Below are 72089 nucleotides of genomic sequence, written 5' to 3' on the forward strand. Positions count from 1 at the left end.
GACATGACAAGCTTGCTGACTGGCTTCAATTATTCTTGCTCATAATAATCATGCCTTTCAGGGTTGAGATTATAATTTTAACATATCTACAGTACGAGCAAAATTAATCGCTGCATAGTTTATATATGCTTAATAATGTTGGCAGACCTTGTATATTTATCGATTGTTGGTGCTTAAATGGTAGCAGGTCATTCATCATGCTCTGGACTTTTATTGTTTTTATTTTATTACTTCATGGACACAGAAAATTTTGTGTGGTATGAAGTGGAGTTTTGTGTTGAACAATGGAAGAGCAGGGAGTGTTCTGCTTCTTAATGTGTGATTTCTTTGTAAATTTCTTCTAGGATTATTTTTTTACAATAAACTAGCATGTCATAATATCCAGGTTTTTTTATGCTTACGTATTTTGAAAGAAAATGTGTAGAAAACAGGATAGTGATAATACCTGTGAATATCAATGTTGCAGTTTTATGAAGTTCTCTTTTTAACACATAAATAAAAAGCACAAATGAAATGGTCTTCAAAATTTTGACTTCATCCTTTATTAGGTTGTATTTCAAGTTCAATTTTTTCCGAGTTGCTGTCCGACACTGATATTGAGCCTGTGCAGGCACATTCTATAGCTTACCCAGAGAATTATATCTTGTATAGGAGTAAAAGTTTAAGCAAGAAAAATTTCTAGTTGGTCAGCCAGATGGAAAAACCAAACAATGGATGAAAAGTATAATAGAAAGCAACACAGTTTTACACGTTATCCAAACTGAAATTCTTTGCAATAGTCTGTGTTACACTAAATGTACAGCAAACATTGCAGTGGTTCAGAAAACCAGATGTAAAAAGGTTTCCATTTATCATAGTGTAAGATGGAGACCTGACACATTAAGCTAAATAGTATTGGAAAAAGTTACTATTTAGTCCAGTTTAAGAATACTAAGTGAAGCCATATGTATAGCAGTATGTCAGACTCCATGCTGAAAAGCAGTTTCAGTTCATGAGGAAAGGCTGGGGTTCCTGTTTGTGGATAACTCATTTTGATCGAATTTTTGTAAAACATTCACTTAACTTTCGAATGAAAGCCAAAAGTTTCATACTTGCATGTGCTGTCTATCCAGAAATGTTACAAAATGTCCTTAACAAAAGCAGCAACAGGATATAAGGTCTAAGGATTCACCAACCCTGCAGGGGGCTAGCGCCATCAGTGCACCTTATGCTCTGTGTACTATGGGCTTTATTTAATGTTCTTTGTAGCGACCTTTCAACCCCTAGCTTTCATCTTACTTTGCACTCTCTCCTAACAATTGTTTCTTAGTCAACTGGGTGGTTTTCCTCCAGTTACACCTTTGTAACTTTTGGTGGTCAATTTATGTTTAAGCACTGAATGACCTCATAGGTCATAACGCTTGGGCTTCAGCCTAAATTGTATTTTCTCGAAGGATTCGCCACGGAATGTGTATGGACAGCTGCAGGTCTCCATTTCATCAGTGAAGTAAACCAGTTCCTTACATCATCTATTTCCACAGCAGAACTAAATTAGTGTTACAACTGTCGGAAAGATGCCACCCCCAAAATGCAAGTTGAGGTGATTTTAGTTCTAGTGCCCTTCAAAGTTGCCCGAAAGTTCCCATTATTCAATGGATTATTTTCATTCACAAATAGAAATGCATAACTGTTGACTATTGTAAAGTTCAAGCTCGTGGGTGTTAAAGGAAACTATGCTAACATTTGTAAGGCGAATGGAATCAAAGGCTCATTATACTGGCAACTGCATGAAATAATGCAAGATGGCCTCATTTTGTAACACCTCCAGCTGAAGGTAAAATGGCAACCTCTACCCATATCTAATGTGCCATTCAGAAATTTTGTAATACCTAGCTAGTTTAGCATGGGTAGTTTATGTAGTATATCCTGCAGAATGTACCTAATCCCAGAAAGAAGAGAATGCAAAACACATGATTATCCAGTTTTAAAAGAAAGTCAAGGTTTTAGAAACAAATCCTTAAACTGTCAAACTTCTGTATTTCATCCAATCGTGCAAGGAGTTGCAGTATTTAAAGATTTTATATAAAAGTAAGATAAAACTAAAGACAAGTAATGAGTGTAGAATGTTGACTCGGTGATATGGTGAAGATATTTATCAAATTAAACACTCAGAGAACCTTCAATATTCTGAATAGTAAAAGGTACTTTGCAATAAACCCTGGGTCCCTGGGATCTGAATGAAAATCGTGTGCTATGCTTAACTTGACTTCAGTTTTCTTCAAGGTTGGGTTCAGAAAATACTAACTGTAATTACCTGGAATATTCAGCAAATTTATTCTTTTAATGTGAAAAAAACCGTAATTCCATAGGGCTCTCACAAAGGACTTGTTGAATAGCCAATAATGAGAATTTCACTGGTAAAAGTTAGTCGGATACTGAAGAGGATGGGACTAGAGAAAGCCTAAAAAGTCTTTAGTACTGATTAAACTATCTAGAAATTATGATAAGGAATGCTAAATCATTATTGCCATCTACTAGGCTCTGAACTTAACCAAGGTAACCACAGAGTAAAGAGTAGGTTATGTGCAATATTTTCCATGGATGAAAGATAAAAAATCATTCAAACTAACCAACAATTACTACTAAGATCCACAGAAATTTGTAATTTTCAGCGACAAAGATGTGTTCTGTTATCTCTTCAAAACTTTTAAAAATCCTTTATTCATTAAATGAAGTGTTCATTCAACAAATGGTATGAGGTGTTGTAAATGCTGAAATATGTTGGTTCTCTGCACATGTAACCAATGAAGATGCTGATAAATCGGCTAGATTTGCAGTCAATATGACCTTATTAGATATACAATACCTGATCCTATTAGTAATACAGGCGGTCCCCGGATTACGACGGGTCCGGCTTACGACGTTCCGAGGTTACAACGCTTTTTCTTAAATATTCATTGAAAAATCTGTCCTGGGTTACGACGCTTGTTCCGAGGTTATGACGCTCCGAGTTAACGACGCTTTTAAAAAACGCATACTATGATAAGAATCCTTTATAGTTTAGCACAGTATATTAATAAAAATAAGTTTTTGGTTAGATTACAACAAAAATTTTGAGGTTATGATTTTCGACACTTTTTATGTCATATTTTTTTAATTTTTTTAGTGACGCCTCATATGCGGAACTAGTTTCCGAGCGAATGAATACACTAGCTTGGGATGCGCAGTTTATAACAGTCCGAAAGTGCAAATAATGAAAAAATCATTCCTTGTTTCCAGTATACATAATTAACAAAACTAAGTTTCTGGTTAGATTACAATGCAAATTCCAAGGTTACGACGGTTTTTTATGCCTTTTAACGATACCTCATACGCAGAACTAGTTTCTGAGCGGAGGGCGCATAAATTAATTTATGCTATTAAACTGTATGGTAACCATAGTCAAGGATAAGGAACGCATTCTCAAACAGTATACATATCCTTTAATACAAAACAGCAAAATATCATTGAAACATTATTTCACTTAAAGAATCCATTTATACTCTACTTAGACTTGGATATAAAAACCATAGTTTCTCTCTCTCTCTCTCTCTTTGTATTTTCCGACGAAACTAAGCACTAATTAGTGTATTTTGATGTTTATTTTCATGGACTAAATACATTTTTATAATACAAAAATGATTTTACTTCAAATTTTCAAATATTAATTTTGATTAGTACTGTATTAGTAAGTTTAATAAGTTGAAATGATATCACATAATAATAATAATTCTCTCTCTCTCTCTCTACTACAAAGATGTATGTTATTTTGTATGATAAATAAATGATTTACTATTTTCAATATTAATATTAATTTATACAGCAATAGTATCAATTCATTAAAGAAAATACCATAGTGAATTAGTAAGATTTTAGCTTATATTTAAATAATTATGGAAGAATGAAGGAAATCCCAGTCTTCTTCCAGTAACCTTTCCTCGAGATCCAGGTACTAAAACTGTCAGATATATCAAGTTCTGTGACAGCCAGGAGGGGGAAAGCTGCAGTGTTGCAATCACGTGTTCCTGGGATTTCCCCCCCCCCCCCCCCTCAAAAAGTCTCCTATCTCTCTCTCTTCCCTCTCTCTCTCTCTCTCTCTCTCTCTCTCTCTCTCATTTACTGAGACTCGAGATTTTTTTATGTACTTGTACTATTTGTTTTTTAATACTTTCAAATAATAATAATAATAATAATAACTGTAATTACAAAATTCATATGTGATAGTATTTTAAAGAAATACAATACGTACTATATCTATCCATGTCACTTTTAATTAAGGTTTAACTCTCTCTCTCTCGGCTCTCTCTCTCTCTCTCTCTCTCTCTTTTACCGAGATGAAAGAATTTTTATGGTACTAGTATGTAAAATGTTTATTGATAATTTCAGTTATTTATAATAATAAAACTTTAATTACAAAATTCATAATGGTCGTATTTTAAAGAGATGAAAATTACCTTTCCATTTCACTTGTAAGGATAATTCCTCTTCTTTACTGAGATAGAGAATTTTTATAGTAGATGCACGTATTTATTATATTTTTCAAATAATAATAATAATAATAATAATAATAGAAGTAGTAATAATACGATAAACTAATTTCAAAAGAAAATTCTTCCCTTCGTCTTTTTCTGTATCAATTTCCCTACCTCATAACGCCAGTGACACTGGGAGCTTAACAATGCCATACAATGGTCAACGAATTTAATGGTTTTATGTAATCTCTCTCTCTCTCTCTCTCTCTCTCTCTCTCTCTCTCTCTCTCTCTCTTGTATTTTAATGAAAATATACAGTAAATTTGTGAATACACAGTGTTGCACATGAAAAAAAGTAAATAGTGATGATTTTAGAGATACGGCCCTAAGAAAAATTGCAAATTAGTGAAATTTTCCCTGTGGACATGTTTTCAAGAACGTCGTTCCGGCTTACGACGATTTTCGGGTTATGACGCGTTTTAAGATCAGAACCCCCGTCGTAACCCAGGGACTGCCTGTATGCTGTTGCTGTACTTCTCAAGCCCATCATCTTCAGTAAGTGGAAGGGGGTATGGAATGATAAAATTGAAATCCGCTGTCGTTTTATGGTTGTCTTTTCTCTAAAAAGGATGCTGAATTGAACTAATATCCCATATTTGAATTGGTCACAGTCAACTGACCCATGGATATTTGATGAACTATGTATATGAACCAATTCCTGAAGGCGGAACAGTGTTTGCAATTAAACATTTCATTAGTGACTCCAACTTTCAACCAACAGCATATACTCCATACAAAGTTAGTGCCGTCAGTACTACTCTCGTGGTACACTGTAGGCATTACTAAAATGTGCTAACGGCATCCCTTTGACCTCTAGCTGTCCCCACCTTTAACTTTTCACTCTACCTCTGTTCCTGTTTACTTATAAATTTTTTTCTCCATCTTACTATTCAACCTCTCAACACTTACAGTATTTCTCTATGTGACTGTTAGATTTTCTAAAAGGTTCAGCTTTAGATACTTCTACTGTAATGCTTCATCACATTTATTTGCTGGATCTCTAGCTCGCTGTCTAGCCGTTCTAACCACTGCCTTCAAGTGCTCTAGAGTTAGTGTCCAGATGATTGTCTTTATAGCCTAAATGTCATAAATCATTCATCCAACAACATATGTCAAGTGTCAAAAACAAATTCTTGAAAGAAATTTTGTTGAATCTTAATTTCCACTAAGTTTTTAAGAAATTACAATATATTAGATAAAATCGTTGAGGACAAGCTCTTCAAGTTAGCACTAAGAGGATTGAGAATGTTAATGGTCTGGTTATGTTTATAGTTTATTATTTAGCAGGATTGGTTTTGGAGTTATGCACAATAACTATACATTTAAGAAAAATGCAGACTTAAGGACTTTTTGAGTCCAAAATGTTAAATAATTTTGGCTAGTGCAAGTATTGCAATAGTAAAATCAACAACCTAGGACCAGTAACTGCAGTAGGTACAGTGTTGGGGCCTTATCCACGTTACCAGAAAGTGCTAAGACTTCTCCTAATACTTTGATGGTCCTGGTGTGCAGAGATAACGAAAAAATTTTAGCTCTGAAATGGACAAACAGCTTTTCTGGAAGTGGAAATTAAAGGTAAGCATATCTAATGGGCATGTGGAAACCATCAAAAGCTAGATGTCTTACTGAAGTGAGTAGTATTTTTGTAATTAAGTGCAGTGAGTTGGTGTTAAATTTATAGAAGTATTTCAGGGTTATTGACTAAATGCAGTAATGCATCGCAGCACACCAAAATGTGCCATCTGATCGAAACAACCACGTTAGCCGCTAGGTCAAATTATTGTTCATTTCATAGTTATAACATTTTTTTTTCTTTTAAAGAACATTTCAGGGCTTCATAAGATTTGGAATCAAGTAGACTGAAAATGCATACTAACACATACAAGAATTATTATAATACAATGGGATCTTATAAACGTTTTGTAGATTTAAGAGTAAAGCTATTAGAGGAAGGAAATAACAAAATTTATATATTACGAATCTTGATAAGGTAATGATGAAAAAATGATGTCAATTGGACATGTTCTGCTAAGGTCAAATTGTTTTTTCATATGTATTTATTTATTTATTTCATTTTTGTGTCGTAATCCTGTTTATCATAACATAAATTAATGATTCATAATTCAGCCCATCCCCCCCTTTTTTTATCAACATTTCAGAAAGATGAATTTTCTAAGTATTTCCTAAAACTTGTTCAAAGAAGGATCAACTACCAATTTTTTTTTTTTCTTTTTATAGCAAAAATTGTACATTTATTACTCACTATATTAGTGCCAAAATGCAAGGATAAAAATAATAATAATTCACCAGCTTGAAATTATTATCCCTTTCTTCATTTTTGACTTAAGGACATTTCTATAAGAATCATTCATTTTGATTATTTCCTATTTAACTTCGAATCTCATTTGATTAAGTGAGTCAGACGTTTGGTTTCTGGAAGATTAGGTGTCATTCCTCACACTCGCTTGTGAGAGAAGTGGATTAACCCTTAAACGCCGACTGGACGTATTTTACGTCGACATTTTTTGTCTCTCGGGTGCCGACTGGACGTATTTTACGTCGACATACAAAAGTTTTTTTAAAAATTCGCGGAAAAATACTTTTAGGCCTACCAGCCGAAAACTCTTGAATCACGCGCCTTGGGGGATGCTGGGAGTTCACGGATCAAGTGTGTTGTTTACAATCGTTACGCAGGCGCGCAAGCGCGAATTTCTTTCTTGCCGCACTAAAAAGTATCTGTGACACATATCGGAAATTATTTCGTCACTTTGACATAATTTTTGTACCATTTTTTAAATTAGCCGTTTACATGAAGTATTATATATGAAAATGTGCGCATTTTTATGAAAAATACAACAAAAAATACTCATGATTGTAGCTTTTATCAGTTTTGAGATATTTTCATATAAATAACGATAAGTGCCAAAATTTCAACCTTCGCTCAACTTTGACTCTATCGAAATGGTCGAAAAACGCAATTGTAAGCTAAAACTCTAATATTGTAGTAATATTCAATCATTTAACTTAATTTTGCAACTAATTGGAAGTCTCTAGCACAATATTTCGATTTATGGTGAATTTATGAAAAAACTTTTTCCTTACGTCCGCTTGGTAACTCTTCCGAAAAAAATCATACATGCGATTGTGGTAATGTTTGCACCATTTTAAATAGCCGTTACATAAAGTTTTATATATGAAAATGTGCGCAATTTCATGCACAATACAACTAAAAACAACCCATGGTTGTAGCTTTTATCAATTTTGAAATATTTTCATATTAAAAATGATAAGTGACAAATTTTCAACCTTCGGTCAACTTTGACTCTACCGAAATGGTCGAAAAACGCAATTGTAGCTAAACCGCTTATATTCTAGTAATATTCAAGCATTTAACTTCAGTTTGCAACAAATTGGAAGTCTCTAGCACACTATTTCGATTTATGGTGAATTTATGAAAAAATAACATTTTCTTTACGTCCCGCGCGGTAACTCTTCCGAAAAAATCATACGTGCGATTGTGGTAATGTTTGCACCATTTTAAATTAGCCGTTACATAAAGTTTTGTATATGAAAATGTGCGCAATTTAATGTAGAATTCAATAAAAATAATTGAAAGTTGTAGCTTTTCTCATTTTGAAATATTTGCATATAAATCACGATAAATAGAAAAAAAAACCACGTTCAGTCAACTTTGACTCTACCGAAATGTCGAAAAACGCAATTGTAAGCTAAACTCTTACAGTCTAGTAATATTCAGTCATTTATCTTCATCTTGAAACAAATTCGAAGTCTCTAGCACAATATTTAGATTTATGGTGAATTTTAAAAAAAAATCTTTCCTTCTCTCAGCAGGCGGATTCTCAGCCACAAATCTCCGAAATGCGTACGTTCCATTCTCGGAATATTTGCTCCGTTTCATATTAGGCATTTCATAGAGTTTTATATATGAAAATGTGCGCAATTTCATTTAGAATAAAACGAAAAATATTTGAAGGTTGTAGCTTTTCTTATTTCCGAAATAATTGCATATAAAAAAATATATATATAAAAAATTCGACATTCGGTCAACTTTACCTAGTCAGATATGGTCGAAAACTGCATTTGTAAGCTAATATTCTTACAGTATAGTAATATTCAATCATTTGTCTTCATTTTGAAAGAAATTGGAACTCTCTAGGACAATATTTAGATTTATGGTGAATTTTTGAAAAAATATCTGTTTACGTCCGTGCGTTACGAATTCATGCATTATTTTGTGATAATATTTTCTCTGTGTTGCTTTTATCGTTTTACAATGTGTTATATACCAAAATGATCGCAATTTAGTGTACATTACAACGAAAAAAGAAGTAACTCGTTACCTTTAACCGTTTTGCGCACAGCGCGATTTGAATACAATTATATATGAAATTTCGTTTTTGCGCTATCATATATCGCATTATTTATATATGATAATGATAATTTTTTCATTTCTGATGGTTGCATACTAAACTTCAGCCAATGACAAAAAAGGAGCCAAAAATGAACTCTTAATCTTGAAAACTAAGCGCGCTGTGAATTTTTGAAAAAAATATTTTTTCCGCTTCGGCGCTCACTCTGAAACACCTCCGGCACACGGGAGACATTTTTATTTTTACCGCTTCGGCGTTTAAGGGTTAATACATTTTTTATGTCTGTAACGTTGTCCATAAACTTGTAAAGTATTACAGGTTACTTGAAATATACTTACACAATTACCACAGTGCGAAAGGAGGGCAAATGATCCAGAATTCAGAACTGTTTGTAGGCTGTTAGGCTAGTAGTAAGAAGTAGGCCTAATGTTATGAGTCCTTTCAAGAACTCTTATTCATGCAACGTTTACGGTAAGGAATATATTAACAGTTGATTCATTTTTAGCAACTTCTATTTGAAAATCATACGAAAATGAGGAAATTTTAACTTAGTACCCACCTAGGCTAGCTATACCTAGCCTATCACAATCACTTATATAAGTGCAATAGGCCTAGGTACCACTAGTTATTTACCTACTTATACCTCTGTTTTTTTTCCATCTGTCCATCCGCCTGTGGTGTTTCCGTATGGTAACACTGCGTCCCAGGCTTTAGATAGTTACATTCAGCTTACATTCAACAATAATAATAATATCCTATTTCGAATCTATTAACGGTGTACTTCGCATACAGTAAATTATTAAAACACTTTTCAGTTGCAAATGTACACCCAGATATCCTTTTACCTTGCTATTTACCTAAAACTTACACATACCGTAACTATTTAAAGCCTGGGACGCAGTGTTACCATACGGAAACACCACAGGCGGGATGGACAGATGGAAAAAAACAGAGTATAGTTAAGTACTACCTAGTTAGGTAGTATCTGTTCCATTAGAATGAACGCTAAACCATAAGCAAAAGACGGTAAATAGGCATATCTTGATAACGGTAAGTTTGCATTGTAGCTATTTCAGTAAGATTGTCTCGTTTAGTAGGGGGAAAAACCGCAGTGGAGCCATCGTCATAGCGTGGTTCAGCCTTATTCACTCGATATTTAATTGGTGAAATAAGAATACAATTACACCTTTAAGCATACCATTCAAAAAGATTATAGTTTCGTCAACATAATGTGATATATGAAGGCGCCATATGAACTAAATTGAGCACGTGAGGTCTTCATAAAATATGTTTTCAAGACAGTTTTTAATTCCAATAGGTCGGCAACCACGTGACATGCCGTTCGTAACCACAGCCAAGCCACCAGCCTTCCCAGCACTCATTTGATCAATGTTAGCATATATATGTAACGTTTATTGATCTTACTCAAGATTGCAGTTGTAATCAGCACAATAAAGCAAAATTTTGTTGCCTATATTTGTGAAAGTATGAAACCTCTTATTCCCGGGGTCATGGTTTGAACTGAAATTCATTTTTACCTTGTAATCTGTAGTTTGATCCTTACTACCATCACAACTGAAACTCCACAGTGCTTATTTGATTGTAATTATACACATTTTGGTCTTAATTCACTCCAAATTGCACTTGGACTACGTTGCTGTTCCTGGTTCCTAAGCGCTCACTCCACAAACACAGTTACAGGCAGCACACGAGTGCACGGTTTATGAGGTGCAAAGCTTTATTCCCTTAATTGTTTACTTTACTCATTATTTAGTTTAACTTTACTTTGTTACTTCAAAATGTTTATTTAATTCATGTCTATTATCCTTTTTTTGCAACCAAATTAACCCCCCAAAATTACATATATTTCTGAAGTACATACGAGCAGACGACGGCAAAATGACTCATCGTTGCCAATCTAGTTGAGCTTCACACATACGCCGATGCATTTACAAACTGTTTCCATGAATTTTAGTTGTCATAGTAATGCAATAATGATAAAATTGCTCCAATATGTATCTATACTATAATTAGATACGCTAATTTCACTTATATCCCCGGTTTTGTGTAAGTCTTATACGTACCCAGTTTGGAGGGTAAACACATACCAATTGGCAACACTGAAAAACAATTGAAGAGCATGAAGAATGCTGTAGGTATTGTTCACAAGCAAAACTTTTGATATTTGAGTCAGGAATCTAGTTACTTTTTCAACAACGAACATTTTCAAATTAATAATCATGAATATGTATAAAGATTTATGCAATTCATGACCTTATAGTGCTGTTTAACTATTTATTTAAATAATTATCTAGTGCACGCTTCTTCTTCTACCAAAAATTGTAGTTCCCTTGGATAAGTCGTGGTTGGAAGTCATTGTTTACGATTTCTGTGAAGAAAGTGCGCCAGCGTCTATGGGTACAAGTGGTGTGCGGATTTAGCACATGGAATGGAAAGTTTATTGACATAAATATTCCAAGTTGTAAGTAGAAATTTCGAACGTCATGGTCATGGAGGTAGTGTGCATTGCGTAGAGCCAGACTTTTCATTACCCTCTGTTTAACCCTTAACGCCGATTGGACATATTTTACGTCGACATTTTTTTGTCTCTCGGGTGCCGACTGGATGTATTTTACGTCGACATACAAAAGTTTTTTTTTTTTAAATTCGCGGAAAAATACTTTTAGGCCTACCAGCCGAAAACTCTTGAATCACGCGCCTTGTGGGATGCTGGGAGTTCACAGATCAAGGTGTTGTTTTGTTTACAATCGTTATGCAGGCGCGCAAGCGCGAATTTCTTTCTTGCCGCACTAAAAAGTATCTGTGACACATCTCGGAAATTATTTCGTCACTTTGACATAATTTTTGTACCATTTAAAATTAGCCGTTAGATGGAGTATTATATATGAAAATGTGAGCATTTTTATGTAGAATACAACAAAAAATACTCATGATTGTAGCTTTTATCAGTTTTGAGATATTTTCATATAAATAATGATAAGTGCCAAAATTTCAACCTTCGGTCAACTTTACTCTACCGAAATGGTCGAAAAACGCAATTGTAAGCCTAAAACTCTTATATTTTAGTAATATTCAATCATTTACCTTAATATTGCAACTAATTGGAAGTCTCTAGCACAATAATTTCGATTTCCGTTATATGGTGAATTTATGAAAAACTTTTTCCTTACGGTCCGCCGCCGGTTAAACTCTTCCGAAAAAAAATCAATACAATGCGACGATTGTGGTAATGTTTGCACCATTTTAAATTTAGCCATTACATAAAGTTTTATATATGAAAATGTGTGCAATTTCATGCACAATACAACTAAAAACAACCCATGGTTGTAGCTTTTATCAATTTTGAAATATTTTCATATAATAAATGATAAGTGACAAATTTTCAACTTTCGGTCAAATTTGACTCTACAGAAATGGTCGAAAAACGCAATTGTAAGCTAAAACGCTTATATTCTAGTAATAGTCAAGCATTTACCTTCATTTTGCAACAAATTGGAAGTCTGGCACAATATTTCGATTTATGGTGAATTTATGAAAAAAATAAAATTTTCTTTACGTCCGCGCGGTAACTCTTCCGAAAAAATCATACGTGCGATTGTGGTAATGTTTGCACCATTTTAAATTAGCCGTTACATAAAGTTTTATATATGAAAATGTGCGCAATTTCATGTAGAATACAACTAAAAATAAAAATAATTGAAGGTTGTAGCTTTTCTCATTTTTGAAATATTTGCATATAAATCACGATAAATAGAAAAAAACACGTTCGGTCAACTTTGACTCTACCGAAAAGGTCGAAAAACGCAATTGTAAGCTAAAAATCTTACAGTCTAGTAATATTCAGTCATTTATCTTCATCTTGAAACAAATTCGAAGTCTCTAGCACAATATTTAGATTTATGGTGAATTAAAAAAAAAAACTTTCTTTCCCACCGCGCGCGGATTCTCCGCCACAAATTTCCGAAATGCGTACGTCCCATTCTCGGAATATTTGCTCCGTTTCATATTAGGCATTTCATAGAGTTTTATATATGAAAATGTGCGCAATTTTATGTAGAATAAAACGAAAAATATTTGAAGGTTGTAGATTTTCTTATTTCCGAAATAATTGCATATAAAAATATATATATAAAAAAATTCGACATTCGGTCAACTTTAACTCGTCAGATATGGTCGAAAACTGCATTTGTAAGCTAATACTCTTACAGTATAGTAATATTCAATTATTTGTCTTAATTTTGAAAGAAATTGAAAGTCTCTAGGACAATATTTAGATTTATGGTGAATTTTTGAAAAAAATATTTGTTTACGTCCGCGCGTTACGAATTCATGCATTATTTTGTGATAATATTTTCTCTGTGTTGCTTTTATCGTTTTACAATGTGTTATATACCAAAATGATCGCAATTTAGTGTACATTACAACGAAAAAAAGTAAGTTGTTACCTTTAACCGTTTTGCGCACAGCGCGATTTGAATACAATTATATATGAAATTTCGTTTTTGTGCTATCATATATCGCATTATTTATATATGATAATGATAATTTTTTTCATTTCTGATGGTTGCATACTAAACTTCAGCCAATGACAAAAAAAAAAGGAATAAAAAAATAACTCTTAATCTTGAAAACTAAGCGCGCTGTGATTTTCTGAAAAAAATATTTTTTCTGCTTTCGCGCTCACTCTGAAACACCTCCGGCACATGGGAGACATTTTTTTTTTTTACCGCTTCGGCGTTTAAGGGTTAATCTTAAAATATGACCTTAATTTCTAATTTTGGAGAAAATATTTACTACGAACAACTTGTGACTGATGACCATCTCCGGTGTCAGGACGTGTTAAAGTACTTTTCCGGAGGGTGGCTTCAAACACGGTGGAAACTGGATCCGCTAGTCCAGTCGGTTGTTCCCCCTGCTGATGGGACTAGCTGATCTAGTTTTGACTGTGTGTGGATCCACCCTCTGAAAAATTACTTTTAACACGTCCTGATGGGCCCCAGTCATGAGTCATCAGTGGTGAAAGCAGCAGCTCGAGACCTCTACTCCTTTTTCGAAGTAACAGTGGTACCCACCTCGAGATACGAAATTAATCTGTTCTGAGGCAGCTTTCGTATCATGAGCTTTTCGTATCTTGAACCGCATTTTACATGTAAAATGACTGATCCGTTCCAAGCCCTACAAAACACCCCAGTAAATTTAATAATAAAGTTAAATTGACCAATAAACAATGAAATACATACTACAACAATTTGGACCATTCAATACCTAACTTAATACGTACTAGTACTAATATGTATGTACCTGTAAATAAAGTGTATTAGTGTACATGGTATACAAGAAATACTGTACGTACATACGTATGTATGTAGTAAAATGTGGCACCTTACCTTTCGAGTGAGGCTATCTCTGAAAGTGGCGACAGAGGAGTACAAACAGCAGATACGTACGTACACTTAACTTTACGAAACACATAAAAAAATGTAAGGAAAACATACATAAACTAAACTTTACGAAACACATTAACAAAACTGTAACACTTAACTTTACAACAAATTTAAAATTAAATTTTTTTGTCTTTTTTCATTTTTACATTTTTTACTTTTTTATACTTTACGTTTTTTTTTTTTTTTTTTTTTTTTTTTTTACCAAATTTCAATTTCTTCACCACTTTCAACTCTCTGTTTTTTTCATAGTATCAATTGGATCTTCCTTTTTGCTTACTCCTGCTAGTAGTAAAGGCCTCTTTAAAAAATAACTATCCAAGGAAGGTTGCTTCTGCCTGCTTTTCAAAATGCTCCTGAAACGACTTGGGCAAACGTCATCGAACTGCACAAGCACACGACCTGTGTAAGCCTTTTCGGGGTGTCTCTTTTCTACAAATGATTGCACCTTATGAAAAGCAGCTAGAACATCCTTAATTTCTGCCGTTGTCATAGAGTCGTCCTCCTCCTCCTCGCCGCTGCTAGAGAACTCTTCTTGAACAATGTTATGTTGCATGGCCTCCAACCCCTTCAGGTCATCCATCGTAAGCTCCTCTTGGTGCTCCTCGAAAAGGTCATTGATGTTGTCCTTGTCGACGACCAGCCCCATGGACTTGCCAAGTGCAACGATCTCGTCAAGATCTGGTTGCCAAAACAGTTTGTAGGGCTTGGAACGGATCAGTCATTTTACATGTAAAATGCGGTTCAAGATACGAAAAGCTCATGATACGAAAGCTGCCTCAGAACAGATTAATTTCGTATCTCGAGGTACCACTGTACTTCGAAAAAGGAGTAGAGGTCTCGAGCTGCTGCTTTCACCACTGATGACTCATGACTGGGGCCCATCAGGACGTGTTAAAGTACTTTTTCGGAGGGTGGATCCACACACAGTCAAATATTTTTATTGGTGGTCCGGGCGAATCTCGGGACTTTACAGCAACAACCTTTCAAATCTTGAACAATATTCGTATGTAGAGACAAAAAAATCTTTGTATTTGCTTTTGTATATCAAGTGTTTCGTAAGTTGATCCTTTCGTATTTCGAGGTACCACTGTAAGTATTTTCTTCAAAGTTAGAAATTAAGGTCATATCTTAAGATTAAGCAGAGGTTAATGAAAGTCTAGCCATGCACAGTGCAAACATACCTCCATGACACTTTTGAAATTTTTACTCAAACCACCAAAAATTTAGAAGATTGACGCCATCTCGATGTTTGCGGAGTCACTTGTGTCAATAAACTTTCCATTCCATGTGTTAAATCTGCACACCACTTGTATCCATAGACACTGGGGCACTTGATTCACAGCAATCGTAGACAATGACGACGTTCGTATGGGATCCAAGGAAACTCACTATTTTTTGGTAGAAAGTAGAAGCGTGCCCTAGATAGTTGTTTAAATAAATAGTTCAACATCAGTATAAGGTCATGAATTGCATAAATTTTTTACCTATTCGTGATTATTAATTTGAAAATATTCGTTCTTGAAAAAGTAACTAGATTCCTGACTCAAGTATCAACAGTTTTGCTGTGCACAATACCTACAGTGTTACCTACAGTGTTGTTCGTGCTCTTCTATTGTTTATCAGTGTTGCCAATTGATATGTGTTTACCCTCCAAACTGGGTATAAGACTTACACAAAACCGGGGAAATAAGTGAAATTAGCATATCTAATTGTAGTATATAGATATATATATATATATATATATATAGATATATATATATATATATATATATATATATATATATATATATATACTGTATTAGAGGAATTTTATCATTACATATTGCATTACTACGACAAATAGAATTCATGGAAACCGTTTGTAAATGGATCAGCATATGTGTGAAGTTCCACTAAATTGGCAATGATGAAATTTTGCCGTCGTCTGCTCGGCGATGACAAGGCTAGAAATATTGGATTGTATCTAATTTAGAAATATCTGTAATTTTTGGGGGTTAATTTTTTTGCAAAAAAGGGATAATAGATATGAATTTAAGTAAACATTTTGAAGTGAAATAAAGTAAAGTTAAACTAAATAATGAGTAAAGTAAACAATTAAGGGAATAAAGCTTTGCATGTCATGAACTGTTGTCGTGTGCTGCCCGCAACTGTGTTTGTGGAGTGAGTGCTTAGGAACCAGGAACTGTAATGTAGTTCAAGTGCAATTTGGAGTGAATTAAGACCAAAATGTGTATAATTACAAACAAATATGCACTGCAGAGTTTCAGGCGTGATGGCAGTAAGAATAAAACCACCAATTAAAAGGTAAAAATGAATTTCAGTTCAAACCATGACTCTGGGAATAAGAAGTTTCATACTTTCACTAATATAGGCAACAAAATGTTGTTTTATTGTGCTGATTACAACTGCAATCTTGAGTAAGATCAATAAACGTTACACATATACGCTAGTATTGTTCAAATGAGCACTGGGAAGGACATGAGGACCACGCGGGCTGCGAAAGAGACCGGAGGCGGACGACGCCATATTGGATTGAAAAACTGCCTTGAAAACATATTTTACGAAGACCTCACATGCTTATTTTAGTTTTTAGTTTGTATGGCACTTTCATATATCACATTATGTTGATGAAACTTCAATCTTTTGAACGGTATGCTTAGGATGTAATTGTATTCTTCTTTCACCAATTAAATATCGAGTGAGTAAGGCTGATCCACTTGAGTACGATGTTTCCCCTGCTAACTCCGCGTCGGGTATTTCTTTGGAAATTACAGTTTTCTATCGTATTTTTGTTACTTATTAAGACTTTTCCATTATTTTTGGCGGGTCAACTGTAAATAACCCCCAGGGGCAAGTATTAAACATGGCGAAATACATTTGAAAGTGAAATGTATTGGAATTCATCATATCCTAACTTACAGACCATGTCCTCACTGGATAGGAGGCCAACCACAGCTTACTATTTGTTTTCCCAATAGTATTGCTCATAGCATATGCATTACCCTTCTGTTATTGTTTTTTTTTCTCTCCTTTGTGTCCCATTCAACCAAAGGTGCTCCATGAGACCTGCAAACTCAGTTTATCAAGTAAATAATAATGCACACTTTCTGAGATTGTTTCTGTTATATTGCATACTCCCTAATAATGGTCAAATCTACACTGTCATAGCAATTGGAAAAAGAAATCTTAGATTTTTTCTTGAATGATTTGATATTTTCAGCCTTTCCAATATTGTGTGGGAGCTTAATGTATAATCTTGGAGCAGCCACATTTAAAAGCTCTAAGCCTACATACTATGCATCTTTGCTTGAATAACTAGAGTCCATCTTAAGCTCTTCTTCTGTTGACTCCAGATTATGATTCTTTGACATGGTTTAATAGGGTTGGAAATTGCTGAGGCACAGCTAGAAAGTGCACATTTCCTCAATCCCAACCCAGTCTCAGTAATTGGTGTTAATTAATTTGTTTATTGGAGGAGATTACAGTATCTATCAGTGAAGGAGTGTACTGTACTTTATGTTTATGAGTAGTAATTTTTCATGTCCATATTTCTTACAAAAGATTTCACTGCTAGTGATCTCAACACTTTGGTAAACCGAAGGGACCTGTGGAAAATGATTGAAGTCAGAAAACGTCAGGGTGCTCAAGCATAAAAGAGTTTACGAAGTTTCATTGGAAAGCATTAGTTATTTATTACATAGCAGAAAACTTTGTGTTGTCACTTCCCAGATCGTGCTTCTTTATGCCAAACTCTATAGGAGGCTGTAGGAGTCATTGAATCCCTGGTCACAATTGTGTGATATGGCATGTCTGGGGTGGAAATTTAAACTTGGCAGTCAGTTGAGAGACAATCCTTCCATCTAGAAGTTGATTCTCCTTCAAAAAAGGCAATGTTTTGTATTTCTGTAGGAAGAAGTACCAAATTTTCAAAGTAATTTGTACTCTCCTAAGTATATAAAGTGGAGCCCATTGTCATAATCTCACCACAATCACCCCACGTACTTCATATTGTTGAGGGAAAATATGCTGTTTTATGGCAGGTGAGTAGGGGTTTCCCATTCTCACCTGCTAACTCCAATTAATAACCCTGTTATGAATATTCAATGACTTTTCATCTAGCATTGAGGAATATTCCCATTTGAGGGGTGCGTGTTCATTTGGTATATTCATAACTTGAAAAAGGCTTGGTATTCGAGTGAATGGTAACAAAAAGGTACTATCTGTAAATAATACATATGACTTAAATATTTTTTTATTTTATAAGAAAATGTAATCATTCCACACTTTCAGTCACTGAATCATAATATCCATACAGAAACACTCAAGTTTTAATAATAGTTATGTAAAAGTTACCTATCTAATTTTATATAATTATTATATATTATAGGGTAAGTTTATATATACCATACAGTATATTAAATATAGAAGATAAGTTACATTCTGTATAATATATAGTATTAATATTATATAATATATATATTATATATATATAATATATTATATATATATATATATATATATATTTATATATGCTGTACTCTGTACTAAATATGAGTGATGAGTACATGCCATTTTAATTATTGTACTTAGCTTCCCATTACATGTTTTGTGATTGTTTCTTGTATTTGAATTGTATGAAGTTTTTATCATTTGCATCTCACTAAACAAGTTGGCAACAAATCTTAAAATATACGGAAGATTTAGATTTATTGTGAACTTTGATTAGACCTCAGTTGGTGCGTCAATGCTGGAGTTTTCCAGTGAACTAGGACTACGAGATGTTGTCAAGTCTTCTTTCCCAAGAGTTTCAGGCAGAAACCTAGAATTAAGAGAAGACAATAAAATTAGTTCCTAAAGGTAGTAAACCTGATATCTTGTGCACAGAATTATGTTTTTTTTTTTAAGTTATACCCAATGAGATTATTAAAAAGATTCTTGATATACTGTGGTAGGACAATTGCATACTGGACTGTTGCATCCCGGACTAATGTCTGCCAGGCAATTGTGTATCAGGACTTTTGCGTACTCGGACATTTATGAACCTATAGAATTTAAATCACAATTATTGTTAGCATAAAATCAATTAACGAAAAAACTAAAGAACTACTAATTTCATAGAAGTAATGATTGTTAGTAGTTGAGGGTGAATTGTTACGAGATAGATAGTACGTAATTTATTGCAGCTTCGCTCTCAACTCAATCCCACATTGTTACTAACGGATTTTGAACTAAGGTCAGGAAAGAATATTGCACAAATCTTTCCTTATGCAACAGTTGCCTTCTGTCTTTTCCATTTGTCAAAATAAATATTTAAGAAGATATGCTCCCTTGGGTTAAGACAGTGTTATTGCGAAGAACAGGAGTTTAGTATAAAGATAAGATGTTCCTCTGCACTAGCATTTTTGCCAGTAACAGATGTGATAGACGGCTTCTTAGAATTAAGTGACGATGCTGACTTAATGCCAGAATTCCTCGCTTATTTTGAAGTGACATACATAGGCCAGGCAAGGAGTTGGAGTGGACATAGGATTCAACCAACGTTCTCCATTGTATCATGGAATGTTCATGACCGAACAGTTAACAACTTGCCAAGGCCCAATACCAATTTAGAAGGGTGGCATAATGCTATTTAAAATACTACTATAACATGTCATCATCTTTCCATCTGGAAATTAATTGATGCTTCAAAAAAGAAGCTATGGCAAAGAAAAAGAAAACAGACTATGTAAGAGGAGTTCCCGTTCAGCCAAGAAATAAAAAGGACATTATACGCCTCAAGTCTTTGATTTATCAGTATAATCCTGAAAACAAATTGTCATTCCTACGACAGGTAAGCTTATAATGTGCATACCTTTTAGATATATATATAATTAAAAGTGACTTTAAATCTTTAAAAATTATATCTTAATCTTTTTAGATTTTTAGAAGAAATGTAACTCTAAGTTTAATATTTTTAGATTTTTAGAAGAAACATAACGAAATTGTTTATATGTTTTGAAGAAGCGTACAATGAAATATATAAGTTTTTAAAATGTACAAAACATGCGCATAAAATAGTAGAATATTGATGACTATATATTTATGTCCTTTGGTATTCAGCCTGGACAAAGGTGTAAACAGAATTACTGTTAGCAAATATAAAGTAAAACTTCAATATTTTAAGGTATGAAACATGCATAAAAAATGTTTGTAACGTATATATATTCAATCAATATTCAATATGGATAAATGTATATTTAAAATTATGCAAAAATACAGGTACGCAAATGTCGGGGTACGTAATCCCCCAGTAAGCAATAGTCCGGGATCCGGGACGCAATTATCCAATAGGCAATTGTCCTAGAACCTTAGTTTACATACTTGTAGGTGAATATCCACAGTAAACTGTTTGAAACCATGAAGCAAATGAATGAATATTCTCCAATCAGGTCCTGTACAAGTGGGAAGGTAAGGCCCACAATAAGATTACTAAGCCAGTTGCTTGTGCTGCCTATGGAAATGCCAACTGACCGAGGTCCCACAGAGAACAATTCTGAAAAAGAAGTAGATGAAGCATATCCTTTAGATTAGTGAAAATCATTGCTGTTGTTCCGTTAAGGAAACATCACGGGGGTGAACTATGAATGTGGAATACTCATAGCCACTGGAAAAATTAGTAACTGATTTCATTGATCAGTATGAGTACTTTTTGAAGAATGCATGATCTGGCAATGATAGTGTTCCACCGTGATACTGCACATAGTTTACTTTTCCATTTTGTCTCCTCTTTAACTTATATAAATCATAAGTTTTCTAGAGAAAAAGCAGTTAGATATAGGTATTTCTGAGTAAGTCTAGCAGTTCCTCTGTATATAGATCTAAAATAATAATCTTGGAAATTCAGTTTGGCATTTTGTCATAAGTTATTTGGTTGAACCAAAGGTAAGATAGATGGAAGCAAGTTAAAGAGGAAGGAGCGAAATTGTGACTTTGAATGTGATAATTGATACAAGTGAATTTGATAAGGAAATGAGATTGGGACATATGAAGAAAATTTAAAAATATGGGGTATTGCAGGAAGTGTTTTTGGTGTAAGAGAGTTGAAAGAGGAAATAGAAATAGAAAGACTTGAGATGAGGAATTTAAGTTTCCAAGATTATTTGTACAGGTATACTGGAGGGTTTATATGGTAGTCAGAATATTGACAGAAAATGAAGGCAAGAAAATAAGATGGATTACTACAGTAAGAACTATAGAGAGACTAAGGACGCAGGGGAAAAGGTTGACAAGCAAGTGGAGAGATGCTGATAGAAGTAATTGGAATTCTTGGGAGGTGGAATGAATATCCTTTATTGCAGAGGATAGAAGAAAGGCAAACCAGAATGAGGCAAGAGTAGAAATGTTGAGTATAAATTTGAGAATGATTGTTGAAGTAACAGATGAAGGCATAAGGAGGTTGAAGAATGGAGAAAGGCACCTGGAGTTCATGGGATCACAATTGAGATTAAGCAGTTTGGTGATGAAGGTGTAAATGAGTGCCTGACTTATTCATTGTAAGATGCGTCTAGTTGAGGAAAAGTTTCTGAAGGAATAATTGTTCCTATGTAGAAGGGTAAAAGTGAAAGAGGAGACTAAAAATGATCATGACGAAACTGGATGGGTATGGTAATGAAAATGTATGGTACAGATTTTTATTTTGACAGTTAAACTTGATAGAAGACTTAATAGGGGAAGAACATTTTTGGTTTTTATCAGGAATTGGGTGTGTGGTTCAGGTATATATTTTAAAACAGTTACATCTAGAAGTTTGAAAGTACGTGTATGTTGAGAAAGCTGCCCATGGGTTACTGAGACCTAGGTAAAGCTTATTGTAGGGTTAATAGAGGCATTGATAACGATGTCAAGGATGCATAGATTAGAAAAGGGATTTTGACGAAGGAAAAATCTATTTCTGGGGGAAGACCTGTGTTACCCGGTGAAAAGTTCCTGTAGCTCACTTTTCTAAATATAAATAGATTCTATATATACCAGAGAAAAAAGCTAGTATGGTGTGCTGAGGTTACTACCCTCGCGCGATCACCCAAAGGGTGTCGGGTATAAAGTACAAGGCAAGTAAATGGAAGAATGACTGCTTTGGTGTATAAAAGTGAGTCTGAGATAAATATATATCTCTTAGAGCTTGAAAAATGTTTCGAGATGGAAAGTTGTGAAAATGTTATGAGGGTCAAGGGTACCAGGAATATAGAACAGTATTGTAATGTTAATATGGAAAGTTAAAGAATGGAAGCTGTTGAGTGGATATAGCATGGATGGTAAGTTGAGAGAAGAGGTTAGTTTCAGAATGGGTGAAGCAAAGACGTTAGCAGCGTGTGTGTATGTGTGAGCAACAGATAGGGCAGTTACATGAAGTGTCTTTGGGAGCCAGCAGGGAAGACATGAATACATTGAGTCTACTTTCTTTTAAGGAAGTAAATTATAATTAATGAGTGTGAATGAGAAACGTTAAAATGGTTATTGATTGCATAATATATGGGACAAGAAGAATTGAAGAGGTTTGATATGTGGAGTTAGCAGAATAGTAAAATGCTTAGCATAGGTGATCGGTTTGGCCAAGTGAAAATTTTGGAAAAAGAAAGCATAAGAATATGAGAGGCACAGTGTAGCATAAGAAGGGCGCCTTAACATCCAGGAAGTGTGAGATTTTGTGCAGGATAGTGATGTGTGCAATATATTTACAGGTTTGATGTTCTGCATGGGTATATGAAGAGGCTAACATTGTGGAGGTTTTCTATACAGATCTCCTTCCGCAATTTAATAATTAAAAATCAATGTGGCATACTTTGGTCTTGTTCTTCTAAGAAGTCCCCTTCTTGGGGGGTTTATGCCAGAATGTTAAATTATGTACATATTTCATTGTTATATTTGCAATGGTAGTGGGTGAAATGAATAGATTCACTCATATAGTATAAATAATATTCCTAGGAGAACTATCATATCTTACCTGTAGCAATCATGAATGGAACTGGACCTATACCAAGATTATAAACCAGCACAAATGACAGGAGAGCAACTATAGATACATAAGAGGCAAACGATATTGTTGGGATGAGTGCCAGGGACGTCATTAGAATGCCTTGAGCAATGACACAAAGGGCAGCAGAATATATGAGTAAAACTCTTCTCCTTGTGTATCTGAAAGAGAATGGCAAATGAGTTACATATCTCCAATTTTTTTACAATGATTATTGATATTATGTAATGTGATATGGTACACATTTAAGAGTTGGTAATTTTAGGTGATGTAATTGTCTGGGTGCCAGTAGAAACACAAAACAAACATAAACATAAACAGGAGTTGCAATTCATAAGTTCTTAATAACTCATTTGGTAACTTTGAAGTTGTCAGGATTCCCAGAGACCAACATACATACATGAGTCTGCAAATCCGGAGTGTGCGAATTGTTCACTGTATATATAATGCTGACGATCAGACTATGTATGTATGTATGTATATGTGTGTTTGCTATTTACAGCGAAAGTACTGGACCAAATTGAACCAAAGTCAGACTACATATATGTAGATTTTTTAGCTGGGTACCGTTTTGATCAGGATATCTGGCCATGCTAACTTCTTTATTATTATACAAAGAGAGAGAGAGAGAGAGAAGGATTATTCATTTGAAACTTTTCACAGGGATTTCAGATATGCTCTTACTTTTCTTCTGTGATGAAAAATAACGATGATATTAGGGGATGGTTTTTAGCCAGGTGCTGCTTTGATCTGAATAATTGGCTATGCTAACTTCTTTAGTATTAGTTGTAGAACTTTTCATGAGGATTCCAAATATGCTCTTACGTTTCTTTGAAGATGAAATATAACAATGTTATAATGGTTCAAACAATGCCGGCCTACGATTTTTGGTTACAGGAGCTTGCCCAATAACCAAACCCCTGTCATTAACTGGGAACTGCCTGTATGTGAATATATATATAATTATATATATATATTATCTACCTATCTCTATCTATCTATCATCTATTTAATATGAATATATAATCATTTGGAAAGTATTGAGTAGTAGTAGTAGTGAAAAGGGGTCTCACCATCCAGGAAGCACAATAGTTTGGGTACAATAGGGATGAAGGGCACAGTTTGTGTAGAGAGATTCTGTGTATGTATTGCTGATGAGCCTTCAATGTAGGTTCTTGAAGCTGCTATTGTTGGAAGATTTACTACACAAAGTGTTCATTTTCGAATCAGTAGTTGAAGTATATGTGGTAGCAACCTGTGTGTTGGTTTTCTATGGAGCCACCCATGTTTGAGGAATGGTTAAAATGGTGATAGTGTCTTAGCATTCTGAATGGGTGTCAAGAGTGAGCGCTTCCCCCAGGGCAAAGAAAATCAGTGGCTCTGAATCTTTGTCAGCTACTGCTACAATTTGGGGTTTTTGGTGGTATGATGGGGAAACCTGGTAGACATTCACCTGAGTACCCTTGGGGTTGTTGAGAACTGGAACCAAGTAACTTCAATTTTGTACAGTATATTGTAAAATAGTATGAGTAGTAAAGTACTGTATACCTTATGAGTGGTATAGCTATGATGGAGACTATCCAGTTTACAGCAGCTGCACCGATGGACGCCCCTTGACTCTCCTCAATGCTTAAGCCTGCACTTCTGAAGATCAGTGTTGAATAGTAGAATACCTAATTAGAGAAACATAAGTCATTATAAGTAAAACATTGTGGTAACGGCTCATTCAAACCAAAATTTTTAATTAATTACACCAAAGCCAATTAACACTTTTCACAATAACTCGGTCAAAATGCAACTCTTCCAGATAAGTGCCAAACACTTATCTTTTGGATGTAGTTGTTTATATGCTATGTTCTTTGTGTGGATGATTAACAGCTTCATTTCCCTTTGGTGTCTGGCAATTACTTACAGCATTAATCCCTGAGAACTGCTGTCCCATGTTGAAGATCATAACTATGAGCATAGGTAGTCTGTACTTCTCATTCTTGACCATGCACGCAAGACCTAAACCATCTTCTTTGAACTGGTTCTTGATCATGAGGGATCGCAGTGCCAATTCCTCTGCCTCGGTGCTCTTGGAGGGACCACCTCGGAGCCGATGGAGGGCTGTGTTAACATGAGCTTATAGTTTAGAAATTTTTCTAGTTAATATAATTAATTATTTTGCGAAGATTATTTCTACTTGTGTACAGAAAGCTACACAAAAGGGGTAACACACTAGTTTGCAGATTTGGTAGTCAAGGTCTTCAATAATATTTACATTAAATTATGTACATATTTTTCACTAGTGGTTCTTTCAAGACTTATGATAACTTGTATGATGATATGTCATAGATTATTTATAATTTCTCTTATCAGTCAAGCAACTTTGTTTTGATTTTATTCCATTTTTGTAGTAGAAGAATTAAAGAGCTGCAATATGTGATGTTAGGTTGTTCTTATGTTGCTTATTAACTTGAACTAATATTTCTTATTAGTAATAATGTCACTGACCTTTTCTTCCTCTGCCTTCATCCTCTAAAACTATAAAGCAGTAAGCTGGTGAAATTGGAAGAAGAGGTTGTAAAAGTAGGGCCACCAGAACTGGCACCCCAAAGCCTCCAACTAAATATGGCCAACACTCTCTTGTACCTGAGGGGATAAATAAAGTTAATTAAAGAATATTGCTTGAAAAATACGTGTTATTCATTTATATGGTCTTAACTAGTTTTACTCAAAATGGATTAAAGAAAATTGCTCATTGTCTCAATTGTAAATTGTTTTTGTTACCTTTCGGCTGTATTATAAAGTTCAGTGAACCATAGCTTGTATTTTAAAGTACAAATAATGTTTGTATGTTTTACAAAATAGGAAATACAGTCAATTTTATTCACCCATGATATATTCCAGTCCCAAAATTTGGGATAACAAAAGTCCTAAACACATCGCAGAGGGGAGTAAGACTGCCATTACTCCTCTCAATGCTGCTGGTGCTACTTCTGATAGGTACATCGGCATCAGACTGGAAGATAGACCTGCCAAAATAAAATGTCTGTTTTTTGCTTGACATGTAGTTATCTTATTGCAGTATATAGGATACACTTAGGATTTATGAGTGCAGCAAGAGTGACAAACGTTAAGAACTGTGAAGGTTTGGTGAATGGACCATCAGGAAGCACACAGACTGATGACTGGTATGGAACACATCAATTGCATATAACATGGACTTTCTTCTTAGTGAAATAAAAACACTATTTTTTGGGGGAATATATGCCTGAAAGAAAACATTTTCCTATCTTTCCACCTTCAAAGTAACTGAACACCATAGAATCTGCAAGTATCAGAAATTGTATGCATAGATTGACATACAGTTTTTATTATGAAGATGAACACTGGGTTAAAAAGTCACTTAATAAGTTGTTAGCAATGTGAGATGGACAAGTACAAAATGTATATTATTGCTGGAATAATTTGGGGATTCTATTATCATAAATTGTATTCGGTACGCTGTGACCATCAGTATTTTGAATCCTAACAATAGAAATCTAAGCTTCTATCAGATCCAAAGTAAAATGGGTTGAAAGTAAAGAGATAATAATAAGTAGTTTGAGTGTCTTTTGAGAGAGGAAGATGCCTTGCATATAAAATTTAATAGCAGTGAGTAAAGTTTTAGCTGCACTGGGAATTGTGGATGAAATTCATTATGGTTTATATTTTCTTGCAAGGCTCATTATCATGGTTCACATTTGCCGTTAGGAAAGAGAGTTAGGTTATAAATTTTCCGTTAAAAGATTACTTCCATTACAAAATTACTGGAAATAGATTTGTGTAATTCTTCCTGGTTATTGTGTTGTCAAATAATGCATAGTCAGTCAGTTGTGGAAAAACATCATGCTAATTATGCCTCATCCTGAAATGAAGCCGCTCTGGTCTCACTTGTTCCTTTATTTACCTTATGTGGTTCATCAGCTGGACTTCATGATGTAAAAACTTATTGACATGAGTGTTTTTGGGTCATAATGAAGTGTTGAATGTATATTGCATTAACTGAACTGTTAGTACACTTATTTTGATGTGCTGTGGTTTTTTATAGGTCTTTTATAAGAGATTTGCTGGTTTACAGTAAATTAACATTTTGGATGGAACCTACGTGAATTTTAGTGTAAATTTAACACGGTATATGCACTATTAAAAGGTGATGGATAAAAATGTACCATTAGAATCATAGTTCTCTAGTTGAATGGTAAGGTTTGACTTAACCCTACCTCAAAATGATCTCTCCTTTTATGTAGGTATACGTTTGTCAGTGCTAGAATTGATAATTAAAACTTGGTAAGAAGGTAACTAATTGGTGGTAGGTGGGTGAATGTGGAAACCCCTACAAACGTGCCATTATCAAGCATTGCCCTAAAATTGAAATGGCTTGCTGCACTTTTACTGACTTATAGAGCTAAAATTTAATTCAAGTCCAATATATTGTATGTTCTATGGTGTTTGTGTTATGTGTTCAGCATAACATAAATTTGAAAATGAAAATTGGTCAGCAAAGGGTGAGGATATATGTAGGCATTTGAACTGTATGTTTTCATGGTGTTGATGTAATTAGTTTTGTTGTTCTTCATTAGTGCCAGAAGTGTGCTGGCTGGTCTTCCTCACTATTGAGAGGTACAGCAGTTTTTGGAGGCTAAAAGACTTGGATAAGCAACTGGTTCTGTATTCCTTACATGGGTGGAGAAATAGGTTTTAGAGAAATATCCATACTCATAAACAGAGAAGAGTAGATATCCTTGTGAATTTTATAGTAGTATACAGTTAAAAAAAATGACAACCCAAATTTCTTATATATGTAATTGGAAAGTACACCTGCATAGACAATAGTCACTAGTGGTGAAATAATTGTTGAGAAAATATAGCCTCTTAGGACTTCTTAATTTTGATGATTGAGGCATTTAACGTAGCTATTGATAGATAAGTGGGTATGAGCTGTGTAATGAACACGTAACTCATTCATTTTAAACAACTCCTCATAAGCAGCATCATTCAACATTATATTTTTTAAGGCATTAATGTTGGTATCAATCATCTGCATACTTCCCACAAAATATTGCTCCTTTGAGGTCCATTCATAATAGGAATTCTAAAACTAGGCCATTCCAGAACCACGTTTCTTGTATTTTCTGTCAGATATGACCATGTCCTTATTGATTTGCCTGCATTATAGTTCAAGTTAATCATGTAAAGCCCCTTAGCTTTGCTACTACTCTGGTTATAATTATTTATTGGATATACATAATATATTACAAGGCAAAACGTGCTGTCTGGGTCATAACCAATAGACTTTGTTGTCATATCTGAAAATAAATTTTGGAGATATACTCCAGTGATTTAGTTATGGCACAGTGTGAATTTAGTGAAATATAAAATGAAAGCACTACAACATGGATGAGAGTACCCATGCAAATACTATACCTGTACTTACATTACCTGTTAATGCCAGGTTAGACAAAGTCCTGACACCAGTAATTGTAAGAATGCACAAGTCTTCTCACAACAAAGATACATGACTCATGAATTATAAAGTATTTTTTTTTTCATAATTTCTTGGCACAGATATGTCCCTCGTTGGCTGTCACATACATATCCGGTAAACCGTAACCTGCATAGAATATGAAGTGGGTTAATCTGAGTCACTGGCCGAAGGGGCTCCTGACACAGAATTAATATCATGCAACTTTAAAACCATTTAATGTTCTTATCTAATGAACAGCTCTTCTTACTTACCAAAGTTATAAACTCCTGGGTCTGAAAATGTACACTCGAGCAAAAAAAAGATGATGGGCAACTTTGATGAATATTATTATAATAACTGGCATTTCATCAGCATTAAAACCCAATACATAGAAAAAATAATGATTTACAACTGGACACTAAGGCTTTAGAACCTAGTATATCTGGAACAAAACATGTCGGTTTCACTGATGAGAAATGAGCATGAGATGTACTGGAAACTGCTCTGACCCAAACTATTTTTAAACTTCCAGGCTTTCGTTTTCTTTGGTATTAAATGTATTTGTAACTTATTTCTGGATAGGCAGGCAAAAAAGTGGTATAGCACAAAGTGGGTCATTACATGTTAAGTAATTACCTCCAAAAATAAGTAGTACGTACCTCTAAAAATAATTAAAATTCATTTCTTGTGGTAACATTAACATTCACCATTGTCTCACATTTTTTGGCTTTTGGTGAGTACTAAAGCAGTGCTGTGAAGTCTTACAATTCATGTGATGAATTGTAGTGACAAGAGGAACCACAAACTGTTTAACAGTTTAGTATGGTAGCAAAACAACCAAATAGTGCTTTGGATGTTCCAGTTTTGATCAAGCTAAAATGTCAAAACATAACTGTGGAAGCACTCCGTTTCAGTTAGCAACAGTCATTAAGTGTCAATTTGTTAATATTTTTCACATGCAACATGATCTAGATTATTTTAGACTTGTTGGACATAACAAGAATACCAGATTTATACAAAATCAAAGTCTATGGTTTGTTTATCTATGAAAATGGCCAGTATTTTATGTTTGTTCATAATAGATTATATGTTCTTGTGACAGTAAATGAAAACCTAGTTTATGTTTATGTTTCTTGTAATGATGGTAACGCAGATCAAGAATGACTTACTTTACATTAACAAGGAGGAAACTGTTTGTACGTTTTGAAGATTTTACATAGTCTTGGATGTTATTAGAAAGCTCTGTTTTGTGTTGTTCCTTGGCATGTAAAAATCGTGGAAGATCTTGAATACTGTAAGAGGTAGAGTGAGGTGAAACATTTGTGTAATTATGTTGTCTGTGTGGATCCAATTTAGACAAAGATACACCTTGCAAGTCTTGTGAAGGTATAATCTTAGCTTTGTAGTCATTAACAGGATTTTCCTGTACAGAATGTGCTTGTTGTGATACAGGAAGACAGTTTCATTATGACGGCAAAATTGAATCTGGTTTTCCCCATCAAAGATTATCAGTTTAAGACTTCTTCAACACAGTAAAAGGGCAGTGAAAAGGTGGAAATTATTCCCGGATGCTTTTTTTATGTAACAACAACTCAAAGTTCTTGGTAATTCAAATTAGAAATGTCACGAAAATGCAACAACTGAATGTGCTGATGCACAGAAAAAATAGTTTTCTAAGAAAAGTTTAAAGTATTATTATTATTATTATTATTGTTATTATTACTAAGGAATGAGTCTACATACTAATAAAAGTCATTAACGAAAGAAAGTTCTCATTCAAAGTCTTCAACTTGCTTACCTGGTAATCATGTTGTGTGTTGACTACACAAAAGATTATGGAGCTATTAGATCAAAATGAACTATTGAGGTTGAGTACAGGAGAAGCAGTCATAGGATTGATTAAATTATTGAAATACTCAGAGGACAAGACCCAGAAAGATGTCAGTATGTCATTGAATCAATTCAATAGCACTGCTGCCAGGCTTCTTTGCTATCTGTCTTCACCTGTGCAGCATTATTTGAAGTGGTTGTAATGAGGTGAAGATGAATGTTATTTTACCAAGCGATAATTTCATTGCCAGAGTTATATATTGGCAGATTTGCCTTACTCACAGAAATTGAGAAGTGGAAGAAATTTAAGTGACTTTTGTGGTTAAAATGACCTTGGAGAAATGCCAAATTGGTTAAGAGGACTTTGGGGTGTCAGAATTTATCACTCATTATGATAGAGGTTCAGTATTCAGAACAAATGAAGCAAAAGAAAGGATGGAGTGGCTTATACCTTCACCTTGATGTTTTCTTTTTCCCTCTGGTATGACTAGGTAATAGACCATGACTTGAAGAGTACCATAAAAGTGTATAGCTGAAGATTTGGAGCATAGAAATGAAACTCTTGCAAAAAAGTAAAGGAGATCTGTCCCTTGAAGTCCATCTTAAAATTTCATTTGTTGTAGGAGTGCATGATGAAATAGATACTCTAGCTGAATCTTCTGATGTCTACTCAGGAGATAGGGATTAACAAAATGGTTCTAATTATGTCTTGTATCAGTCTGGAGTCTCTGTCTCATCTTGTCCCGTGGATCACGCCGTGTTGAATAGATTGTGAATACGTTATTGACTTCAGTTGATGGGGTGAACTAATCAGCGTTGATTATTTGTCTAACAGGTCATGAAATTTGATTTTACTAAGGGTATTTTTAATATTTTAATAATTCAGTAATATTCGATTTTCTGTGGGACAAAGAATACTAAATAATTGTTCAGTGTTCATGTTTATGGAAGGGTACGGCACAGTAGTTTTACTTATAAATATATAGATTTACAATCACAAGAAATATGAAAGTTAAACACTTTGCTCCACTGTACAGGTATTCTGATATGGTATGCTGATAATGGGAATTGTTTATGTAATGTATTATGATGAGTGGATGGCCATATTTGTGTGTTAGTGGTGGACAGGAAGATGATCAGGGCATGCCAACAACTGCGACGGCTATCTTTCAGGTTTTAGTTCCTGTGTGGCTCTTTTTGTTTATTTGTGAGCCAGAAAATCGCTTGCCATGCTTGAGGATATTATGTTGCTAAAACCATGATGACCATCTCTCAGTTGGTTGGCAGTTCATATTATCCTAAAGCCCTGTCCACACTAGCGGGCACTGCACGACGGGCAAACACTGTTCCCATACTCCGTTCCACTATACCGACCGACCGAGTATGGATCCAGAATGATGCGATTGTCTGGTAACACTGCTCCAGAAGTGAGAGAAGCTATAAACAGCTGGAAGTGCCCGACTTGCCATATGGCTTTAATTTGCAGGGTCATTTTATTTGTGAGCCATGGTCCAAATCAATAGCTTCATCTCTGCGAGGTTTAGTCATCTGTACAGAAATTTTTCTGATCTTTATGGGCAGGGACCTCGAATAGGTATGCAAGTATTCATCTGTAACAGTTATTACAATTGTTCTGTGACCTGGACCATGAATTCCGGATATTCCTGGGCAAATTTTATCCCTTTTATCAAGGGTTACTACCCTGTCCACATGAGTTCCACATACCAAGAGGAAGAATATATGATATAATTATATATATATATATATATATATATATATATATATATATATATATATATATATATATAGCATATATATATATATATATATATATATATATATATATATAAATATATATAATATATATATATATATGTTATATGATATATATATATATAATATATATATATATATATATATATATATATCTATGATATATAGATATATTATATGTATATATATATATATATAGTGTATATATATATTATATGTATATATATATGTATATATATATGTAGTGTATATATATGTATATATATATATATATTATATAGTATATATGTATATATATGTATATTATATATGTAAGTATATATAATATATATATATATATATATATATATATATATATATATATTATATATATATATATATGTTCAGCAGGCTAGATACTATGTCGAACCTCTAAGTAAATGGGGATACAATCCACAATGATGTAAAATCCTTTTCTCGTTTTATACAATATATATTTCTTGTACTGCAAATTAAAGCTTTCGACCATCAGCTGTGGTCTTGTGCACGAAACTACAGAAGGATATGTATATATATATATATATATATATATATATATATATATATATATATATATATATATATATTTATGTATGTGTGTGTATGTACGTGCATGAGCACGTGTCTGTCACCTTCAAAATATCACATGAACGGAAAAAAAGAAAAATGTTTGGATGCACGTAGAGAAAAACTGATAATGTATTGCCAGTCACGCTGCTTCATTATAATTGTTGAAGAAATCTAAAGCTTGGAATAAATATATCAACACATTCCGTAAACCTTTAAAGTGGATACCTTTTCCTAGGAGATAACCCTTTGATATTTCTGCGGTTACCTATCTCGCCCTGCTTGAACTTTGGGGACCTCCAAAGCCCAGAGAGCTCCCGGATATCAAATTATGGCGTCGTAAATAAAGACACACGAAGCATATGGTGCAATTGTCTATGTAAGTATTGAAAGATACCTATGGCAAATAAGTAACAGAAAAAAAAATCTACACGTTACCCTTGCGCAACTTAAGATACCAAAATAAAATAAATCATATAAAATATGGGTTAGCTTAAATTAAAAAAAGAATCTTATTAATGATGGGTTAGCTTACCTGCACAAATTCCAGAAATGAAGCGGCCAAATATTAACATGTAAATGGAATCGGCTTCTTTGCAGGAAGCGCACAGGGAAGCAGCCAGCAAGAACAGAATGTGATTAATGAAGAGCCCCAAGCGCCTGTGCTAAGAAATAAAAGTGTTAGAATACGCGGATGCCGTAGAATACATTCATAGACAATTAAAATGTGCATAATTGAAGCTCTTCAATTTGAGGAATTTCAAATTAAAACTTTCAATGTGAGTCGTATAATCAGTCTAAATTTGATTTTTTTAAGCACCACATTAATGGTATCATAGTTACGCAAATATGAAAATTGTTTTGAACATCCAACTGCACTTAGTATTGGATAGTTGTGATTTATATGTAATATATTTGTCATGAAATATGCCTCTCGTATAGTGATATTGTCTTTTAATTTTGTTTCGTAACAAATTAACATAAATTGATTATTTCTGTAATACTGTAAAAACTCAAGTCGTGGCCTTAGGTAGTAAATTAGAGAACCCCTCCCCATCCCGAGATGTGAAAGAACGAAATTCATACGCTCTTATGCAGTCTGAGAACTTGTTAAAAAAAAAAAAAAAAAAAGCCTGTGGCGTGGTTAGTATGGTGTTGGCGTCCCACCTCGGTGGTCGCGAGTTCGATTCTCGGCCATTTCCAATGAGGAGTGAGAGATGTGTATTTCTGGTGATAGAAGTTCACTCTCGACGTGGTTCGGAAGTCACGTAAAGCCGTTGGTCCCGTTGCTGAATAACCGTTGTTTCCATGCAACGTAAAAACACCATACAAAAAAAAAATTACTTTGTACTGTCACGATATGAAATTAAAAACATTGGCATTCCTAGACGGTTTTTATATCTTATAATGAACTCGTATATCATAATGTTATGTCCGGTTGTAATTTATCCGGTTTATTATACCTTGTTATCTAGAATAACTCTCATTAGGTGGGCAATGCCGTCGGTGTGCCTCACCCGGTCCCTTCAGCTGCCCCCACTACTTAGCCTTGTTGTTGTTTATGATTGAGTTGCCCTTATGCCAGCACGGGCTCTTGCTCATAGAGCAGCCCGTAAACTTACCTTTTGACTTTACATCCAATTCTAATCCTTCTATCTTATTGTCTACTCCCATCCCTAATCCTTACCTACTTCTATCTTGCTCTCTAATCCCTCTCAACTATTCTTGTTGCAGTTGTGGGTTTTATTCCAGTTTTACTTACATGTCGTACCTCATCTGATTTATTTTCTGGATCATTTGATCTATAGCTGTCAAATTATGCCTTTCTGGATCATTTTATCTATAGCTTTAAATTACGTCTTTCTGGATCATTTTATCTATAGCTGTCAAATTACGTCTTTCTGGATCATTTTATCTATAGCTGTCAAATTACGCCTTTCTGGATCATTTTATCTATAGCTTTCAAATTACGTCTTTCTGGATCATTGTATCTATAACTTTCAAATTACGTCTTTCTGGATCATTTTATCTATAGCTGTCAAATTACGCCTGTCTGGATAATTTTATCTATAGCTTTCAAATACGCCTTTCTGGATCATTTTATCTATAGCTGTCAAATTATGTATTTCTGGATAATTGTATCTATAGCTGTCAAATTACGCCAACTCCCTCTGTTCAATCCTCTAAGCTTGAGTAATTACCAGTATACATGGATTAAGTGTGCGTGCTGTGAGAACGTTTCGGCCAAAATTTACGTACTTCGGGTGTCGGTAACCGTGAGAGTTGTGACGCCAGTTCACGGAAGTAGACTAATTAGGAAGGTAGTGTTACAATTTCTTGACTTCACGAATGGTTCAGGGTAATCATTTTAGTTGCCTCTTGTCGCCATTTCCTTGTTAGTGCTCTGTTCTATCATTTGGTAACCGTAAGCTAGACTTCCATATTGCATACACGACTTCCAGGATCTTTTTCCATTCTTGACTGAGTAGGAAAAGATTGTTGTTATATGCGACTGATATAGGACTGGATTACATTTGATTGGGATGTATCTTTGGAACATAACGCAGTATCTTCAATCCATTACAAGGGCTGTCATTAAGGCGGGAAGGAGGGGAAGAGATTTGTGAGGAAAAATTTTTTGACATTTCAGTTGTACCTTTTCTCTAACCAATTCTATTTGTTTATTTATAATGAACCAACAAGAAAATCTTGTTTGTTGTGAAATCTTAATTTTTACTAGGTTTCTGATGAATTGATGATTTAATAACGACCCACAAATTCAATATGCTAATTGTCATTCACTTGTTACCATATTCTAAATGTGTTGTATGATTTTGTTAGCTTCACTTGTCACAGTAGATCCACCTGTCGGATTTTTGTTAGGAGTGATATTGGGATCTTGGCTTCCTACTTAAGAAATTATATACAGCTCCCTCCGAGGTACAGCGGGGCGCGCGAACTTCGTGGCCTACCAGTATTAAATCCTTCGACAATGTAGTTACATGAAAAAGGGCCTATTTCCAGTTACTCGTGATTAATCTTAATAAAAAAATCGTGTTCACTTTGCATAATTGAATACCATTTTAGGGCATTTTAATAAACCCTGTCGTTACTTTTGTTTTAAGTGTTTCCTGTCACAGCCTTCGTAATTTCTCTCCATAAAAAAACACACAGATATATATATATATATATATATATATATATATATATATTATATATATTACATATACACATTTTTATATATGTATATATATACACACACACACACACACACACACATATATATATATATATACTATATAATATATAAATATATATATATATATATATTATATGTTATTATATAAGAATTAAGAGGTCACTGACCGCCCAGCTTTGTGAGCCAAGAACCCTCCTAAAGGACAGCCCATAACTGCCCCAACGACGAAAGTTGACACGATGACGGCCCACAGGTACAGTTCCTCGCTCTGGGTCAATACGTGGTCTGAGTGAGCCAGTACTGTTGCCTTCACCCACGCTCGGATGATCTGCAAAGCAAACTCATTACGGTCTCGGTTTTCTCTGAATTAGAGGAAAGTTTGGCAGTTTTGAAGGTTAAATTAGAAAAAAAAAACAATCAGGCTAGTTTTTTGTATTTTACATTTTAGAAATTTTGTGATGTCTGAGTAAACTTATAGCTGTTGTAATAATCAGGGCAAATTAACGTTGAAAATATGGGGCAAAGTATTGACTGAAGAAAATAAATAGGATTCCTGTTTGAACAAAGGTTACAGCTACGAAGTTTAATTACTACAGTATAACTATGGAAAGAGGTGAAGATTTTTATCAGGGTAGATTTTAAACAGACATTTCATACTTTAAAAAATTACCTCAGATTCTTCTTATTGAAACAAAAGTTCAGAAATGAGAAGTTTTATTGAAAAAAGAAGGCATAATCATAATGAGAATTGTTTGAGTAACTATAAATTAAAAGATTCTAATTGAGGCAAAACTTTCAACGAAGAGTTCTTATTGGGGTAAAAATTGTAAAGGATTTTTTTTTAGTGAGATAAAATAACGACCGGTGACTCATTTTGAAAACGTGCTACTGAGGATACTTCTTTGGAAAAAATTGCCGTAAAAAGATAATAATAACATTCAAGCTTACAAGGGATGATTTCAAAACTCTACATTCCAAATGGATAAAAAAAGGAAAAATAATAATTCAAGATTTCTTTCTCAAAAAGTGTCTGCGGAACATAGAGGGACAAAAATAAAAACGCATGATTCTTAATGCCATAGAAATTAAAGGGGACTTATAAATAAGCAAACTAGACAACTGAAGATTAAAATAAATTGCTAACCTCTTGCGGTGTATTGATGACTCCTAAGCAGTAGCCGGACGGAATGCCAGATCCTAGTACTGTGGCTATGACCGCTATGATCACCCATATTGCCACATGCTCCTTTTCCTTGGGTTGAAGAGAGAGAAAAAAAAGGAAAAATGATTAAATGTACATTAGACATATTAACACACTCTCTCTCTCTCTCTCTCTCTCACTCTCCAGTATCCTTCCATCTCATAATCTCTTCTCTATCTCTCATCTTCTCTCCTCTCTCTCTCTATATATATATATTTTATATTTATTAATATATATTTATAATATCATATTATATAATTATAGAGAGAGAGTTAATATGTCTAATGTACCTACAGAATCTTAAAGTAATACCTACAATGCACGGCGTGAGGTCCGCTGTCTTGACTGAACCTCCATTGTTAAAGGAAGTGTGTTAATCTAACATAAATTCTGACTGAGGTCAAACAAGGGTATCGGTGATCAATAAATAAAAGCAGCATGATGCACGAACATATTCATGTCTCTCACAGCATATATTTTATTTTAGCACTGTCTGGAATTAATTACATGTTACAAGATATTTTACACTCATCTCCGACCGTTTAAGAACTAATGTTTGTATGGATCCTGGTTTATATCTATGAGAGAGAGAGAGAATTTTTCTTTGTCTTGAAGAATTGTTGTTTCGAAAATATTCTCGTTTCCAAACTATTCTCTAATCTCTGTTATATATATATATATATATATAGATGATATGGATAGTATATATATATATATATATATATATATATATACATATATATATATACATAATATATACATATATATATATTATATATACATATATATATATATATATAATATAATATATATATATATATATATATATATTATATATATGAGATTAGAGAATAGTTTGGAAACGAGAATATTTTCGTATTTTCGAAACAATTCTTCAAGACAAAGAAAAATTCTCTCTCTCTCTCTCTCTCTCTCTCTCTCTCTCTCTCTCTCTCTCTCTCTCTCTCTCTCTCTCATAGATATAAAAATTAGTTCTTAAACGGTCGGAGATAAGTGTGAAATATCTTGTAACATGTAATTAATTCCAGACAGTGTGCTAAAATAAAAAAATATATATATATGCTGTGAGACGTGAACATGTTCGTGCATCCTGCTGCTTTTATTAATCACTGATACCCTTGTTTGACCTCAGTCACAATTTATGTTAGATTAACACACTTCCTTTAACAATGGGGGCTCAGTGAAGTCAATGGACCTCACGCTGTACATTGTATGTATTACCTAATATTCTGTAGGTACAGCATTCCTTCGTCCCCTAGCTGTAACAACTTTTAATCTTTTTACTGTACTTACGTTCATATTCTCTTCTGTCTTACTTCTAGGTACGTCTTTAAAACCTTTTTACCCGTTGCTGAATAACCACTGGTTCCAAGCAAAGTAAAAACACCGTACGAACAAACAAACAAAACCTTTTTACTCTCCATTTCCCTGTCATCGCTGAATTTCATAGGTCCCAGCGCTTGGCTATTGGCCTAAATTTTATATTCCATTCCATTCCAAATCACCAAGAAGGAAGTATGAGAAATTCCGTGTTTCAGTGTCAAACGACGCCCTTTATTTTTCCGAAAGTGCCCCAGTGCTTTTGCTTGACAGCCTGTATTTCATGAATTCTTTCTCGATGCCCGGATTATATCCCAAAATTTTGTTCGGATGTCATAAACCCTTCCTTGACCTCATCCCTAAAATTAGTGAAGTGCTATATAGGCATTACATGACTTATTTGTTACCTACACTTGTAGGAAAGGTCTATGGAAGAGCCTAAAAAGGTCTGAAAAAGATACAGGAATTTTAGAATAGGACATTTAGGATTTATTTATTAGAATGAAAATGTATGAAAATAAACAATATACATGTCCGACACTACAGAAAAATGATTTCTAATAAAATATAGTGATTTTAATTTCTGTGGGTGAAACAAAAGTATTTGACCGTAGATTTTAGCACATTTTAACTTTTTTGGTGTACTGAATTTAGGAGCTGTTTTTGTTCAGTTATATTGTTTCAATTATAACTGAATATATCAGTGTGGTTAATTTGCGTCCTTTTTATTTGATCATTGTTGTCAGTATGAGTAGTACTAAGTATGAGTAATGATTACTAAGATCACTTCATGAAGAATATAATGTTTACAACTTGTGTGTGGGGAAAATCTTGCACCGCGTGTCCCGAATAAGCTGAACTTTTTCCTCTATATACTCGTGAAAATGATGTCAGTTTTCCTTTCCGTCGACCTTTCGTCTCTTTATTGGATCTTGTGAACGTTCGTTTTTTCCCTAACAACACGTTTCCTCATAAAAACAAGATCGCTTGGAAAAACATTAAATATCTTCCAGTTCGTGTTCCTGCAACTCATTCATCGCTGCTTGTCATCATGTGGACGGTGTTGTATCAAAGTTAGAACGCTTGGATTTTACTCCTAGGCAACAGTAGTACTCATTCGTAAAATGACGTCGCATAATTTTTTAAATCTTGTCAATAAACCCAGAATTAATCCCTTAACATTCTGTCGCCTGTCATCCTATTTTTTTGAAGCCCGTCATTGTGTTTTACCATTTTCTTGTCAGTGCCTTAATTAATTCAGAAATCCCGCCTCTTGACATTGAATTTTTGGTGTTGCGTTAAACTGAGGTTGTACTGAGGTTCAGTAGAGGTAATCCTAACTAAACGAGAAGAAACTAGTTCACTAGTTCGAGAAAAGGTCGTATTATGATTCTTAACTCGTTTGTCTGTCAAGCGATTTCTTGTGTCACAGAAGCAGACCTTCTTTATATGCTGTTGCGGTTGCAGTATGTTAATATAGCAAGTACAAACCCCTTTTGTGATACTGTTCACCACATTTTTTTAGTACCGTCATAAATCGTCTTTCGTGACATCGTCTTTCGTGACATCGTCTTCGTCATCATGCTTCTCTCTCTCTCTCTCTCTCTCTCTCTCTCTCTCTCTCTCTCTCTCTCATCTCTCCTCCATCTCTCTCTCTCTCTCTCTCTCTCTCTCTCTCTCTCTCTCAACGTTCCTGCAGTGACTGAGAGATTCGGGCTTGTCAGAAACATGTCATCGACCGTTGCCGAGACTTATTATATAATTTGCTTTTATCGACAGTTTATCATGCGTGCTTCTGTAATTCCTTCGCCTACAGTATTGGGAAGCTTTTAGTGTACTATTCAATCCTAAAACTTATTGTAATAGAACAAAGTTTCATGTCACATGAAAATTTTCCAATTAACAAACAAGAACAAGATGTCAGAAATAATTCGGTGCTGTATTGTGCAATGCATCTTCCTTGAAACGGAGTTCTTAATTAATGCGTTTGTGTCTGGAAAATTATCCCATCTACCACATGTCTCTCTGAACACCTACTTGTGTCAGTTGCGCTGCAGTTTCGAAAAAAATTCTCAGAAATCTGACTTGTTTCGTGATAACCAACAGGCCAAGCCGAGATAATTGTAGGGTTTGCTTGTTTGTTGAACGTCCATTGTCTCTCTCTCTCTCTCTCTCTCTCTCTCTCTCTGTCCATATATATTATATATATATATAATATATATATATATATATATATATATATATATATATATATATATATAAATATATATATATATATATATATATATATATATATATATATATATAATCTAAAAAAAAATCACCATAACGTGACTGGAATATCTTGAAGTAATAAAAGTCCACACTTGTGTAAAATGTGTATTAAAAAGACATAAAAGACGGGAGCTTTCGTCTACTTGATCAGTAGACCTCATCAACCGTCTTTTATGTATTTTTATGCACATTCTATATATATATATATATATATATATATATATATATATATATAATATATATATATTATATATATATATAACATTGTTATCAAAGGATGACTACAAAATAGAAACCACAACATTATCCAGTTTCATTAAGCTACAATTTGTTCATAAACAGCTCATGAAACCCTATTACAAACACTGCAGACCAAATTGCGTCTTTATCTCGCATACTAAACTGTCAAGCCTCCTGGCTATATTAAGCCCATCCTTTCTTATACCTGGGAGTTCATTATTATCAGGGAGAATAAAAAAAAAAGTGAATGTGTATATTATTGTATGCATACAAATATTCCCAGTGTACAGTTTTTTTGCTATGTTCTATTTTATAATGTGAAGGGAAACTTTCGTACGAAAATTCACATTTATACTTACTTTGACTAATGAAATTAGGTTTTTAGGTGTCGGCATTACCAGTATATAACTCGCCACATAAGTTTGATTTTGGAGTTAATGAAACATGAGACGAATTAGCAAATCATTCAAAGGAGAATGAGGCAGTAGACATCATGCTCATATAGTAGTTATTGGTAATGATAGTGGTGATGATTGATGATACCATTTCCTCAATAATGTGATGCAACCATGAATACAGTGGAAAGCAAAGATTATATGGTGAAGTAGTCTTGCATAAGAGATGCAGATACGTGAAAGGACTTATCAGTAGATAGTGTCTTGTTGTCATGACTGATATAAAATACGATATTACTGATAAAGGCGTATCCGAGTGAACGAGTTTGCGTTTACGTAATTTTGGTTGCAGTGATTTGAGAAATGCCTTGATTGGTCGATTTTTATTAACTAAAAAGGACAGCTTATACAGTACAAAACTAACCAGATTTTTTATTTTTCACTACAGGGCCAAGTTGTACTTGGGTTGCCATCTTGAATTCTTTTTGATGAAAAATGCTTATGAAGGTAAGTAAACACACACACACACACACACACAGAGTGCAAGGGTTTCTCCTTAGATAGGGAAATTGAAACAAGTCTCGTAATGTAGACGGAAACGACAGACTCCATTACTCAAAAAATCTATCTCTCTTCTCTCTCTCCCTCCTCTCTCATCTTCACGTCTCTCTCATCTCTCTCTCTCTCTCTCTCGTCTCCTCTTTATTTTTTTTTTTTATATTATATAATTATATATATAATAATACTATATATATATACTATTAGTGTTATATATATATATATATGTATATATAAGATGAATAGAGAAAATCTATAACCAAGTAGTGTTAATCCATATCTTCATAAATCACGATGTGGTATTTATATTAAATTTTTGCATTATATTTCGATTTTGTGACCCTGTCAGTAAGAAGAGTTCCTAATTGCAAAGTCATAATTAAAATTATATATATAGTCATGACCTGTATTACAATTACACATACATCCAACCATCACAAAGTAAACTATCATATAGCACCATGATGAACAATATTAAATGCATTACAGTACTCGGAGAAATCTCCAATAGTTTATCACGTTAGGTTTATCCCTGTTTTAACGGTTTATCACTGGTACTCTCCATTCACTAACTCCTCGTAGGGGAGTAGTGCCGCCAGTGTACCTCATGCGGTACACTGTAGGCATTACTTAAGGTTCTTTGCAGCGTGCCTTCGGCTCATAGCTGCAACCACTTTCGTTCCTTTTACTGTACCTCCTTTCATATTATCTTTCTTCGTCTTACTTTCCACCCTCTCCTGACACTTGACTCATAGTGCAACTGCTTTGAGGTTTTCCTCCTGTTACACCTTTCAAACCTTTAACTGTTAATTTCCATTTCAGCGTTGAATGACCTCATAGGTCCCAGTGCTTGCCCTTTGGCCTAAATTCTATATTTAACTCAACTACATTCATTAAATAAACACGAATATGCCATGTTTCCAAATCAGGCGCGCTGTAAAATAAAAGTGTGATATCTCGACGAACAAATCTTAAAACCGTATGCTAGACCATTTTTATATTTATATTGTCATTCTAGTTACATTTCTGTTGAAAATACTCTCGCATTTTTCTCATAGGAATTTATTTTGTGAAAAAAAAAAAAACTAATAATTTGTTGCTTATGAGTTCTGCGGTTATCGATCATTACGCTCATAAAAAGTTATGCGTCGTTTTGAGGTTAGAAAAAAAAGAAGAAAGATAAAAGTAAAATAAAAAAAAAATATCGAGGCATGACTTTTCTTCGCGTAAATGCTTGACAGAAGACCGACATGATGTAGATTAGAGAAGCAGATTGTAATCAAGACGGTTTTTATATTTTCTAAAGGAAAAAAAAAATATCAAGCGTATACTCGTGCATATTTATAATTTCGCATGTACTCATTCCTTGGGAGCAGAGTAACCACGTATTATAAAGTGACCACGTAAGGATTGTTGCAAATTTGACAGAGAACCAATATGATTGTTATAAAAGTGACCACGTAAGGATGACAGATCTCCATTACGATTGTTATAAAGTGACTACGTAAGGATGACAGACCTCCGTTATGCCTGTTATAAAGTGACCACGTAAGGATTGTTACAAATTTGACAGACCTCCATTACGATTGTTATAAAGTGACCACGTAAGGATTGTTGCAAATTTGACAGAGCTCCATTATGATTCTTATGAAGTTATGTGTAATTAAATTTGTAGAACAGGCTGAAACATTACTTAGATTTGACTAGTAGAAAAAAAAAAAATTTCGCGAGAATTTCATAACTAGGTCACGAAATTGCATGTCGCAACTTATGACCTCCTTTTGCCTTAATTGACAGAAATTGAACGTTAAACCTGAATGAAAAATTGCACATGGCAGCTGTGTCTATTTTGTTTTATACGATACTTCGTCATGGCTCCCTAATCCTCCCATGCCACTGGGGTCTTGTGTCATTATTGACGACACAGAATGCAGTAGTCTTTAACCCCGGTGCGTTCCGGTTTTTACCGCAGTCTGTCGTGTCGTTTTAAATAGGAATGGATCAGGTGTTAGCTTGTGGTAAGAAGCGATGATTTCGTTGATAACTCTAAGCATGTCTTGCCTTCTTTAGCTTTCTTGCGGTTTTATTCCTTAATATAGTAATTTTAATTTACACTGATATTTTTTAAGGTACCGGCGTTTTGTTTCTGTGGTATGATAATATTGTACCAAAAATTTATGATGCTGTTGCTGCTTAATGTTTGATACGGAAACGCATTTACTATCAGTGATTATCGTGCTCTTTGTGAACTGCATCAGAATGATACTATTATAATTCACAGATTGCATAGTAAATGGTAATATTCACAACTGCTCAAGTATATCTCTCTTCTGTCATAATCCTTGCATTCCTTTTTTATCATTTCAGAATCTATCCCGTTTCTGCCGGAATGCGATAATCTATATATTTGTTGTCTCATTAAGTCTCCGTTTTATGACGCACCGTAAAAACCTGTACTTGACTGGCCTTCCAAGTAATGACTTAACCGAGAAATGATGGCGTAACGTTGAATTACTGAACTTGCTAATTTCTTCGAAGTATAAAATAAGGATTGAAGTGACGTCAGGCAAAATTACGATGAAAGCATTCGTTATAAAAAAAATGAAAAAAGGACATTGTAAGTTGGACCAGAATGTAATCGAGTTCAAATATACCAGGACCTCACGACAGTGGGTCATCAGAACAAGCCATTTTTGTCTTTAAAAATTAACAGTATTCTCAACTCTGCTTCAGTTAGCTGGAGAGTAAGCGATATCCCATAATGCTTTCAAACATTTCGTTGTTAAATCTGAGTCGTGATGGCATTTGGTGTTCATTTTTTAAAGCACGGAGAGTATGCGTGATTTAACGATCTAATGTCGGAGTGTAGTACCATCCCAAGGTCTTAATTTAGTTGAAAGAATCGCTCGATTGATGCTTTTTTCGGGGGGGAGGGAAGGGGGGCGGTTCGGGGAAGGAGTTTGTGATATTAGTTTTCAGGCCACCGTTAGTACATTTCATATACAGCCATGTTCCACAAGCTCCATTCTACTAATGACAAAACTCCATCATTGATGCCAGAGGATTTTGAGTTTGTGCATGCTAATGCTTTTCCAGTGTCATCGTGTCTCTAAGGCCAATATCAGAGGTTTCGTTTTCTTTACTGTAAAATAGAGGAGCTGCCCCCTTGGCATTTTGATGAATAAGAATGTCCATACGTTTAATCCATATGTTCCCTATGCTATGCCCTAACTTATTATTAGTGACAAACTATTCATTCGATAGTTATTATTATTATTATTATTATTATTATTATTATTATTATTATTATTATTATTATTATTATTATTATTATTATTATTATTATTATTATTAAAAAAAGAGACTTTGTAGAAGAAAGAAAGAATAAAGATTGACACCTCACATAGTAAACTTTAACAGGACAAACTACGGCATATTTCCTTAGATCAATATAGTAAAATGAAGACCACGGTAGCACGAGGTATCGTTGGCCCAAATGCCTTTAGTTTCAAGACATCTTGGCCTAATTATGAGGATCTCCAACATACAAATCCCCAATGAAAACGAGGTCGGGCGACGGTGCGTTCTCGAAACCCCGAAATGAAATGGTTCTGCGCCTCGCATGAAAATTGATGGAGTTATGTAGGTCGCCAGTTTAAGAAAAAATGGCAGGCTCCAAATCATCAGTTGCCTAAAAATAGAAAGGGGTAACTTGGCATTATATTGCACGGAATTAAATGCAAGTTTATCTTCTGAATTCATTGCTGTGGTTCCAAACGCGGAGATCGTGCCGCCAGTGAGTGCACTAAAGACATTGTTTAAGGTTCTTTACGGCGTCCCTTCGGCCCTTAGCTGCAACCCCTTTCATTTCTTTTATTGTACTCCATTTCAGTTTCTGTGTCTTCCATCTTTGTTCCCTCTCTTAACAATTGTTTCATAGTGTGAGTTTTTTCCTTCTGGTACACATGTGAGTCGTCAGCGCTGAATGACCTCATAGGCCCCAGCACTTGGCCTTCAAATTTTTATGTTTTACTCCATTCCAAGGAAGCTACGGTTTAAGTGGTCACCGCATTAATATGGAATTGGGAATATCAGCCAGTAATCGTTTTTCTTGTGCTTTCCACACTCGCACTAAACGCAAGGCCCCACAAAGGTGGAGGTGTGAAAATAACATATAACCCCCTGTCTACAAGATAAAGATTGTTTATAGCAACTTGGAATAACCTTTGGTAGTCTGTGCAAACGGCAAAGGTGAAGCTGATTCCCGTAAGCCGTTGTTGCGTTGTGTTGGCAAATTAAAACGTACTGCAATGCATACCTTGCGTGAATTGTAGCACAGAAAACCAAATACTAAACGACAGGAAAGAATGTTAACACTCTTAAAGAACCTATAATGCCAAAGAAACCAAGTAAGTAAAACTACGTCTCGCTCAGTTCTTATTGAATCTTTTCTCCATAATGGATCTCTTCTCCATAATGGACTGCTTTAATACCTATCATTATCATCTTCCTTCGCGAATTAATGGAGATAAATACATCTAGTTTTTAATATAGCAATTGCTTGTTTGTCACCAACGAATTATTTCTGTTGTAGTGTAAAAATGACAGCTGAATAAAAGAGTCGTAACATTAAAAAAATCCATCAAAGATAAAAGGATATAAAATAGCATGCGCAATAACTGTCTAAACTGTAAATATAGAGCGATCAAACTATTTTTGCAAATCAGAATCGTCAACTTAAATGCTGGCGCCTGTCTGGCTCATCGCCCAAGCAGAAATAAAAATGGGTCAACGGAGACATGTCAAATGAAAACACAGAAGGTTGGAGAATCAACATCACCTTTAAATCGTTTTGGCTGAAACCAGTCTGGGCGAGTTGTCTGGGCGGTGTCATGTGTGTATATGCGCGGTTCACCCCTCCCGCCCAGGACCTCCTCCCGCCAAACTTCGCGCGCCAAGAGGCGAATATCGGAGGCAAAACATAGTATGATCTCCGTCAAGGTATTGTTAACGCGAGCGCGAATATGCTCGATTGAAATTTAGTAGGGTGCAAAATCATTATTGTAGTATGTTAATATGTAAGCCATACTAAGAAGAATTGTACCATAAATTTCAACCATTTTTACCTTTAAAAAAAAAAAAATACCAATATTGACTGCTTGGTGAGCAATTTGTGGGCTAGATTTCTCACTGTGCAAGAGAGCGTGATAGCATGACACCGTGGAATGTAACGCAGTTACAACTAACTAAATTTGCACTCTTTTCTAAGATACTACACCCAAGGGCATCGCCAACCCTCCCCCCCCCCCCCCCCCCCCCTTTTTATGTCGTCTGAATAAGAGACATAATTCCTACGGGCGTGGATATACATCCAGCACTTAAATTTTGGCTCTTGCTCAGCGGTTGGAGAATAATAATAATAATAATAATAATAATAATAATAATAATAATAATAATAATAATAATAATAATAATAAATTGTCACAAAGGAATTATTTACTCTGGAAATCATAAAAGTATTTGATCTTGTAAGTAAAACAAAATAGACAGGAGCTTTTGCATTATAAATGAGGAGCAGATATGACTGTTCGGTCAAATCAGCAACTTGGGTCTTTATTGGAAAAGTACACATGTTAGCCGCTTAATTCTACAAATAATATAAGCAAGTGGGTCAGTTGACTGTTGTGGGTCACAGCCAATGTAGAGAAGGGGATGGCCTAATAACCTCATTCAAAATAGAGTTGCTACTAAGGTAAAAAAAGTAAAAAAAAGTGTATATAATATATATATATATATATATAGGTATATATATATATATATATATATATATATATATATATATATATATATATATAGGTAGATAGCTAGACGCACACACACACACGTTTTCAACGCAGTCAAGTGTGGAACAGAAGTAAAATTTTCTTTTACCACATCGGGTTCGAACCCTGGTCTTTCAGTTGAAAGCAAGAACGCTGTGACTTGTGTGGTTCAGTTGGTAGCGCCCTTGCCTATATAATATATATATATATATATATATATATATATATATATATATTATTATGTATATATATATTATACATATATATATATATATATATATATATATATATATATACGTATATATATATATGTGTGTGTATATATATATATATATATATATATATAATATATATATATATATATATATATTCTCGACAGACCCATTTTTATGAGTATGGCCAGAAAGCAGGAATTGGTGAGAGCGACAGTTTTCTCTCTTCCGTGTGACAGGTCGATAACAATCACCTTCGTTAGTTATTTTCAGTCAAGTCGTTCGCTAATTAGAAGGGCACGCGAGTCTCCTTTCACAGATAAAGATTTTTTAATTTGCATCTCTCTCTCTCTCTCTCTCTCTCTCTCTCTCTCTCTCTCTCTCTCTCTCTTTCTGTTGGGTGACTAAATTTCCGCGTTGGTAAAAAATATGGAGACGGGATTTTTTTTCACTTAATACTTATATAAACTCCTTTTAAAATCAGACAAAACTATAATTGTTGTATTGATGAAAGTGTCAACTTTATGATTGTTCCATTTATATATATATATATATATATATATATATATATATATATATATATATATATTTATATATATATGTATATATATACACATACATATACATATACATTACATGTATATAATTTAAAGCAAACATTTCAGTGAAAGTATGAATAAAAAAATGAAGATAATAACATTCAAAACCAGTAGAATGTCTCTACAGCTTATTGAGTCTTCCTCGTACGTAATTTTCACTGCTCATCAGTTCTCGTGTCCAGAGTAAGCTGACGAATGAAAGCAACGCAACATAACTTTAAAACATTGGGAGCCACTAAACGCAAATTATGTGGTATTCAGGGCATTGCAATAAAAGAGGTCTGTTTTGAAATAACGGTCTCATTTACGAATAGTAAATCGTCATAATTTGCACGTGCAGTAAACCCTATATATTTATTTATAATTGCTTCATTCTGGAGAGTTCTGTAAAATTGTGAATTAGAGTACTCATGGTGCCATATGTCGAGGTGAAATCTATTTATTAGGAGTAACTTTAAAGGTGAATTTTAAGGTCATCCACAAAAAACGGGCGTGTTCATGATCAAATGCTCGAATTTCTCTTGCACTTGGGAAAAAGAAAAAGCTTTCATCGACAGAAATAAAAGCACAATTGTCTGACAAAAGCGGTTTTTGAATGCAGCCAGTAACACATCATGCCACTCACACTTTTGAGGCGACGATGTAGTAACCACATCTTGCCTTTTTTTTTTCCTTTAATATAGGTTGTTGTTATGCGTAATCTCTCTCTCTCTCTCTCTCTCTCTCTCTCTCTCTCTCTCTCTCTCTCTCTCTCTCTCTCTCATTCCATTGAGGTGTGAGAAAGAGAACAAGTGTATTTCTGGTGATAGAAATTCACTCTCGACGTAGTTCGGAAGTCACGTAAAGCCGTTGGTCCCGTTGCTGAATAACCACTGGTTCCATGCAACGTAAAAACACCATACAAACAAATCTCTCTCTCTCTCTCTCTCTCTCTCTCTCTCTCTCTCTCTCTCTCTCTCTCTCTGAGAGAAGCGGTGGGGCGAGGAGGATGACCCAGGAGAGGGAGAAAGAGAGACAGTTGTCTGAATCTTTATGTCCCAATATATTATTTTTATTTATTCAGCAAGAGCTCACGTGGTGCAAACGACAGACAGTGGCATGACTGGTGCCTGCGTCTATCGATTACGAACGACGTTGAATATGGTCGAAGACTCTCCTTTAAGAGAAAGCTGTCTTCTGTTTTTTTTTTCCGCGACCTGGGCCTTTTGTGACATGAGACGATGAAGGCGATGTTTATATTGATTTGAAATATAATATATATATATATATATATATATATATATATATATATATATATATATATATATATATATATATATATATATATATATATATATATATATATATATAATTATGTTGTCGATTATTTACCTTTTCATTGTGACAGCGAAAGACTGGTGCATTTGGAAAAATATTTACGCTTGCTAAATAATCGTCTTATTTATTAAAATAAAATCGTTATCAAGTGAAGTACGTATATATATAATATAGAACCCGCTCGGTTCTGCTTATCGAGGTTCCCCAAAGTTCTTGTGTGTGTATGTATATATATATATATATATATATATATATATATATATATATATATATATATATATATATATATATATATTCATTATTAGAACGATGAAGACTGGAAGGAAACCATCATTGGAATTTTACATTACTTAACTGCAAAATGAGAGAGAGAGAGAGAGAGAGAGGGGGGGGGGGGGTTCTCATCGCGTGTTTGAGAGAACATGGCGTCATAATTCATCATTAAAAACAGCACGCAAATGGAAAAATTAGCGAGTGTGTTCAACCTTTTAAGCTTGCGTTATTTCTAGTTGCGTCATTTATTATCACACTCTCCCTCGCACTCTTTCATTCAACAGAGCTTCATGTTCTTAACCGTTAAGAGATTCACATTTTCTACTTTCTCTGGTCATTCACTTTGGTTAGTTGTCCAGTAAGATGTATAGCACCTCAAGAAACCATAATTTATTTGTCGCAGAAGCTAATGGTAATATCTCTCTCAAATCTTTACTGTTTGAGACGTACTAACGGCCTGTAAAGGTTCGGTCGACTGTTGCCTTGTAATGGTTCTTATTTCTCTTCAAAGATACATTTGTGAGAGAGAGAGAGAGAGAGAGAGAGAGAGAGAGAGAGAGAGAGAGAGAGAGAGAGAGAGAGCGTTTCCAAGCAAGTAGAGGAGTTCACGTGCAACAAGCACCTCGTGTCACGTGACTCATCCGGGGTTCATCGATCGGTTGGCGGTGGGATCTGTATTCAACGTAAACTTGGTCTCGGATGCCCGGTGGCTAAGTCTCCCCTCGATTCCTGCATAAACAGACGCATCTTTTGTGACAGATTACTATTTTTTTACATTGAAATACATTAAGTTTTCATTCCTCTGGTAGTTTAATATATTAAAATGGAATAGCGTTCGCACCGTGATATAATCGAAAACTCCATGCGCTAAGGTGTTTAGCATTACGAGATGGGTTCCAGCGTTGCTGGAACACAGTTGCATGTTTCTGATCTTTGTAAGCGTTCACTGGTAATTCACTTGTCATTTGATTATCATGCTGTGCGAGTAAATGTGTGCATTATTGGCGTATTTTTAATGGATAGTAGCCCCTCTTTCTCTCACTGATTAAATATGTATGTATCATTAAATATTCTGGATGCTCAACTTCCTCAGGTTCCAACGTCCAGAATCAACATAGGCGTAACGATTGCGTTAAAGAGGATACATCCCTTCCATTTTAATGCTCTGACTGAACAGTACTGGATAGGATAAGCTGGCATGGTGTTGGTTGTTCCTTTTCCAGAATCTTCTTTGATATTCGTGATAAGAGGTAATAGCACACTGTGCAATTATCTACCGTCCGTCAGGTTCCGAAACGTTTCTTAGACTTCTTTGAGGCACTGTACTGCAGACGACTGAGGCATTGGCTTGGCTTACTCTGTTGGTGTCTGCATTCAAGGGGAAAATGTCCTTTGTCTCTTATTTTCAGCGAAGGATATTGTCTTTGTAGTAAACAGGGCTAATAAAAATCGTCGTAGTAGCCAAACAGAATTGTGATTTTATCGATTAGAACCCCTTTGCATACTCCCGTGGACCTGCTGAACAATATCAATATTTAGGAGAGCGTCGTTCGCTTTGCAAAACACGTGAACCAAGAAAACGGATCCACTTATCGACTTTTTTCAGGATTAAACCTGGTAAATTCTATGGACACGTCATTCGGCAGCTGTTTGCGGCGAGGTGACACAACGAGGAAGTGTGTCGCTGACACCTTAAGTCATTTTGAGGTGATAACGAAATGTAAGATGCAGTGGGTCGTAGTCAAACTCGTAAATGAAAGAGTGATTTGCCAGTTAAGCCTCAATTTTCTGTGAGATGAAAAAAATGTAAAGGCAGCAAAAGTGAAGCGTGCATACGTGTGCATACGTGTGCATATGTATGCTTACATGCACAGAATCTTGCTCATTTCGAAATGTAATTTTCCTTCAGTGTAAGTGTATGTATATATATATATATATATATATATATATATATATATATATATATATATATATATATATATATATATAAAATGTAGTCTTAACAACTAATGTACCTTTAACGCATGAGGCCTCAAAGCCGTTACGTATATTCCTTTTCTGGGAACATTTCACATTGTAAACAGAGATGAGCTTACCTCTTTGTTTTCCTTGGAACTAGAGGCGACCCCTTCCTCTTTTACAGGAACCTTTTCAGTCATTTTCGACGAGAGATCTAACGGGCCGTTGTTTCTATTAAAAATAAAGTTATATGTTTCCTATAAGGCCCGGTGCTCTTCACTGTTCCTTAGACGCCTGGTCTGGTGGTTATAGGCACAGCCATCCGAGGACATCCATGTAGCCCAGACACAAGAGTTCCCGGAGCGTTGTGGTAGCACCCGCGTGAGTGAAAGGTCGATGGCTCACTGACATGCGTCTGGCTGGTGTGTGAGTGCCGTCTCGCTGTCTCGGAGTTTCCTCTTCAGCATTTAAACAGGGTTGCAAGGTGGCACCCCCTGAAATGAGCTGGAGAGTGGCTATGTTTTCTCCAGATGGGCTATAATATCACTCCTTGTTTTGAGATGGTCGCTACCGAATTGCTTTACCTAGTTAACATCATAGCTTACGTTTTACGGCTATTAACGGATTTATTTATAAAATAATATTAATAAGACATGAAGGAGTGTCTCGATACTTAGTCTGCCTTATTAGTTATCCACCAAATACAATTTTAGTAAATTAACGAGGCGGTAAAATCTCAAAGGAGAATTCATTGCTTTAAGAGGTGCCATTGCATCCTGGTGGAATGCCAGAGGGCAAGACTTTAAACTTCATTTGCATGTGGCAAGTAGAAGGATTTGCTTTCATTTTTTATTTTTGTCTATTTTTTTACTTCTAATAAGTATTTTTTTAATGATACCAGCCAAGGTATTTTTGGTTAATTACACAAGAAGCGTCAATTTTTGCAGTCTTCACAATAGTCTGAATGGAGATGTTTTTGAATATTTGTAAAAGCAAGTCTCATTTTGTCCCGAGTCCCGTAGGTATTTTTATTTATGATTTTTCTCTGAAGGTTAAACAAATCAGGGCTGGACATCTCGCAATGAATAAAAGGAGAGAATTATAGTCGAAAGGATCTGGACTCTGGAGACAGCTCCCAAAAACTCCTGCAGCTTTTAACATCAAAATAGCCGAGAGAGGAAGACGACATTTACTGATTTGAGTTAATTACTATACCGCTTCATAGTGGTATTTAGTTATTGCCATAGCGTTTCGTAGTGGTACTGAGTTAACCCTTAAACGCCGAAGCGGTAAAAAAAAAAAAATGTCTCCCGTGTGCCGGAGACGTTTCAGAGTGAGCGCGGGAGCGGAAAAAATATTTTTTTCAAAATATCATAGCGCGCGCGCTAAGTTTTGAAGATTAAGAGTTCATTTTTGGCTCCTTTTTTTGTCATTGCCTGAAGTTTAGTATTGCAACCATCAGAAATGAAAAAAATTATCATTATCATATATAAATAATGCGATATATGATAGCGCAAAAACGAAATTTCATATATAATTGTATTCAAATCGCGCTGTGCGCAAAACAGTTAAAGGTAACAAGTTACTTTTTTTTTCGTTGTAATGTACACTAAATTGCGATCATTTTGGTATATAACAAATTGTAAAACGATAAAAGCAACACAGAGATTATACACAAAATAATGCATGAATTCGTAACGCGCAGACGTAAACACATATTTTTTTCAAAAATTCACATAAATAAATAAATATTGTCCTAGAGACTTCCAATTTCTTTCAAAATGAAGACAAATGATTGAATATTACTATACTGTAAGAATATTAGCTTACAAATGCAGTTTTCGACCATATTTGACGAGTTAAAGTTGACCGAATGTCGAATTTTTTTATATATATTTTTTTATATGCAATTATTTCGGAAATAAGAAAAGCTACAACTTTCAAATATTTTTCGTTTTATTCTACATGAAATTGCGCACATTTTCATATTTAAAACTCTATGAAAGAAAGGCCTAATATGAAACGGAGCAAATATTCCGAGAATGGGACTTACGCATTTCGGAGATTTGTGGCGGAGAATCCGCGCGCGGAGGGAAGGAAAGTTTTTTTAAAAATTCACCATAAATTTAAATATTGTGCTAGAGACTTCGAATTTGTTTCACGATGAAGATAAATGACTGAATATTACTAAAATGTAAGCGTTTTATCTTACAATTGCGTTTTTCGACCATTTCGGTAGAGTCAAATTTGACCGAACGTGGTTTTTTTTTCTATTTATCGTGATTTATATGCAAATATTTCGAAAATGAGAAAAGCTACAACCTTCAACTATTTATTGTTGTATTATACATGAAATTGCGCACATTTTCATATATAAAACGTTATGTAACGGCTAATTTAAAATGGTGCAAACATTACCACAATCGCACGTATGATTTTTTCGGAAGAGTTACCGCGCGGACGTAAAGAAAATGTTATTTTTTTCATAAATTCACCATAAATCGAAATATTGTGCTAGAGACTTCCAATTTGTTGCAAAATGAAGGTAAATGCTTGAATATTACTAGAATATAAGCGTTTTAGCTTACAATTGCGTTTTTCGACCATTTCGGTAGAGTCAAAAGTTGACCGAAGGTTGAAAATTTGTCACTTATCATTTTTTATATGAAAATATTTCAAAATTGATAAAAGCTACAACATGGGTTGTTGTTTTTAGTTTGTATTGTGCATGAAATTGCGCACATTTTCATTTTATAAAACTTTATGTAACGGCTAATTTAAAATGGTGCAAACATTACCACAATCGCATGTATGATTATTTTCGGAAGAGTTACCGCGCGGACGTAAGGAAAAAGTTTTTTCATAAATTCACCATAAATCGAAATATTGTGCTAGAGACTTCCAATTAGTTGCAAAATTAAGTTAAATGATTGAATATTACTAAAATATAAGAGTTTTTTTTAGCTTACAATTGCGTTTTTCGACCATTTCGGTAGAATCAAAGTTGACCGAAGGTTGAAATTTTGGCACTTATCGTTGTTTATATGAAAATATCTCAAAACTGATAAAAGCTACAATCATGAGTATTTTTTTTTGTTGTATTCTACATAAAAGATGCGCACATTTTCATATATAATAGTCCATGTAACGGCTAATTTAAAATGGTAAAAAAATTATGTCAAAGTGACGAAATAATTTCCGAGATGTGTCACAGATACTTTTTAGTGCGGCAAGAAAGAAATTCGCGCTTGCGCGCCTGTGTAAACGATTGTAAACAAAACAACACCTTGATCCGTGAACTCCCAGCATCCCCCCAAGGCGCGTGATTCAAGAGTTTTCGGCTGGTAGGCCTAAAAGTATTTTTCCGCGAATTTTTAAAAAAACTTTTGTATGTCGACGTAAAAATACGTCCAGTCGGCACCCGAGAGGCAAAAAAAAATGTCGACGTAAAATACGTCCAGTCGGCGTTTAAGGGTTAATTACCATAGTGTTTCAGAGTGGTATTGAGTTATTACGATAGCGTTATTTTGTAGTTGTATTGGTAATTATGATAGCGTTTCTAGTGGATTGAGTTTAATTCCATAGCGGTTTCCGTAGTGGTATTGAGTTTTATTACCATAGCGTTTCGTAGTGGTTTGAGTTAATTGCCATACGCATAGTCGTTTCAGTGGTATTGAGTTAATTGCCATAGCGTTTCGTATGGTATTGATTTAATTACCATATGTTTCATAGTGGTATTGAGTTAATTACATAAGCTTTTCATAGTGGTATTGATTTAATTACGTAGCGTTTCGTAGTGGTATTGAGTTAATTACGATAGCGTTTCAATAGTGTATTGATTAATTACGATAGCGTTTCGAGTGGTATTGAGTTAATACGATAGCGTTTCGTAATTGGTTATTGAGTTAATTACGATAGCGTTTCATGTGATATTGGAGTTAAATTACGAATAGCGTTTCATAGTGGTATTGAGTTAATTACAATAGCGTTTCATAGTGGTATTGAGTTAATTACGATAGCGTTTTCATAGTGGTACTGAGTTAATTCCGATAGCGTTTCGTTAGATTGGTTAATTGAGTTAATTTACGATAGCTTAATTCATAGTGGAAAAATATTGAGTTAGTTACATTACGATAGGTTTCATAGTGGTATGAGTTAATACGATAGCGTTTCATAGTGGGTATTGAGTTAATAACGATAGCGTTCATAGTTGTACGAGTTAAATTACATTTAACGATAGCGTTTCATGTTGGTATGAGTTAATTCGATAGCCCATTTATAGTTGGTATTAGTTAATTACATTTAAAAAAAAACGATTTAGAGTTCATTTAGTGGCATTATTAATTACAATTAACGATAGAGTTTCATAGTTGGTATTGAGTTAATTACATTAACATAGGGTCCGTTAATAGTGGTTTATTGAGGTTAATTTACAATTAACGATAGCGTTTCATAGAGGTATTGAGTTAATTACGATAGCGTTTCATAGGGTATTGAGTTAATTACCAATAGGCATTTTCGTGCGGTATTGGGTTGAATTAACCTGATTTTATCGTTTCGTAGAGGTATTGGAGTTTTAATTATGATAGCGTTTCATAGTGGTATTGAGAATTACCATAGCATTTCGTAGTGGTATTGAGTTAATTCCATAGAGTTTCATAGTAGGTATTGAGTTAATTACCCATAGCATTTCCTAGTGGTATTGAGTTAATTACAATTAGCGTTTCCAATAGTGGTATTGAGGTTAATTAGATACGTTTCGTTAGTGGGGTATTGAGTTAATTACCTCACGCCGTTTCATAGTGGTATTGAGTTAATTACCATAGTGTTTTCATAGTGGTATGGAGAGTTAATTACAATAGCGTTTCATATTGGGTATTGAGTTAATTACCATAGCGTTTTGTAGTGGCGATTGAGTTAAATTATGATAGCGTTGTTTTCATAGTGGTATTGAGTTAATTACCATAGCATTTCGTAGTGGTATTGAGTTAATTGCCATAGCGTTTCATAGTGGTATTGAGTTATTAGCATAGTTTCATAGTGGTATTGAGTTAATTACCTTAGCGTTTCATAGTGGTATTGAGTTAATTACCATAGCGTTTCGTAGTGGTATTGAGTTAATTACCATAGCGTTTCATAGTGGTATTGAGTTAATTACCATAGCGTTTCGTAGTGGTATTGAGTTAATTACCATAGCGTTTCATAGTGGTATTGAGTTAATTACCATAGCATTTCGTAGTGGTATTGAGTTAATTACCATAGCGTTTCATAGTGGTATTGAGTTAATTACCTTAGCGTTTCATAGTGGTATTGAGTTAATTACCATAAGCATTTCATAGTGTCATTGAGTTAATTACCATAGCGTTTTCATAGTGGATTGAGGTTAATTGCCATAGCATTTCAAAGTGGTATTGAGTTCAATTGCCATAGCGTTTAACAAGTGGTATTGAGTTAATTACCATAGCGTTTCGTATGGTATTGAGTTAATTACCATAGCGTTTCGTAGTGTATTGAGTTAATTACCATAGCGTTTCTTTCATAGTGGTATTGAGTTAATTACCATAGCGTTTCACTAGTGGTATTGAGTTAATTACCATAGCATTTCATAGTGTCATTGAGTTAATTACCATAGCGTTTCATAGTGGGTATTGAGTTTAATTGCCATAGCATTTCATAGCGGTATTGAGTTAATTACCATAGCGTTTCATAGTGGTATTGAGTTAATTGCCATAGCGTTTCGTAGTGGTATTGAGTTAATTACCATAGCGTTTCGTAGTGGTATTGAGTTAATTACCATAGCGTTTCATAGTGGTATTGAGTTAATTGCCATAGCATTTCGAAGTGGTATTGAGTTAATTGCCAGAGCGTTTTATAGTGGTATTGAGTTAATTATCATAGCGTTTCGTAGTGGTATTGAGTTAAATTACCATAACGTTTCATATTGGTGGGTATTGAGTTAATTGCCATAGCGGTTTCGTAGTGGTATTGAGTTAATTACCTTAGCGTTTCATAGTGGTATTGAGTTAATTACCTTAGCGTTTCATAGTGGTATTGAGTTAATTACCATAGCGTTTCGTAGTGGTATTGAGTTAATTACCATAGCGTTTCATAGTGGTATTGAGTTAATTGCCATAGCGTTTCATAGTGGTATTGAGTTAATTGCCCGTAGCGTTTCAATAGTGGTATTGAGTTAAATTGCCGTAGCGTTTCATAGTGGTATTTGAGTTAATTGCCATAGCGTTTCGTAGTGGTATTGAGTATAGTAGTACCAATCTAAGGTGAGGGTTTGGGCGTGTCTAAAAGCGAAAACACGCGTTGCCATATCTTAAAGTTCTTCGTAGAGGCGGCCAAAGTCAAAGCTCTGTATTTCTTACTAATCACCCAAGGGAAACATTACCCTTAGGTCTTAACCTCTGTCCTGTACAGATTATCCTCCTTTCAGAGTCTGGTGAAAGGGGAATGCCCACTCTAATTGTCTTAGAAAGGTTCGCTGGTATAAATTTATTTTTCTTTATTCAGATAGTGTGTATTGGCATTAAAACTTCAGATATGAAACAGTTCTTTTTATTCTTCAATTAACTTATTAACAACCTACACGAGAGAAAACTAAAGGGAAATCATGGATATGATAAATTTCATACATTAATTATTTCTTTATTTTAGAAACATTCGAGTAATAAATACCGTATATCTAATAAATAAGAATAATAATGATACACTATTTAACCTCGTGATGCATGCATTGACAATGGTTTTCAAAGAGAACAGTACAGAACAGCGTAAAAAGACGAGAGAGAGAGGGATGCTTAAGAAGACTCCTCATCAGAAGATTCCTCATCAGAAGAGTCAAGACTTACAATAAATGAATCAATATATTTATCAATCAAGATATCTTTTGCTGCATCTTCCACTTGCAATTGCTCGGCATGTCTTACGGCCTTTTCCCAATTTTCAGGTGTCACAGTATCCAGAGCTTCTTTAGTTAGTTCCGATAGGTTTGCCATCTTAAAAACGTTTCGTTTCGCTATGAAACTTTTCACTTGGCCCCAAATTTCTCAATTTATAGAAAAGTTCAGATAACAGACATATTTTAAGCATTTAATCACACACAAACACACACGTGTTTGAGCGCCAACTATATTTACATCCGCTAATCCTTACCTTCACCATAAAAGACCCCAGCTTATAAGATTTGACCATTCTTAAGAGATTAACGAAGGGTATATTCTTCTTGATTGACAGATACAGATTTCGATACTTGACCTGAGAATCGAGATTGTAGATGTGGCAACATGTCTGCCACGTTCTCAAATATGATATATGAAAAACTTAAGAATGTTGATCATTAACAACTGTATACGTAAAAAGCATGTTTAGCAAATATTTCAGAGTAATTCTCTTCAGTTTTGGCATATAACAACGACCTATATTCCATAAAATTTTCCTTAGAATGGAAGTTTGGCAACGCACGTAAATGACTTTAGACCCAACAAAACCCTCACCATAGATTGGTACTAACCTATCATTGCGTTAAGCCATTTCTTTTTGTAGTGGTATGAGTTAATTGCCATAGCGTTTCGTAGTGGTATTGAGTTTAATTGCCCATAGCGTTTGTGTGGTATTGAGGTAATTGCTAGCGTTCGTAGTGGTATTGAGAATTAATTGCTTTCATTTAAGCGTTTCGTATGGTATTGAGTAATTGCCATAGAGTTTCGTAGTGGTATTGAGTTAATTGCCACAGCGTTTCGGTATTGGTTATTTGAGGTTAATTGCCATAGCGTTTCGTATGTATGAGTTTAATTGCACAGCGTTCGTAGTGGTATTAGTTTAATTGCCATAGCGTTTTCGTAGTGTATTGTTAATTGCCAAGCGTTTCGTAGTGTATTGAGTTTAATTGCCACGCGTTTCGTATGGATTGAGTTAATTGCCTTAAGCGTTTCGTAGTGGTATTTATTTAATTGCCACAGCGTTTCGTAGTGGGATTGGAGGTTAATTGCCAACGCGTTTCGTTAGTGGTATTGGAGTTTTAATTGCCACAGCGTTTCGTAGGTGGTTATTGAGTTAAATTGCCACAGCGTTTTCGTTAGTTTGGTAGGTTGAGTTTATTGCCAATTAGCGTTTCTAGTGGTATTGAGTAATTGCCATAGCGTTGCGGTTAGTTGTTATTGAGGTTATTGCCATTCCGCGGTTTCATATGGTATTGAGTTAATTACAATTGGGTTTCATAGTGGTATTGAGTTAATTGCCGTAGCATTTCATAGGTGTATTGAGTTAATTGCCACAGCGTTTCATAGTGGTATTGAGTTAATTGCCACAGCATTTCATAGTGGTATTGAGTTAATTGCCATAGCGTTTCGTAGCGGTATTGAGTTAATTACCATAGCGTTTCGTAGCGGTATTGAGTTAATTGCCATAGCGTTTCGTAGCGGTATTGAGTTAATTGCCATAGCGTTTCGTAGCGGTATTGAGTTAATTGCCATATAGCGGTATTGAGTTAATTGCCATAGCGTTTCGTAGCGGTATTGAGTTAATTGCCATAGCGTTTCGTAGCGGTATTGAGTTAATTGCCATAGCGTTTCGTAGCGGTATTGAGTTTAATTGCCACAGCGTTCGTAGTGGGTATTGAGTAATTGGCCCATCGTATTGGTATTGAGTTATTTGCCATAGCGTTTCGTAGTGGTATGAGTTAATTTGCCACAGCGTCTCGTAGTGGTATTGAGTTAATTGGCCATAGCGTTCTTCGTAGTGGTATTGAGTTAGTTTCGTAGCGGTATTGAGTTAATTGCCATAGCGTTTCGTAGCGGTATTGAGTTAATTGCCATAGCGTTTCGTAGCGGTATTGAGTTAATTGCCATAGCGTTTCGTAGCGGTATTGAGTTAATTGCCATAGCGTTTCATAGTGGTATTGAGTTAATTTTAATTGCCACAGCGTTTCATAGTGGTATTGAGTTAATTGCCATAACGTTTCGTAGCAGTATGGAGTTAATTGCCATAGCATTTCGTAGCGGTATTGAGTTAATTGCCATAGCGTTTCGTAGCGGTATTGAGTTAATTGCCATAGCGTTTCGTAGCGGTATTGAGTTAATTGCCATAGCGTTTCGTAGCGGTATTGAGTTAATTGCCATAGCGTTTCGTAGTGGTATTGAGTTAATTTTAATTGCCACAGCGTTTCATAGTGGTATTGAGTTAATTGCCATACGTTTCGTTAGTGGTATTGAGTTAATTGCCATAGCATTTCATAGTGGTATTGAGTTAATTACCATACGTTTCATAGTGGTATTGAGTTAATTGCCACAGTGTTTCATAGTGGTATTGAGTTAATTGCCATACGTTTCATAGTGGTATTGAGTTAATTGCCATACGTTTCGTAGTGGTATTGAGTAATTACAATTGCGTTTCATAGTGGTATTGAGTTAATTGCCACAGCATTTCATAGTGGTATTGAGTTAATTGCCATACGTTTTGTAGTGGTATTGAGTTAATTACCTTAGCGTTTCATAGTGGTATTGAGTTAATTGCCCTAGCATTTCATAGTGGTATTGAGTTAATTGCCCTAGCGTTTCATAGTGGTATTGAGTTAATTGCCATAGCGTTTCGTAGTGGTATTGAGTTAATTGCCATAGCATTTCATAGTGGTATTGAGTTAATTACCATACGTTTCGTAGTGGTATTGAGTTAATTACATACGTTTCGTAGTGGTATTGAGTTAATTGCCACAGCGTTTCACAGTGATATTGAGTTTAATTGCCATACGTTTCGTAGTGGTATTGAGTTAATGCCATAGAATTTCATAGTGGTATTGAGTTAATTACCATACGTTTTCGTAGTGGTATTGAGTTAATTACCATACGTTTCATAGTAGTATTGAGTTAATGCCATAGCATTTCATAGTGGTATTGAGTTAATTGCCATAGCGTTTCGTAGTGGTATTGAGTTAATTACATTAACGATAGCGTTTCATAGTGGTATTGAGTAATTGCCATAGTGTTTCATAGTGGTATTGAGTTAATTACCATAGTGTTTCAATTGTGGTATTGAGTTAATTACCATAGCGTTTCATAGTGGTATTGAGTAATTGCCATAGCGTTTCATAGTGGTATTGAGTTAATTGCCACAGCGTTTCATAGTGGTATTGAGTTAATTACCATAGCGTTTCATAGTGGTATTGAGTTAATTACGATAGTGTTTCATAGTGGTATTGAGTTAATTACCATAGCGTTTCATAGTGGTATTGAGTTAATTACCATAGCGTTTCGTAGTGGTATTGAGTTAATTGCCATAGCGTTTCATAGTGGTATTGAGTTAATTACCTTAGCGTTTCATAGTGGTATTGAGTTAATTGCCGTAGCATTTCATAGGTGTATTGAGTTAATTGCCACAGCGTTTCATAGTGGTATTGAGTTAATTGCCACAGCATTTCATAGTGGTATTGAGTTAATTGCCATACGTTTCGTAGCGGTATTTAGTTAATTACAATAGCGTTTTCATAGTGGTATTGAGTTAATTGCCATAGCATTTCATAGTGGTATTGAGTTAATTGCCACAGCGTTTCATAGTGGTATTGAGTTAATTGCCATACGTTTCGTAGTGGTATTGAGTTAATTGCCATAGCATTTCATAGTGGTATTGAGTTAATTACCATACGTTTCGTAGTGGTATTGAGTTAATTACCATAACGTTTCGTAGTGGTATTGAGTTAATTGCCACAGCGTTTCACAGTGATATTGAGTTAATTGCCATACGTTTCGTAGTGGTATTGAGTTAATTGCCATAGAATTTCATAGTGGTATTGAGTTAATTACCATACGTTTCGTATTGGTATTGAGTTAATTACCATAGCGTTTCGTAGTGGTATTGAGTTAATTACCATAGCGTTTCATAGTGGTATTGAGTTAATTGCCATAGCGTTTCGTAGTGGTATTGAGTTAATTACCTTAGCGTTTCATAGTGGTATTGAGTTAATTACCATAGCGTTTCATAGTGGTATTGAGTTAATTACCATAGCGTTTCATAGTGGTATTGAGTTAATTACCATAGCGTTTCATAGTGGTATTGAGTTAATTGCCATAGCGTTTCATAGTGGTATTGAGTTAATTACCTTAGCGTTTCGTAGTGGTATTGAGTTAATTACCTTAGCGTTTCGTAGTGGTATTGAGTTAATTACCTTAGCGTTTCATAGTGGTATTGAGTTGATTGCCATAGCGTTTCATAGTATTTTCTTTGTAACGTATTTAGGTTCTCGGTTGACTGCTGAAGTTTAAATTCCCTTGTGTTTTTCACTCTGTCATTGTTAACAAAAGTAAGATGTTATTTGAAAGCTCCTCTTGAAATGTTGTATAATCGAGCTTTTGTTGAGGCAAATATCACTGTAAACTGAAAGTAATTTTGTTTAGCATTTCTTGGGCTCTCACCGCTGTTTTATTAACTTTCAAGTAGTGTTTTATATCCAAGAAAATGTATCTGAGAGAGAGAGAGAGAGAGAGAGAGAGAGAGAGAGAGAGAGAGAGAGAGAGAGAGTAAATTACGTTCAACCTTAATTCGCGGCCCAGAGAATCGATAACTGGCCAGATACGCAAAAGACTTTCGTAAAACCACGAAGTCTCAAAATAGACAAAATTAGCCAAAGATCAGACACTGATATCCCTGTTATTTCAAACCAAAAATCTGGTTTATTTCGCATGCACATTGATTCACAATCATACACCTCAAAGCCTTGGGACTTTTCGAAATTGGCGGATGACCTAAAGGTGTAAATTCCGATTCCTAACGTTTTCCAAGACACGACGAAACTAATAATGATGGTGTTGGTGCCATTCAAAGACGTCTCCGTTTTAAACAATTCTATTAAGAACAAGTCTACGGAATTGTGAAAAGTTCCTCCGATGTCTATGAAGGCCTTTATTTGGACAATTCATGGTGTGACCTTTCTGAGTACATCATTTACTTATTAGAACGGCAGGAACATGTATTAGGGACATGAAACATTTACGCAACTTCTGGTTTTGCATAATTTAAAGGGTTTTACTTTTAATTGCGTAACTCAATCACCCTCTTTTAGAGAAATGAGTTCATCACTGAAGGTTTCTATACAGTTTCTCTACGAATGATTCCTTATTCCTGTCCGTATGTCAACAAGTCGTGCACTGCTTTCTTGTTCGATTAATCAAGTGATATTGATGGTAAGAAGCCTTGAATCGAGATATTCTTAAAATTTAACTTTTCAGGATTAAAGAAAGGAAATTCATGCGTTAAAAAAAAAAAGACATTTCAAGATATGAATAAGGTGTCATTTTTGCACATAGAGGTGGAGATGCAAGTTTACGTGTTTTTAAAAGTGGAAGTTGTTTAGTTTATGCTTTCAGAATTGCCCTACCATTAAAATAGAACATGAATTACTTTTATTTGTATACTCTGTTTTGATTTAAAACTTATTTTGTTTTCCGATCCGCCTTGACCGGATTATACCGCAGTCAAGAAGCACGCGGAACAGATAATGTTAAGCAAATTATAGTCATTATTTCATCCATAAGAACGAAAGGAAAACGAGCTATTTAGAAAATGAGAACTTCCAGTCGGCTTCCAGGGTGCGGTTTCACTAATGCATCGCCATCACGCTGATTATTGAGGACGAGCCATGTTCTTGTTGACCTGAAGTTGGGTGTTGTTTACCAATTCATGATTCCGCAGTGTTCTCAACCCCGTACAGCATAGGATATTGCTTTCGATACATACGAGAGGAATTCTGAAACCAAATACCGTCTTTGTTGGAGCCAAGTTTCCGTCTTCCATAATGGATTCGAGTTTTATCTTTTGTTTGTTTGTATGGTGATTTTTACGTTGCAAGGAACCAGTGGTTATTCAGCAACGGGACCAACGGCTCTACGTGACTTCCGAACCACGTCGAGAGTGAACTTTTATCACCAGAAATACACATCTCTCACTCCTCAATGGAATGCCCGAGAATCGAACTCGCGGCCACCGAGGTGGCGTGTCAACACCATACCGACCACGCCACCGAGGCGCTTGAGTTCTGCCAACAGGATGTCCCGATGCTATCATAGCTCGATGATAATTCCGACTTGTTTGTTTCCGAATGTTTATCCAGACGTCAGCATCACAAACTTATCTTTCTCATGTCCTCAGTTGCCTTCCTTTACTTTTATGAGTTACTTTTGATCAACTTTTGCTTAATGGAACCTAACTTACCATGTTATTCTTTCCTTAATAAGTGATAATTCATTTTACTTTTCGTATATATTTTTGCTTATGTATATTGAAGAAGATTATTTTTTAGTAGGTTAATATCTTTTCTTTAACCCTGATTGATCTTTATCTTTATCTTTATCTTCAGTGTTTTACTTTCATTTAAAAGATAGGAAAATCAGTAACGCTCAGCTGTATTGGTTTATATCTTCCGAAGATTGTCCTTTATGTATAAATTACATTCAAGAGAGCAGAAAGCGAACGATCGATTATGAAAATCAAAAGGAGTTCAGTTACAGAAGCAAAAGGTTTCGTTCAAAAAAGGGGGAAAAGGAAGAGTTGCAGGTAACAGATGGGCTTGCAATATTGCTTGATGCAATGAAAGCAATCTTTTTAGAGGAACTGCACAATTCGGTTGAACAAAATGGACTTTTAGGTCCCTCTAGTGAACATTATTCTTGGGCTATGAAACAACTGCAGCAGCCCTTTCAGAATTAAAGGGTGGGGATATATATGTTAGCCAGGAAAATTCATATGTCGGAAATGAAATAGCCGACAGTTAGAAATATCGCTGAAGCCGTTTCTGTTTCAGGAATTACGATTATATAAGGAGGAAGTGAATGGTTAAGAATTGAGAGAGAAGAGAGAGAGAGTGAGAGAGAGAGACGAGAGAGAGAGAGAGAGAGAGAATAGAAAAGTGAATAAAGGTTGAAGTGTAAAAGTGAAGATAGCAGAGAGAGAGAGAGAGCGAGAGAGAGAAGAGAGAATATGAAAATCGAAAGGTTGAATGATAAGAGAGAGAGAGAGAGAGAGAGAGAGAGAGAATATGAAAATCAAAGGTTGAAGATAGAGAGAGAGAGAGAGATGAGAGAGAGAGAGAGAGAGAGAGAGATGAAAATGTAAAAGTTGAAAGATATGCATAATAGTTTTATTGGAGAAGAAACCCCTTTTACAGAGAAGTTCCCCAACCTTAGTCCCTTCCATGACACACTTGCCATTTGCCCAATTTCTCAAGGTCAGTTGTTAGCACACTCGTCAATATCGCATGTGCGCGAATGCTATATCAGGATTCACTTAAGAATTTCGTCGGTTTTAAAAAAAGAATTTTGTATTAATCGAACGTATGTTTTCAAGGTGCAAGTGTCGTTTCTATTTTAAACGAAATAAATAAGTTTTCTGGACCGTTTATCATTCTCTGGATCTCGGATTTTGTAGTTTGTAGTACTTTAATTAATTAATTAATTAATTAATTAATTTATTTATTTATTTATTTTGGTGTATTTGTGTAACATAAGTCGAGACTAGTAATTCCTCACCTTTCCTTCTGCTGATGTACATTTTAATCGAACACCCACATCACGTGATACAGGTTTTTGCCTTAGTAACAAATCTGATGATTACCTTTAAAGATATGTTTTTGTATCATATTCTGTCCAGAATGATAAGGTGTGTTACAAAATTACCTTTTTCAGTCGCATATCACATAATTACATTTTGATTATATTGGGGTCGTGTTGTCATAATTTATACCCAATCGAAGCAACGTGGCAGAGAGAAAAGAATGATTTCATGTTTATTCGTTTTCACTAACTGTTGATCGTCGTTGGAGGGGCATGTCTGAGGGATGTCGATATTGCAACGCCTCCCGAGTTTCCGCAGACGCAGATGTCTGCAGTTTGCTAACTAGATTGGGGCAGTTGAGCTCATAAACTTTCGTGTACGAAAGCAGCTCTGGTCTTGACACTTAACCCAGATCGGTCTCAAGTTCTCCGTTTAACTTTGCTGACGCACGCGAAGACAGTTTTTAGAATACGGGTCGCTCTGCTAATGTATCGCAAAAATAGCCCAGATTTAGCTCGATTGATTTAAAGATAGTGACGAAAAGTGTTGGTATTAAATCGAGCCATTGGATGAATGATGTTGTAATCTCACTTGATATTGTTAGAATAATTAGAGAGTAGAATAAAAGAAAGATCGCTGTAGGTGATGAAGAAACGAAATCTGTCACCTTCACTTCCGCACAGTAGCCATGAAAATGGGAAACGTGACAAATGATTTGTTTGCTCAAGTTACCATACTAATTTTTTGGCCGTTATTGTTGAATATTTTGGAAACAGGAAGGTATATAAAGCAATAGGTTTCTAATGTATTCCTTACCGTTTGATACCCAAAGTATTATTATTTAAGGTTCATTGCAGCGTCCCTTCTGCCCCTAACTGCAACCTCTATCATTGCTTTTACTGTACCTCCGTTCTTATTCTTTCTTCCATCTTACTTTCCACTCTCTCCTAGCAGTTGATTCATAGTGCAACTGCGAGGTTTTCCTTCTGTTACACCTTGCAAACCTCTCAGCGCTGAATGACCTCATAGATTCTACATTCTATTTATTTTATCTATGATCTCTATTTACATTATTCGTTGCTTTATATGAATGTTTTGATTCCCAGCACTAGGCCGTTTCCCGTATTAGGGCATCCAACACTTAGCTTCATGTGCCAGCACAAATATTTGAAAGGTTGTTGGAAAATACTAAATGAAATGCCTCAGCAGTTTTTCCGAATTTTGTCTCGTTTCAATGTTTTCCATTTTTGTGGGCCATTAATGAGGTTCATTGCGACAGTGATGTCAGTGGAATTACCCTCATTTACCTAAGTGTTCTGTATTTTTTTCGTTGGAAGGTTTATAATATATATATTTTTTAAAGTGTGAAGACAGTCCTTGGTCTCAACCAGGCGTTTCCTATACTATATACATAGTAATAAGACACCGTGGCTACACAAGGTCTCTTCCGTGTTCCAAAACGCGAGGTTTAATCGTCGTATCTTTGTGGGCCAATTACGGACAGTTACAAACAGTGTCAAATGCCAAAGTTCACGGCCGCCTCGTTCAGCAGAAGAACGCAAGATGCATGCAACGAGGATACAACGAGGATACAACACATTCGGGATCACTCATCGCTTAGTTTGACTTAGTGGCACTAAGGGCACCTTGTTCTAAATTTTGTTGACCCAGTTAGGTTAGTGAGTCTTGACATCAATAACATTAAACAGCGTAGGGTCCTCTCGATGAGACCACGTTTCCTCGTTGCTGAATCGTGGGAAACGATTGTATGTATGCTCTTCCTCTCGTTGGCCGTGACCTCTGTTTACTCAGCCATATTTGTTTATGTCAAGAGTTACGGAAGGTCATTATCTCATTCAGCATGATAAACAGGCCACGAGGATATGGGTTGCATCGTTAAGAATGCTTAGTACTTATTTTTATTTCTGCGAAGAATTCTTTGTCTCGTGTTAGAAATGGGTGCCATTGTTTGTTTACGGAATATACGCATATACTTTAATAAAGCTGAAAAAGTGTACAAACCAAGACAGCAGAAAGCAGGTTCTTAAAGCTTGTTGAATTTCGGTTCATAAGTCTTTCAATAAAAATTTTCCCATCAAAAGTAATCTTAGTTAGAAATAGTACATTTTGTGTTTTTTATTGATGCCATCCATATTTTGTTAATGTACCTCAAAGTCACAACCCATTTCACCATTTAATTTAGACCCTTGGTTTCCTGAACCGTAAAACTGTATACTAACTGTCTTCCTTTCAATGTTCACTTGTTTTGAGTGATTGTCTATCCGTATTTCCCTGGTCTTGTGCCATAGTTTGTGTAGATTGGTTTTTGACGCAGTATATTATTTATTGATTAGCTTAGTTTCATTTTTCTTTTGTAAAAGAATTGACAACCGCTAACTACTTCCCAGCAGAGTTAACCTGGGGCTGGGTAGATTATCTTCAGTGCCAACACTTACATCGGGCAACACGATATCATCTTTACAGATACGCCAGATAACGCTAAACGTTCCGTTACTATATATTTTCTGACAACGAGCTCAGTCGAGTGTGAATCGGCAGTCAGTGTTGTGATGCCGTCTCCAGGGAAGTCTTGGTTCATTCTGATAGTGACACGGTACTTCATCTGCGGCACAATTGATGTTGCCCAGTACTGTAGGTCACCGTAGACCTGCGACTTTTCTATCACTAATTGGGGCCGTAACTCCAGTCTTCACTTCCATGAACATAACATGACTTCTATTATTTGCAATAATGTCCATGCTCTAAAACAGAATTGTCCATTGGAGCCCCACATCTTTAGTCTTTCCAAATATGTATCTACAATCTATTTATTCGTTTCAGTTTCAGAGGCGGTTTGTGTGCATTAACACACCTGTTCTAAACCTTCGGATTTTAGATTAAGGCTCAAAATATTTTTGGAAAACCCCTCCCTTTTCCCTTTGTGTCATTTATTCTGTTTCTTTCTTAAACATTTTTACTTCCTGCCACAAGCCAGCTTCTCGCCAGCATGCTGAAATGAGCGAAATTGGTAGACTTTACCTTATGTTACGGAAAAAAGTATAGGGCCCTATCCTTCTCCGTACTTAATTTAATGAAACAAATTAAATTCCTAGTGCAAGATTTTGATTGATACAGAAATGCAGCCAATATTCGATGTTTTCTCGTAAATCTTTTGACAGTTCTTATAAAATTTTGCTGTTGCATCTCTAGACCGTGCTCACATCACTGTAGGCTTCCTCTTCTTCTTTTCCCGCATCCTATCCCCAACACACACCCGTACAGCACCCTCTGTTACCCTTAACCCTTTAACGACCAGAGATCCCATTTGTTTGGGATCTTTAAAACAGCTACTTTCGGGTAGTCGTGGTGAACAAGTTTGAGCTTGTATGAAATTGACGCTTTGGCAACTCATAGCTACACTCCTCTGCTCTTCGAATCAACCAATCAGAAGCCACCAGGCCCTCGCACAAAGACTGGAGGGCCTTCGACAGACACCTCAGTCGTGCGCAAGTTGGAAAACAGTCAAGACGTGCCGCAGTAACCTCCAAGTTTCCCCCCCCTACCGAACTTCGTAATCATGGTAAGCACACAGTGACTGTGGGATAGTGAAGCCTAGTGATATACTTTTACCTTTTGATGTTGGTTTGAAGGGCTGTAGTGTTACTGACGTGTCGTAGTGACAAAAAAAAAAAAGTATAGATCCCTTGCGGGATACTTCGGTCGTTCTTAGGCGGACCACGCTCATCCCATGAGGGATGTATCGGACCGTAACGGTTACAACGGCCAGTAGAATACGACGTCAAGTAATTTTTTTTAGTGCTTGTTTTAGACATTTGTGAATAATTTTAACAATATATCTAGATAGAATAGTGGATTTATAGATGTTAGGTTCATGTGCATATAAATTATTACCTTACAAGGGATTGAATGATAGGTTTTTGTTAGGGAAAGTTACATTTTTCTTTCATTACATGATTTTAAAGTTGTTTTTTTTTTTATTTTTGCAGTTTCAAAGCAGTATGTTTTATGGGCAACGCAATGCTGCATTGGAGACTCAGGAACGTGTACCATGGGTAGCCCCTGACGACGCTGAAGGAGTGATGTCGACGTGAGCCCTTTGGACATTGACAGTGATGATGACGACCCTACCTACGTTCCTGACGAAGGGGCCTTACTCAGGACGATGCCTTTGACCCTCCTAACTCTAGAGGGTTAGTATGAGGACATCCTTAGAGAGAGAGAGAGAGAGAGAGAGAGAGAGAGAGAGAGAGAGAAATGTGTTGTAAACATTGTATTTAAAAGTCTCGTTGTTATAATGGTATTTAAATTTGTTGCCCTTTAAATGGTTTGTAAACATTGGGTATTTTAAAAACTTATTTGTTTACTGCATACTCACTGACATACACGTGCACACACATGCATACTCACTTGACATACACATGCATGCGCACACACACATTTACTGTTTTTACTATAATGTTACTTTATTCTTGTTTCAGCTAGCAAGGTCAATGTTGTTGTCCCTCAAGCGATGCCTATGGAAGAGGAAGGTGAGCCTAACCCTAAGAGGTCTCGTGCTGATGAATGGAAGAAGGAAGACATTGATATCCGTGCCCTGCCCAACTTCATTTCATCAGAAGCCTGACTATTTGAGGGAAACCTTATGAATATTTCTCCAGTTCTTCACAACTGAATTGAGGGAACACATTGTGTATCAATCCAACCTGTACTCAAGACAGAAGGATGTAGGCAGCAACTTCCACATGTCAGAAGAGGATCTCATGGTTTTCCTTGGCCTCATCGTGTACATGGGCACTGGTTCTCTCCCTAGCATAGTTGACTTCTGGGCCGTGAAGACCAGGATTCCTCAAGTTGCAGACTTCATGTCCAGGAAACCGCTTCAAGGCAATTCGATCTTCCCTTCACTTCAGCGACAATGACCAGGCAGCTGCATCCCAAGATCGGTTCTTCAAGGTGAGAGTCCCGCTTCACCAAGGTCACAGAGAGTTCCTGAAAGTTCCTGAGACTCCTATCCACTCCATTGATGAAGTGATGGTCGC

The 72089-nt window shown here is 35.2% G+C and overlaps 2 protein-coding genes across 4 annotated transcripts in view; one reads left to right on the plus strand and one right to left on the minus strand.

Moving 5' to 3' along the window:
- Positions 1-518, plus strand: part of LOC135213535 (kinesin-like protein KIF2A) — a 132344-nt gene extending 131826 nt beyond the window's left edge. For both annotated transcript variants that reach the window (XM_064247462.1, XM_064247463.1), the window contains exon 17: positions 1-518. This exon is cut by the window's left edge and continues 2503 nt beyond it. The gene's annotated coding sequence lies outside the window, so the exon portion shown is untranslated.
- Positions 519-18930: 18412 nt separating this feature from the next.
- Positions 18931-52930, minus strand: LOC135213536 (solute carrier family 2, facilitated glucose transporter member 4-like). Of its 2 annotated transcripts, XM_064247464.1 has the most exons (11): positions 52623-52929; positions 37439-37546; positions 36462-36622; positions 33631-33755; positions 26293-26433; positions 25913-26050; positions 25329-25525; positions 24965-25089; positions 23387-23577; positions 20767-20938; positions 18932-19225 (listed from the first exon to the last, which is right to left on the minus strand). In XM_064247464.1, the coding sequence occupies exons 1-11, from the start codon at positions 52683-52685 to the stop codon at positions 19129-19131; spliced, it is 1518 nt and encodes a 505-aa protein (XP_064103534.1). In that variant the 5' UTR covers positions 52686-52929; the 3' UTR covers positions 18932-19128. The 2 variants fall into 2 exon arrangements, with proteins under 2 accessions (XP_064103535.1, XP_064103534.1); XM_064247465.1 differs by lacking the exon at positions 33631-33755 and having other exon boundaries at positions 18931-19225; positions 26293-26420; positions 52623-52930.
- Positions 52931-72089: the final 19159 nt, after the last annotated feature.

This window comes from Macrobrachium nipponense, chromosome 43 (genome assembly GCF_015104395.2).
Source record: "Macrobrachium nipponense isolate FS-2020 chromosome 43, ASM1510439v2, whole genome shotgun sequence".
In the NCBI taxonomy this organism is placed as follows: Eukaryota; Metazoa; Arthropoda; class Malacostraca; order Decapoda; family Palaemonidae; genus Macrobrachium; species Macrobrachium nipponense.

What these genes read in the sequence shown, in the direction of transcription:
- LOC135213536 (XM_064247464.1), bottom strand. Translation starts at nt 52,685, where the DNA reads ATGACTGAAAAGGTTCCTGTAAAAGAGGAAGGGGTCGCCTCTAGTTCC. An exon ending in TGAAGGCAGAGGAAGAAAAG is followed by an intron (nt 25,526 to 25,912) that starts GTCAGTGACATT and finishes ATGTTAACACAG; the next exon opens with CCCTCCATCGGCTCCGAGGT. An exon ending in AGTTCTCAGGGATTAATGCT is followed by an intron (nt 25,090 to 25,328) that starts GTAAGTAATTGC and finishes TTCTCTAATTAG; the next exon opens with GTATTCTACTATTCAACACT.